Here is a 72,089-nt window from a genome sequence, read left to right on the forward strand (position 1 = left end):
GAGTTTAAGAAATAAAAAGAGACTTTTGAATCTTGTGGTCCTAAATTAAAGATGTGTATAATATACTAAAATGTCTTTTGAATCTTGTGGTTATAACCTTGCCATGTAGCATGTTTGAATTGTCAACTTACTAAATGCAGAAAGAGGCACTCTTTGTTGGGACAAACTAAAAGAAAAGGTAAGACATTTAAATTGAGACGAAGAAAGTATTTTTGTATCATGAGTTTAGGCTCGGGCTTAGCACGGGCCTCGTGCAACTAGTATATATGTATATGTATATACTTGTTTCTAGGCACGTGCATGCATGTGTATGACAAATCATGTAATATATCATTTTGTAAAATAAAATCAATATTATCTAAATAAATTTAATCAATAATTATACATGATAGGATATAATACAAATATTATACTTAGAGGCCTAGGACAAAATGTAAGATGGCACCAAGTAGACATTTGGCAATGCAATTTGGAGCTCAAATTTGAAGTTTTGATTTGAAATTCGGTTATGATATTTGAACAAAACTATCACGGCCCAAAAAATCACTAGTTTTGTTGGCACGTACTCCAACCCGGTAGGCGAATCAAAATCATTTAAAAGCCTATTATTCAATTAATTAAGTGGAAAAGTAAAGTGATAACGCGATATGAGAGTAAAAAGCCAAGTCTTTACTCAAATATGTGGAAAAGAAAAAATACCACCCAAGACCTAATGTCATAAGTAAGAGCTTCTAACATCTGTATACTAGTCTGATTTTCGTGTAAAAATACATCCGTCTAGGAATAGACAACAGAAATAAGTAAAAATAAAGGAGATTGGTGTTGAAGATAAGTCAAGCAACTTCTCCCAAGATTTCCAAATCAACAATCTCAGCCTCAAACGGCTCCACGTGCTCACTAATGCTCGAACCTAAATCTGCATCAAAAATAGTGCAGCACATGTACTATGAGTACAAGCACGTGTACTCAGTAAATCTCATTGACCGATAACCTTTGAAGTAGTGACGAGGTTGATTAAGGAAAATCTTGTTTTAGCATTAACAGGGTCACCTTAACGCATTTACAGTTCGACTAACAGATAAAAGATAAGCCAAAGTAACCAAGTAGGATCGGGTAATCAGATAATCAATGCAATCTAATAAGGAAAAATGCAATGCAATGCAATGACCATATTATACGCACTAACTTTCACGGTCGTGTTCCAGAATAATTTCTCATCAAGCCCGCATTAATCCGCGGGAACCATTTTCCATCGGCAACCATCAATCCATCCGGAACCATTTCCGGTCGGGCAATTAACCTCTTTAGCTGAAATATTATCACTTCAACCTGAATCAGATCTATGAAGATCACACAGAGCCATAACCGCGTGAACCATCACCATTTTACATTCAAGTAAATGTGGGGCGTGATCAGATCCAAACCTGATCAAATGAGAAACTTCTAATCTTGGAAAGAGCACCTGGAGCTCAAAATGACCCCAAGCACATGTCTAACCTTTTAAATATGCATGCTTCATATGATCTTCCATTTCACTATGCAAAGATGCTACCTTTGAAACCCAAACCTGACAGGTTATAGTTCTGAATGCAGTTTCTGAAATCTTCAATTTTATTTGAGGATACAGGAAGGCACCAAACGTTTCCTCCTTCTCAATCACTACACTGAAATCTCCAGTTACTAGCCAAGGATATCTCACTAGAATTTAGGAAAAATAGAGAATCCCATCGTTCAATTCTCTCAATAACATCACACTTTATACACCTATATCACAACCATGTCCTGTCCAATGCAAGATTGGTAAGTCACAGTGTAAGCTGCTGTTCTATGTCCACCAAAATAGTTACTTCAAAATTGTCAGCTATAAAAGTCTAAAATCTTTCCATTTATATTAGACAAGGCAGTGGGTATTCCTACCCTCCTTATGTACTCTCAATCTTATAAGCATGCTGATAAAGTCACAACAAGCCTATGAGGTAGAATTTGTACTTATTATTCATTATGAGAAGCCTCTTAAGGGCTTTCGTATTATGAACGGATCTTATATTCCAAATGATAGAATTATTCATAACTACACATCTGATTAGAACAGGTTCTCTTTGTTTGCACATCTAAAGTGCACTGACATCTCTTTGTTTCTTCTTTGCGTTAAATGTTGATATTCCCTTCTCTATTTGTCTTGGTGACAGGTCTCCCTGCCTGGCTACATTTTGAAAATTTAGTATTGTGAGTTCTTCATCTTGGTCAAATCCAATCTTGAATCTATTAGTAGCCATTGGTTTAACACCTTGTGTCAGCACATGATTCACTGAATTTTGTATTAGGGGCTGGTAATAGGGATCAATATCACATATAATATGTATTTTTTTGTTTGAGTTTGAGGCATGTTGTTACATCTCGGAAATTTCGGATTGTTGCCTTGTGAGTAGGCTAACGTGAGCTTAAGGTGATTATGAAATCCTTACGAGATTAACGGAAGTATTAGATAGCTTAAAGTGCACACCATAAGATTTCAAAGTTATATGAATATGTGAAATTTAGTTTGTTGAAGGAAGTGAAATGTAAGTCGTGTTTGGAAAGGTTTTCACTATAATTGAGCTAATATTTATTTGGTAATGTCTTGAAGGGCTGCTGTAGGGCCTATTGTATGATTAATGAAGTGCTATATAAGTGCCAAGAAGGTTCCACAAGGATTGGAAGTCAAACGAATGAACGAGAGAAAGTTTCGGATAACTGTGGGTTATACGACCACTTATACGATCCGTATAAGGGGGTCTGTATAACATGACCCTTACAGAGAGGGGTGATTTCTCGGTGGTATTATACGGTCCACTTATACGGACCGTATAAGTCCATCGAGCAGCTTTTTTTTTTTTTTTTTTTTAAATAGATGACCCTTGTTCTTTTATTTCATTTCCCACATTTCCGAAAGTCTTGAGAGCTCCAAAACCCTTCTCCAAGCATACTCCACTCCAACTCAAGAGAAAACAAAGATCAAGAGGCAAGAATCAAGATACCCATGTGTTAGAAGTCTTGCTAGGGTTAGTAGACTACAAGAAATCCTTGGGTGTTGAAGCTAGGGTCTTCATATAAGTTGATAGCTGCTCCAAAGCTCATTCCTATGAGATAAAAGGTTAGTGGTTCATGTTTATTTCATGTTATCATGAATGTTTGGTTGTTGACCAACTTGGGTAGAAGGAGAAAGTAGAAGATGAGGTCTAAATATAGTTTCATGATGTTTTTGAGTAGTAAGCCAACTTGAATCATGATTCTTAGTATGATATGGATATATCCTTGTTATGGAAGGTAATAATAGTGATGAGGAAGCATTGTATGAAAATGTGCTAAGGATGGGTGTGAAGTTGGTAGTATAAGTTGAACATGAGAATGAATTTTGAAGACTTAATGGAATGTGATTACTTGATTATGATATTGCGGATGTTATTATGGATGTTTGGGAGTTGTTTTGTGATATGATGGAAGTCGATGAAATAGGGGAAATGCTGCCCAATTTTCGTTAACTCATGAATTGTTCTAGTTTGAATTTAAGAGTATCTTTAAGGCTTAACCAAGGTATGAATCTTTTTAAATGTAGATTTTCCAAGCTTCGACGGTGAACGTTAAGTAGTTAAGAAGACAAAGAGGTATGTAAGGCTAACCCTTCTTTCTTACACTACAAGAAAGTATAGAAATCACAACAAAAAAATTTATATTTGGCAACAACTTAATTTTATTGTTGGCAAATGATTTTTTTTTGCCAAAGAATTTAATTTTGTTGCCATAGTATTAATTATTATTGCAAAAAGTACTTTCGGCAACAAAAAAAAAAAAAGTTGTTGCACGTTGTTGCAATAACAGCCGTGGGGAAAAGTTCATGCAACAAATTTTATTTTATTTTTGTTGCCAAAAGTACTTTTTGCAACAATAATCAATCTATGGCAACCAAAAAAAAAAAAAAATTGTTGCCAAATATAATTTTTCTTGTAGTGTTAAGGCATGATCCCATCGTTGTAAACCTTCATGTGAATTTCAAACTGTCTTCCAAGATGACTTCATTCTTAGAGTCACTAAAGCTCATGATTCTTGATATTATCATGATACCATTAGTCCCATTCTATGATAGTTGATCCTCGAGGAAGGATATAATGAAAATGATTATGATGATAAAGACGTTGAGGACACTTATGTACTCCTATACTATATATATATATATATATATATATATATATATATATATATATATATATATATATATAAGTATAACTAGTAAGAACACCGAGCTTATATGGCCGGGTATGATACCTATCGCGCGCGCACCACTGCAGTTGGGTACGGATGACACTGAGCCTTGGTAGGGCCAGGTATGTGTAACACCGAACCTTATCATGGTCGGGTATGTAAGACACCGAACCTCTATGGTCGGGTATGATACTACTATATGTATAAATGTATGAAATGGAAGCTTCCCATAGAAAGAGGGTAAGTAAATATGATGAACGTCGCTAGAGGTATAAATGGCTCTTTCATTCCATGACTTTTCTATCCTATGTATTTCTCATGCTTCCATTACGTTGTTGATTATGCTTTACATACTCAGTACATTATTCATACTGACATCCTGTTGTTTGTGGACGCTGCGTCATGCCCGCAGGTGGACAAGGAGATAAACTTGATCCTTAGGCTGCTTATTCAGAGATTGCTTAGAGGAGCTCCATTTGATCCGGAGCTGCAGCTGTGGGTACTATTCTTTTGTGTATATATGGGCATGGCGGGGTCCTGTCCCGTCCTTATGATGATGTTTCATACTCTTCTTAGAGGCTCGTAGACAGTCATGTATAGTAGATGTCTTTTGCCTTGTCGGCTCATGTCTTGGTATATTATTTTGTTAGCCTTGTCAGCTTGTGTATATGTGTAAGGGCATAGTTGTTGACGTTGATATATATATATATATATATATATATATATATATATATATATATATATATATATATATATATATATATATATATATAAAGGTGTTTTAGCCGTTGAGGATGGCATTATTGAGGCATATAATTGTTAATAGGCCATGTGGCTCAACTAGAGATAAATGTGAATGTACGATGAGAGGTGCCCGGTGGGTTAGTCCGGGTGCCCGCCACGGCCCTCCAGTTGGGTCGTGACACATGTGGACGTCCTTAGTATTAACACGAATTGCCTAGCGAGGACGATGTGGGACACAACAACAGCTTATGGCTCACCCCGCACATGGAATGCGAGGGGCGAAAGGCAACTGATTGTACATAATAATGCCAGGGCGTTAGGTATGCCCAGGATTCGGGATTGGGATCCCCATGCCCAGCCCTCAGAGCCAATCCTTTTCCAGAGGTTATGAATTCATTTTGCCGACTTCCCTTATCTACATTGTTCCATCGATGGAGACCCGATGCAGCTATGAGTACGACCGGGCATGGAAACAGACACTTCGCAGTTGCATCATTTTGACATTTTGGCCCCCTACACGAATTTCCATTCAAATTTCTAAACTAGTTAAAAAAATAGTACTCTATTATAAACGCCTTCGGAATCAGGTGATGCTCATTTGTCGGACGTGGATGAAACATCAGTATATACACGTTAGATTTTCCATGACAAAATAATAATTTACTTTTTAACTTTACCATCTCATCAAATTCTTCTCTAGAAAAATGCCACTGTAGTTTACCCCTTTTCCTTCTTCTATGGCTAAGTTGAAGTGTTAAAAACTCGTGAAACTACCTGTTAAGATATCAAAACGGTGCAAATACCTATCAAGCTATTCAACCTTAGTTATGTTATAAATGAATATAAAAGCGAGATATTTTAAAGAAATATAAAAATTTGATAACAACAACAACAACCATATAAAGCACAGTGGGTAGTTATATAAAAGCAAAATTTTCATTACTTTAATATTTTAACTTCCATTTTGATGAAATTATTTAATTCAAATCAAATTTGGAATCAATTTGACATTATAACTTATGTATCCTAATTTTAAGTTATTTAATTCTAAATAAATAATCTATACATAGTTAATGAACTTTTAAGATAAATACATAATTTAACTTGTGCCTACATCTCTTAATTAGGGATTAGGGGTTATGGATATGGAAAAAAATCACCTCCCCCAGAATTCAAATCATATTGAGGATTGAGCACCAATCGAAAATTAAAAACGTGAAAAATGAGGTATCCTTTTGAAAAGTAGACTTTAAAAACAAAAACAAAAAAATTGACATAAATAAATAAGATTGGACCTAAAAGTAATTAATTAAAAAGTTTTAAAAAAATTTGAAAATTATTTATTTTCACTTTTTAAAAAACAAAAAACAAAAAAAATGACTTAAATAAATAAAATTAGGACATAAAAAGTAATTAATGAAAAAGTTTTTAAAAATTTGAGAAATTATTGTGAGGACTACAAAAGTCCTCACATTCCCTCTTATAATAGTAATGAGCAATTTTAAAAAAATTTGAAAGCACATGGAATACTACTTAGCTCCATTTCTCAAGCTTCTCCGTCTACTAATGCTATTTCCCTACATCAAGGAATATATTACACCTTTCAAATCATATTCTTGAGAAACTATCCTTACCCGTTTGGCAATAAGAATTATTTTCACTTTTTTCCGGAAATTTTGTTCACTTTTTTCAAAAATTAGTGTTCGGCCATGAAAATTCCAAATACAACTTGAAGTTGTATTTGGAATTTGAAAAACAAGAAAAACTTATAAAACAAGTTTTTCACCTTTTTCACAACCAAAACAAGTACATTTCAACAAAAAAAAAATACTATTTGCAAAAACTATGGCCAACTCCAACTCCAAAATTCCAAAAAAAGTGAAAAAGTTATTGGTTTCTATGGCCAAACGCCTACAATCTTCCGATACACACCTAAATTCCTCTTAGGCCAAAGTTTCAATAGAGCAATCACACATTGTAAGTTTATTACAAGCAATATACAGATACTTGAGACGTATGTCACTATAGCAATTTAGTCTCTCTCACATCTTATGCCAGCCTTTAATCAAACATAACATTCTTTAATTGAATGATCCATATCTCATCCCAAAATAAGAAAACCTGAAAATATACTCATGACACAAAATTCTACTAACAATTAAACAGTTTTTCAGTTCTTCATCCATTCTCTTACTCAAACAGGCAGTCAGAAAACTATTTAAACTAGTACAAAATTTGACAGCACAGAGAAAAGGTTTCTTATCAATAATAAGAGTCGGATTGCAACTGTCTGAGAATGTGCCTATATTTTGCGGGGCCGTCATACCAAGTAGTGGTTCTAAGAATCTCACTTTCCAACCAATATGGATTTTCTTCTTTCTTCTCAGTCAGGCTTCTGAAGTAGTTTTCCCACTTTGCAATTGTGCGTCCAAGACGAATACTCTTTTGCCTTAGAAAGATAAACTTGAGAATATCCTTTGTGAACACAGTGATCTCCTCACCTTCAATTATGTAGATATACTGAAATGAAGGAAATACAGCAATTTTATCAATATGTTAAGCAGTCAAGAGTAAGCAACTAAATGGTTAACAACTTCTTTCACGTGCTATTACCACAACAAGCAGACATTTTCTTTATTTGAAACCCTGCCAAGACATTTTCTTTATTTGAAACCCTGCCAAGACATTTTCTTTATTTGAAGACTACCGCTCCCATCAGAGAGAGCACGGCCGAAGGATCTATCAGAGGCTAAACATGGAATACATGATTATCATATGCTGCTTCTCTTTATTTAGCCGATCACTCCATAACTCTAATTGGTCCATGACTTACCAGAAATGGTCTTGAAAAAAGGTATTCAGTTAAGTTAGAAATAAATTTTGGATACACCGACAGCATAACATATCACCAAGCTAAGTAAACCTGCAACCTGAATTTCAGCCAGCTGCAGGGATTGCCTTTTAGGGTAACCACATCTTAAGCGATATAAACAGTGAGCTCCAGAAGTACACACATATATGAGGACAAATTTGAGAGAGAGCAAGGGGAAATTACCAGAAATATGAAGCCCGTAGTTGCCAAGATTACTTGTCCTAGCTCATCTAAGATCCCTGGAATGCCTTCATCCTCTGGTTGACCAGAACCGTCACTGCCACCTCCACCGCCACTACCTGGACGATCTCCACCACCATCTCCTCCATCATAGTATTCTTGTTTTTGAATCTGTTGCTTCAATAAATCCTCAACTGACTGTTCCTTCTTCAGATTCCCCACGGCCTTCTCAAGAGCTTTCCACGGAGAAGCCTATCAGATAGTAGTGCCAAGTAGGGTGTCATCTTCTCACGTGAAAAACATTCCATAAGCGTAATTTGCTCAACTCATGATTTTCAACAGAATGTTGGAGCTACTTTATACTCAATTCCAATACAGTTTTACGGGAAAGGAACCCACGATGCACATGCTGTGCGGTCATGGAGAAAAGATTCGTCTGTTGTTAGCTTTAAAATACAGCAGGATATATTTATTTTGCATGGATAAGAGTTAAGCTGAAGCAAATACACCCAACACCCAACACCGCAACAATAAACAGATTTGTTTTGCCCAAAATTAATCAAAATAAGAGGAAAATAAACTAAGCCTTACAAGATAACATTATAAAAAAATGTTAAGGTTTTCTTAAAGCAATTAAAATTAAACGGGCACATGACATACGCTGCATATCGGATAGATAACCTAAACATGGTTGGGGTGCCAACTAGCATTCTGTACGTGAAAGGTCATATAATCAGCAAACTGTTGGCCATTCCTCAACCTAGCTGATTTAGTGAAAGTTGAGACACTTGTCAAGATGATATCAAAGTAATTGTGGCTTAATGAAACAGTGTTATTACGTCATATGGTCAACCCAACTAGTTTGGTATTGAGGCATTGTCTTCGCTGTTGTTGTATTAACTATTAAGCCACATTGTAAGATATTAGATACTACACTATGACAATACTGAGGAACAGGAAGAAAAAGAGTTAGGCGATTAGAAGGGCTGAAAGAGGCACTCTCTTCTTTCACCATTCTCCTAGATTATTTGCAACTGTCTTAAATTGTTTTTAGATTCCATTTCAGGGAAAACACAAGCAATAAAGATAAGAAATTAAGTGAAATGAGAAAGAAAATGACTACAACCATATATTAGAGGATTATGTTTAACCAATGACGAGCTAAAGCACTTGCAACAAACAAATGGTGCTTTAGCAAGATCTGGAGTCACAACTACCTGTTGATGTTTCTTGATACACACCGGGAAGCAACCAAAAGGCCTGACAATGGAACACGATATATAGTGGAATATAAAGGCTTCCTATGCCTTCCTGAAGAGTTTAGGCTACCCTCCTTATTTCACAGCCAAAACGCAAGATCACCAAGAGAACAACTGAGGCCTATACTAAGATGCATGTAATAATGGCCTTGCACTTACATAATTAACTAGATAATTTTAGACCCATAAATTTTAGAGTTCCCCCCTCATTTCAGGGCCATGATGGCATGATAAGAAAGAGCATATCTGGGGTTCACACTAAATATGCATGTAAGAATATGCAAGAACGTCTTGCACTTATCTTAGTTAACTAGACAGTTTTTACACCCAAATGATCCAAAAAAAGTGCAAAGAAAATAAAGGGAAGTGAACATGCAGGCAGAACTTACTTCCCATCTCTTTCATCTCAGGTGGTATCTAGAGGTGCATGTGGCTTTGGGAGGAAGATTTGACTTTAGTTCACAGTGTTTTGGACGGAATTCCCACCTACTTGATGTCATTACTTCCAATTCCTTATGCTGTGGAGAAAAAGCTGAGTTCTATGATAAATCAATTTCTATGGGAAGGGAACTCACAGAATAAAAAGATGCATTTGGTGGCTCGGTTGAGCATGAGGCTTTCATAATGGAGGTCTCAGGTTCGAAACCCCCTGCCTACGACAATAGGGGATCTGCCTTCTGGGTCGAGCTCATCGCACCGGGCTTGCCTAGTGCGGGTTATCTCTCTGTGTGGTTTGCGAGCTATTTTTTGAACGCCTTTATGCTGACCCAAAGAAAGGGAAAGGCGGGTTCCCATGTCATCAAAAAAAAAAAAAAGGCGCATTTGGTTAGATGGCAAAAGGTAAAAAGAGATAAGGAGGGAGGTGGAATGGGAGTTAGAAACTTGAAATTGCACGACAACAGCTTACTATTCAAATGCTTATGGAGATACAATGCAGAAACCAATGCCATGTGGAAAAAATTTAATCGATGCCAAATATGATATCTGGAGCCCTGGTCCAGTCCCAGTTTCGGATAGAGGTGGAGTTTGGAGGAATATAAGCAAATTATGGACAGAATTCCAGAAGTGTATAAGAATAGAGGTGGGCAATAGTTGCAAGATTAAATTCTGGACAGATGTTTTATATCAAAATTTCCAGCGATGTATAACTGTTCAACAAACAAGGAAGGATTTCTGGCTGAATTCTACTCAAATTCAGGATGGCAGATCAATTCTAGGAGAGGATTAAGAGCCCGTTTGGATTGGCTTATAAGTTGGTCAAACCAACTTATAAGGTGTTTGGTAAAACAGAAAACAACGTAAATTAAGTTAAAAAGTGCTTAAAATAAGCCAAAACCAAGAAGTTGCTCAACCCCAACTTATTTTTTTTGGGCTTAAAAGCCATTTTGGTTTGACCAACAACTTTACCCTTTTATCCCTTATATTTTCTGTTAATTCCAATACTACCCTTACTTCTAAAAACCCTTTAAGCACTTTTATCCAAACACGAAGCATCGCTAATTTATAAAATAACTTTCAGCGCTTAAAAAGTACTTTAAGAGCCACTTTTTTTCAGCTAATCCAAACGGGCTCTAAATGACTGGGAGATAGAGGAGTTTCGTCAATTGTTACAGCAGTTGAAAAAAAAAAAAAATTGTTATGTTATCATTGTCAAAAAAAATTGTTACAGCAGTTAAATTCTACTGTTTTGGTGGACAATAGAGTAGATATTCTCATTTGGACTGCTAGCAAGGACAAGAAATTTTCTGTCAAAAGTAGTTATAAAAACTTGCAGAAGCTAGAGGGGCAATGGGATGTAATGTGGCCATGGAAAATGCTCTGGAAGACAAAGGCTCCAACCAAGGTTGCATGCTTTGGAGGCCTGGTTAACCCAAGACAACCTACAAAAGAGAGGTTTTGCATTGGGTAATAGATGCTTTTTATGTGAGGAAGTTCAGGAGACTGTGAATCATCTTGTTCTCCATTGTAAGTTTTCAAGGCAGAGCTGGAATCTCTTTTTGAGTATATGTGGTGTAGCCTGGGTGATGCCGCACAATGTTAAGAACCTGTTGGTATACTGGCAGAATCAGAAGACAACAAAAAGGCTGAAGCAGATTTGGAAAACAATCCCACTCTGTATTTTATGGATTTTATGGTTGGAGAGAAATAAGAGATGCTTTCAAGGGAAGGTGGAAGCAAAGAAAGTGGCGTATGCGAAGTTGATAGAAAGCAAGGATGAGGTGGAGAAGTGGACGAATAGGGAACTTTATAAGATGGCGAGGAAGGAGGCGAAGTTGGCGGTTTCGACGGCAAAAACGGCAGCTTTTGAACGCCTTTATGCTGAACTAGAGGAGAAAGGCGGGGATCAGAAATTGTTCAGGCTAGCCAAGGCGAGGGAGAGAAGGGCACGTGATGTGGATCAAGTGAAGTGCATCAAGGACGAGCATGGCAAAGTATTGGTAGAGAAGACTCTCATTAGACGGAGATGGCAGTCGGGGCAAACTCTTGAATGAGAGACATTGTGTTGGGAGATTTAGAACATACAGGGGGAGCGTCACGATTTTGGGTATTGCGGGAGTATTAAGGTTGAAGAGGTTAAGGGCAGTTCGTAGGATGCGCAAGGGAGAGAGCGACAGGACTGACGAGATTCTTGAGGAATTTTTTGGAAGAGCGCGGGCTCGACGAGGGTTTAGTGGGCGAGTAGGTTGTTTAATGTCATCTTTAATCGACTGATGCCTTAAGAATGGAGGTCGGAGTGTAACGATTATCAAGAACAAGGGAGATATCCGAGTTGCAACAACTATAGAGGTATCGAGCTCGCTAAGCCGTACCATGAAATTCGATTATCCTGGTGGAGATGAGGGTAGGAGAGGCGTTATTTGCATTTTAGAGAACGTTCGGATTCGTGTTAGCCTTACTACGAGCCATCATTTTATGCGGTTTTATAGGGAGAGGAAGAGGGACTTACACGTGGTATTCATCGACCTAGAAAAGACTTATAACAAAGTTCCCGGGGAGATCTCTGGAATCTTTGGAGGCTAAGGTGTACTGTGGTATTTAGGGTGATCGAGGACATGTATGAGGCAAAACTAGAGTCACATACAGTGGTAAAGAAACAAGCGTATCCAGTGATGGGGTTGCGTACGAGGATACTCTTGGTCCGTTTATTTGCCTTGGTGATGGATGGATTGGATCAATATTCGAGGTGAGGTGTCATGGTGTATGCTTTTAGGGAGAAGCATGACATAGTCGATCGACGAGACTCGTTGTAGTTAACTGTACCAGCTTGGAGGGTACTTCATTAATAAAATTTACCCTACCTTTAGGACCAAAAAAAAAAAATTGGAGTGCGAGTTAAGGTGGCTTTCGAGGGGGAAAACTCAAAGACTCAAAGCTTGGTACCCACACCACATAAAGTAGTTTCAAAGAAAAGATTATGCAAAACCACGGGGGAGATTGACGGTGATGTCACACATCGTATTGGGGGCGGGGGTGGATGAAATGGATGCTGAAAGAAATGTTCCCAGGTGTCTCACTGTCAGCATGTGGCAAGTCCATGCCAAGTGGTGGGAGGCAATTTTTGCTGGGATTTTTCTTAATATCTCTGTGTTCAAGAAAGTTGGAAACTTTTTTGAGATGGATGTGTGGGCACGCCGGGAAAACAAGGAATGAGGCTTTCGGGACAAGGTGGGAGTGGCCTCGGTGGAAGACAAGATGCGGGAAAAGAGATGGTTTATGAGCGGAGAGTTTGACGGATTTAAAGTGCGGAGGTGTGAGAGGTTTGGATGGTTTCGGAAGAGATAGGGGTAGGCCGAAGAAGTATTGGGGAGAGGTGATTAGACATGACATGGCGCAGTTACAACTTACCGAGGACATGACCTTAGATAGGAGGGTTTGGAGGACCCAGGTTAGGGTAGAGGGCTAGTTGATAGTCTCGTTATCCTTCCTTAAAGTAGTTAAATTATTATAATTTCTTATGCTTTGATTTGATAAAATCGTTATAGCAATAACTTTGATTATCCTATTTTATCAAAATTAAAAGCTTTCGTTATTTGCATTTCCATATCGCTTTGAATTTCCCTAGCCTTAGTCAATGACCTCCTTTTATGCTTTTTATTGAGCCGAGTGTCTTTCAATACTAAAATGTCCTACCTTGGTAAGAGTAGTAAAGTCTATACAAATTCAAGATCTTGGGATTTCCGGGTGGTTGTTGTTGTTGTTGTTGTTGTTGAAGGCAAAAAGAGTCACATATCAGTGGTAAAAAACAAGTGTATCCAGTATTTGTACTATTGGTGTAAGGAGGGCTTGTTAGAGGATATGGATCAATATCTTGATTTCCTAGAGTTGTTAGGGAGAAGCATGTAATGGTTGATTGGTTTGAGTTCTTCTTTCTGTTGTAATTTCTGTACCAGCTTGGTACTTCATTAATAAAATTTACGCTACCTTTACCCCAAAAAAAAAAAAAAAAGTAAATAAGGTGGCTTTGGAAAAACTCAAAGACACAAAGTAATACAAAAACCACACCACATATAGCCATTTCTCAAAGAAAGATATCAAAACCACCTGAATATGGTGGGAACACTTTTCTGGTTGGGGGTCCGTGAAAGAAATGTTCCCAGTTTGTCTCACTGTCGGCATGTGGCAACCGTCCATGCCAATCGCCATGGGAGCAATTTTTGCTTCATTTTTCTTTATACCTATGTGTTCAAGAAATTGGAAACTTTTTTTGGATTTTACAAATAAAACAAACTTAACTTTGATCAAGTGAGCAAGCTCACATTACCGACGCTAAGTACTGATAAAAGAGGAGGTTTATGATAGTTTGACATTTAAAGTAAAACTAGTTAATTTATGACAAACCCGCACAATCAATGCAAGAAACAAATTCATATAGGCGATACCAGGCTACCAGCTACTTAATATTTTTAAAAAGGATACCAACTGCTTGGTATTAATGCTTAGTCATGTCCATAAGCTTATATTAGGTCAAATTTTGTTTAGGAGTCTTTTACTATTGTCAGGGATTTGCCTATTAAAAAGAAGGGAAAAGGGTCAAATATACCCCTCTACTTTAGTTTAGTTTATTGGCTAACTTTGCCTTCCGTTAGCCAAAGTAATCAAATATACCCTTCCGTTAGCCAAAGTGTTCACTTATACCCTTAAGTGGATGGAAATCCTCAATTCAGCCAAAATTACCCATTTAATTAAAAATACCCATGCCCCATATTATAACCCGCCCCGACCCACAAAAAATAATTTCACCCCACCCAAATATATCCCTTTTATGTTCTAAAACATTTCAGTCCACCCAAATATATCCCTTTTACGCGTTCTAGAAACATCAGTCCGATATTTTCGAGTGTGAGAGAGAGAGCTGTGTATCAATGAAGAAAGGTAGGAACTTTGGTATGTGGGTAAAAAATCCACAAGTATTTGCATTTTCTGGTGATGGGTTTGTTACTGGGAACACTAAATTTAAAGGGACAGCCATGAAATCAAGAAAATGATTGACGCTAAAAAGTCTAAATGAACCGAAAAAGAATCATAAAATCCAAAAATTTGATCTGGAGTGTCAAGGAAACAATGAAAAGGAACATACAAGAAGGTCTTTTAGAGAAGCTATGCAATTATTGATGATTCCACTTGAAAAAAGAGAGCTTTTCTCCTTGCTTGTAATTGTACAATATTCAGTTCTAGAGAAAAATAGTTACAATTTCTCATCTTAGTCAAGAGTTGCTTAGTAGCTACATTGCTTTACTGACTATATAACTTGCTATGGCAGTTATGTTTTCTTACATTGGAAGTACGTTTTCTGTGAATTGTTTTGATCACTGTTTAACCAGCACTGCAATATTTGCCATATGCATTAACAGATAGGTTATATAAGTTCTTGCACCTTTAACTTATATAAGTTAAATATAGAGTTGCTACAGAACTCAACAAAGTACAGTGTCGTAAGCTAAACAAACTATCTGCATTAACATTGAAAGAGTTTCACATTATGAGCAAGTAGAAAGAAAGAGCTCTAGATCACCATTGATACACAGTTCTCTCTCTCACACTCGAAAATATCAGACTGATGTTTCTAGAACGCGTAAAAGGGATATATTTGGGCGGACTGAAATATTTTAGAACGTAAAAGGGATATATTTGGGTGGGGTGAAATTATTTTTTGTGGGTCAGGGCAGGTTATACTAGGGGGCATGGATATTTTTAATTAAATGGGTAAATTTGGCTGAATTGGGGATTTCCATCCACTTAAGGGTATAAGTGAACACTTTGGCTGACGGAGGGGTATATTTGATCACTTTGGCTAACGGAGGGAAAAGTTAGCCAATAAACTAAAGTAGAGGGGTATATTTGACCCTTTCCCCTAAAAAGAATGTAGACAACTCCGAATTCTAAGAATCTAAATTATTGAATATTAATGAGCTCAAATGGAGCAAGATGCATAGTGCAGATTCATATAGCTTACCCCAACTACCTTGAAACTGAGGCCTGGTTGTTTTTGTCTACAAATAAAACAAATTAGATTCAAAATAATAAACTCTACCTATAAAAGAAACCATCAATATGTGGGCAACTTGATTAGGCTTGTTTTGGACAATCTCAGCCATTTCATGGTTTCTTATTCCCTTCGACTAAAGATATTAAAATTATTTGACACACATACAAAATGAATGATCTTGCAAAAGATTGTTACCTCATTGTCATTGCTTGCCTTCCCCTTGCCACCAAATAAGCATACAGTTTTGCAAAGCTGCGGTTTGGATACACCTACTTTCACATTCAGAGAGATTTTCGGGAGGTTGGTACCGAGATAAGTCGAAGATAATGCGGTCAAATTGGAAGTCCTCCTTGGAGCAGTAAGTGATGGAAAGGAAGCATTGAGATTGCAGGCAGGATAGGAACTGTTTATGCGAACGCAGTTCATCTCCTTAAATAACCAGCTGCTTGCAAGACCTAAGCACGTAATTCAAAGACAGTAGTCTCAGCAAGAATACATTGTTTCCCTGCATTTAATAGAAGCAATTTTATACACCAAAGAAAAAGCACTATCAAATTACAGAACTTAGGGGTCGTTTGGTAGCCAGTTAGAGTTATGCAGGTATTAGTAATACAGGGATTAGTTATGAGGGAAACTATGTACTACTTTATGCAGGGATTAGTTGTGCAGGATTTAGTTATTCATGTAGTAGTTTTTCTACCTTCTGCTTCTATCCTGCATAGAATAATACATAGCCCTCATAACTTATACAACTACTCCTATAAGTTATGCGGGTTTCTAACTTGCAAACCAAACACCAAATTAATTTTATTTTTATTTTTTTGAAATTTAAAAAAAAAACGTGGTATATTACTTATGCAGGATTTAATGCCTGTATAACTCGCCTCCAAACCAGATACCAAATGACCCCTTAGCTCAATTAAAAAAACGTTGGATTCTATCCCTAGCCCTCTTTAATTTTTCTTCAGTTTATCACGGTATAAGAAGTTTCAAATACAAAAACCAAAGGTACAAGTGTACAAGTAAGGATTTCCAAGATTTTATAAGAAGCCATTTTCTGAAACAACCCTAATAAATCAATCTCATATTTGGAAACCCCCAAACCCCACTTTCAGTCTTGGGGTATACAAACCTTATTATTGAGGATTGAATGTCAAGGAGGAGATAACAGATTTACCGGAGAAATTGGACGCCGGCCGGCAGAGATAGAACCACCTGGAATTTAACTTAGGCAGTAGATAAAATAAGATAACTGGCGTTACTGTCACTGTAGCCTAGATAATCCTGCAAAGAATTCACACAGTTTTTTCCTCCTCCTTTTTTTGTTTTTTGGAAAATAACGCTCTATGTCTGTTTGGACAGTTTGGTGGAGAAAATATTTACCTAAAATGGCTCATATTTTTAATAAAACTAGTAAAGTTATTAATAAAAGACACAAATGATATTTAAAATACTTTTTATAAATTAGTTGAGATAGAAGAGATAATATTTTCTATTTATATGCATTAAAAATCAATTCTGATATTGTTGAAATCAAATGAAAATGACTGATTTTATTACTTAAGAATTTTTTAATTAAAAAAAAGCAACTTCTCAAAAAAAAAAAAAAAGGGTGGAAGAGAGATACATGTACCAAAGCCTAGAAGCAAAGAATTCAAAAAAGAAGAAAGACAAATTCAGTCATGTATGCCCGTAATAAGGGAAGATTGTTTCTTCTTGCTGCTTATTATTTTCCGCAAGAACATTACCAAATAACTTCTTCCCTTCACATAAATATTTACTATGGAGTAAAAAAGTGTCTAACCAAACACTTTCAAATTCTTTTTCTTTTTCTAACTAAAATAACATTTCAAGAAATTTTCTTCTTTCACATGATTAGGATGGAACAAAGAAGTTCTATCCAAGAAGTTTGAACTTATGATATTACTATTAGACCGTAAATCGAGACAACTCCTACTTCTTCATCATGTTTATTTACTCGATTATAAAGAAGTAAATAAAACTAAAATACTACTTCATAGATCCTTACATCAAAGCATAAGAAGGACATAAAGATGTGATAAAGATGATCAAGAGGAAAGAGTGAAGGAAAAATTCTCTAATTTTAACATTTTTATTTACAAACAGCGACACATCAAAAATAAGAAAGATATGATTGAATTATAATAACATACAAAGAGAATGTATCTATGAGGAGAAAACATAAGCACATTACACATACACAGGCCTAAACTCGTAGCAACTCATTTTGCTTCTTCTTATAATTAAAAAGAATTTGCCAAGTTGCAATTCTAGAGTTGCGTTTTAAGAAAAGAAATTCAAATTGTGCACTTACTTTGTTATTATAAGAGAAAACAATTGTTCCTTGGGCCTCCAACGAATACTATTTGTTTAAAAGGTTGGATCTATTATATTCCTTAAAGTTCTTAATTGACACATAACTACATGATGAAACTTCTTTACTAAAAAAAATAGAGCAGTCCTTCTAATTGATTAAGTGAAGACCTAATTATCAATCTCATGCATATTTAAACATAGGTCCAAACCGAGATAGAATGAATGCTACGAAAAGAAAAGTCGCCATAGGCGACCAAGCGAGTTCTTTTTTTTTTGGGTCGAATGTAGCCCAAGACGCTGTCATGAATACATGCTCAGGTATGGGCGAGGCTTGCATGAGAGTCAAGCATTTTCATCATGTGCAACAGATAAAAATAAAATACGGATTAGAGAAGAGCATCTAACTTTTAATAAAAAAGGAAATGTATAAATCTAAAAAACCCTTGTCTTCTAATTTAGCGCAGCAAACAAAGAGAACAAACTATGTCAACAATACATGCTTATATCGATGCCTAAGCATATTGTTCACACAGCAATGGAAGAGAAAGAACTAAAATATTCCCTGGTTTTGCTTTGAATCTTTAGGGCATGCATTCTTATATTTTGACAAAACCTTACATGGACATCATATAAACTTCAAATTCGAAAAGCGACTTAGGTCATGTGTTGGGCTGCTGGCCATGCATTTTGATGAAGGATGTTAATCCACGAAGCACTGACGGGAGATGATTTTCTCAGAGGATAGGGAATAATTTTTTTAAAGTGTTGTTAAGTGGAAATATTTGATCGAAGGGATTGATTTGAGGGTGATGAAGGAAGTTTGGAGAAGGAATCTAGCCTGGTAAAATTTTCTTTCAAAACGAAAGCAAAGAAGAAGGATAGAAGAGGCAAAATCTGTATAGAGTAATAGAAAGAATGGTATCTAGTAATTAAGACGTGAGTTGTGACTTTTTAACTGAAGGGGTGAATTAAGGGACGTAACTCTTGAGTTTATAACCGAATTAAGGGGTGTAACTTTTGAGTTTAAAAATAAGATGGAAGAGAATAAGAGGTAAAAAAAAAGGCAAAAAAATTGAGGAAAAAGATAAATGTGAATCTTGACTTAGGAGAGTGTCACGTCACCGGGCCTATGTCCTGCAATTTATATATATATATATATATATATATATAGAGAGAGAGAGAGAGAGAGAGAGAGAGAGAGAGAGACTAGAAATGACCTTTTTATACATTATTATAGTATACACTTTTATACAAAGTTTATATAGTATTTGCAATAAATGTATAATGTTGTATATCGTGTGTATAACACTGTTGCAAAAAAAATTTAGCTATGCAAAGGTAAACTAAAAATATGGCTACATGAATGTAATATTTCATGCTAAATAATATACTATTGAAATTATCCCCTTTTTTTTTCCTTTTTGAGAGAGGAGATATGGGGGTGAAGATCTTTAAACTTTTTTACCCCCATACGGTCATGATTTAAGCTATACGGAAAAAAGAAAAAAGAAAAAGGTTAAGTGTGTTTAGGTCCTACTAAACAATGCTATAGCATTTGGGACTCAAAATTGAAATTTTGATTTTAAATCAGCATTTTGTTTATGAAATGTGAATAAACTTGAGCTTCAATTTCAAATTATCATTTGAAATCCCAAATTCTCAAACAAGTTGGATTTTAAATTTCAAGTTGTGATTTCAATTTATTTTTTAAAATGTAAAACTTGACTCATAAGTTTATATTTATAAACAAAGACCGAACATTTTAAATTTGGCTAAAAAACTTCATGCTCGACGTGAAGAGATTATTTATACCATGTGGGAGGTTTATATTAAAGAATAGCTAGTTAATACTAATGTTGATTTATTGGTTCCGGTGAATCTTTGCAAAATTATGTGTATTTGAAAGTTTGTAATGGCATGTATCACAACCATTAATTTATAAAGAGAATATGAAGGTATGTGATTTATTAATGTGGCGTACTTAGGATATTTCGACACCTTATTTATGAACTATAGTTGCTCGTTTGGTAAGATTATTTAAGAGTTGGGAAATTTGGCTAGTTTTTCTAAATTGTGGGATTTTCACGTTTATGAAAGAAAAACAAAACTACAAATATTGCATGTCCCACAACATTTCAACTTTAGATTTACCTAATTTCAAATCATAATTTGAAATCATGTCCAAAAGGGCCCCAAATTATGCTGAGGCTATTTGATATGCTTTTCAACTATTTTTACTCCCCCCAAAAAATCAAATATAAAGTAATATATATATATATATATATATATATGAGTAACGAGAATATCAAAATTCTTAAATAAGGAAACTATTTTTACCTCCATTGAACAATCTTGATATCTTGGTAGATACATATATTTATTGAGATATGTATTTATTCGTATCTACTTATACTGTAAATGTAGTGCTGAGTTAGCACAGTTAGTTAGGATATTAGTTGGTTTGTTAAAGTGTTAGCAGTTAGTTAGTGGAAGGAGCTCATTAGCTGTCACTTAGCTATCGATTAGCTGTACTAGTCAAGTTAGTTAGGACTAGATATTTTGGATTTCATCTTGTATAAATAACTCAGCAATCAGTGAATGGAAGTTAGAAGTTTTCATTCCCAATTTGAGCTTCTCACATTTATATATTTCTCCTTTCTCCTCAAGTAGATAAGAAGCGAGTTTCACCATTGAAGGTGAACTCAAGCTCTTGATAATTCAAAGTTTGATATGATATCAGAGCGGAGGTTTGTTCCCTTCGACTCAATTTTGTTTTCCGCAAAATCATTTTGATCGATATTCATAATTTTTTCAGATCGAAGTTTTTTTTGGGTTTTTAATCATCGTACACAAATGAGTTCTGATAGATAATTAGGTTACGAACATTACAATTGAATTGCAATTGGAGTATATTGAACGAATTGAATTGCCATGGCGATTGAGAATCAAACCACGAAAATAGCAAATCGAACCACAGAAACAACAAATCAAAATGCTGAAACTAATGAAGTCACAATCGATATAAGTAACTCCTTGTGTATTCATCCATCTGATAATGCTAGTGCAGTTTTGGTTCCTGTATCATTCGATGGTATAGGATTTCGTTCCTGGAAGAGAAGTGTCATACGATCTTTATCTGTTAAGAACAAGTTAGGTTTTGTTACTGGGGAATGTAAGAAACCAAATGCAGATTCTGCAAAGCTTCATCAGGGACAGGTTTGATGATATGGTTACATCTTGTATTTTGAACTCGCTTTCTAAGGAAATTGCAGATAGTCTAGAGTATGTCACAGATTCAGTAGAGCTTTGTATAGAATTAGAGGATGGGTATAATCAAACTAATGGAGTCAAATTATACCAAATCAGAAGGAGATAAGTGATTTAAACCAAATATCCCTAGATATTACTAGGTACTATACTAGGATGAAGAAACTGTGGGAAGAAATGAATAGTTTGTCTACAAAGCACGTGTTAATTGTCAATGTGTGTGTGGAGCCAATGAGTTTATATATAAGACTGAATAGGACTGGAGATTAATCCAGATTCTATTGGGGTTGAATGAGGTGTATACCATTATCAGAGAAAGTATATTGATGATGAATCCATTTCCTTCAATGGGGGCAAGCTCTTGCACTGCTTGTGCAGGAGGAAAAACAAAGAGAACTTAGGCCTCATAGTCAACTGTTTGCTGAGTCCACATCTTTGGTTGCAAGCAGTAGAATAAAGAGTTTTAGGACAGATCATACACCAACAAACTACTCTGAGTCAAAATCCTTGGTTGCAAGTACTTCAAGAACCAAGAATTTTAGAACAAACTACAATACTGGTAACAACAGGCCTAGACTGGTTTGTGAGCCTTTGTAAGAGACCATGCCATACAAAAGATAGGTTTTACAAATTGCATAGGTATCCCCCTTAGAACAATCAGAGTTATACTTCTCAAAATTAGTCTTCTCAAAACAACAACAGTTACAGGACTCAAGGATATAATACATATCAAGGTAGATCCAATTCAAGACCTCAAAACAACAACAACTACAACTATAGGTTTAACAAAGGGACAGAAGTTGTGGCAAATGCACATGGGGTGGATTCTGATGTAATTTTCAGTGAGCAACAAAGAGCACAGTTCCTCATATGATACTTAAAACAACAATCTCTCCAAGGAACAATATGACCTGCTAGTTAACTTGTTGCAGCAGTATAATAGTAGTGGATCAGGCAAGCATTCAAACAACAACTTTTCAACTTGTGAAGCAGCTAACTTTGGAGGTACTATAGCTTGTATTTCCTCTATAGATTTTGACAAATTATTATGTGGATGTTTCAAAGAAAGGGTTGACTTATGGATACTGGACTCAGGAGTTTCTCACCACATGACCTTTAACAAAAATCATGTAACGACCCGTTCAGTTGTTATGACGTTTTCAACAACTCTTGTCCTTGCTAGTTTTCTCCCGACTTTTATTATGCATAGTTAACTTGTGAAAAATGATTAAGGAGTCATTTGACGCATTTGTTGAGATTCTAGTTATGAGTTTCGGTCCAAAATTCTTATGTGCATGGGTTACTTGGTTTATTTGGTACATTCTTTGGGTATTCCACCAGATTTGGGTAAGCTCGTAATGTGTCATCGGGACATGTCTTTATCGATTCTAGTCGGAAAACCTCATTTATGTCGTGGAGTGTCAGAAATTGGGAGATTTAGACCACCCTGGCCTTGTAGCAACAGTCTCGCAAAGGCGAGATTGGCCTCGCAGCAGCACGCTCGCTGTAGCGAGCTTAGGTCCCGCCCCTGCGGAACCTGGACTTAAAGAATAAACTCGCAGGTACTAGTAGACTGTCCACCGCTGCATGTCCGCACCTACGAGGATAGGCTCGCAGCGGCGAAGATCACTGAACAAACCTGGAAATAAATACCTCACTTCGTCTTAGCTCGACCCATTTGGACATTTGGAGTGGAGAGTTTAATACAAAGCTTCTTAGGAGGGTGGGGACCTAGACCCTAGCTATGGTAAGTCCTTGACTCTCTCTTGTGGTTTTATGCTCCTCACTAGAAAGCTTTAATGGTGGTCTCTTGTTGTAGAAGAAGGGTGTAACCACTCTCTCCATAAACCCTAAAGCCCCTTTTATTCCTACATTCTTCTTAAATTAATCCTAAGGTAGCAACAATTTGATTACCCCTTGATGTTTTAGGTTCCAAAAGGATTGCGTGAGTTAGTCTACAATTTCAAGATCCCCACTTTACCCTTCTTGCTTAAATTCTCCTATTTGTGAGATTGGGTAGTTAAAGATCGAACCTTTATCGACTAAACGTGAGTATTTGTGATTCTTAGGTGCGTATATAGTGTGTGTTGAACAAGATTGGAAACTATTCAAAGAGTTGGCGAAGGAATAAAGAGCTTTCGAGAAAATGAGCTTCAAATTCCAGGCATGTTGAAACTGTAACCCTATGTGTGCGTATGTTGGTCTAAAATGAATCTAATAAGAGAGTCACGGGGTAATAAAAGGGGGTTCCGATACCTGTGAGGTGACGAGCACTAGTATCGGATACTGGTCATAATGTTTGGGTATTTGCGCTATTTAAATTGTATAGTTGGTCTGAATGCCATGTCTGGGCACTAGCTAATAGAATAGTATGATGCTTCGGATCTGTGATTGGGGTCTGATACCCGCACTTATGTCTCTTAGCATTATTAATTGCTTGTCTTGTATGTTCGTGTGCATATCACTCATATATATATATCCTCGTCGAAATGGAAAGAAGCAAAAAAGTGAAGCCTTTATGGTATTATGAACATGAGAATGGATTTCGTGCTTTTATACTTGTTATGGACTTGACACATACCATAATCATGCTTTACATGTAATCATGCATATGGTTTGAGGATATGAGTATGAGTCCGATGGGATCTTATTCCGGACGAATGATGATGTTTTGGGGCACGTTCTATTGGCACTTACGCCCGGTTGGCTATGAGACAGGTTATTGAGATATGATGTGATTGAGGTCGTGATTCGAGAAAACTACCGAAGCGGTGATATATGGGCCTCATGATCCCTAATGGATCACGATTCGTTAATATTCGAATGTGTGTATATCGGGAAGTGGAAACAAAGGCCTTGCATTGCATTTGCATCTCGTGCATCTCATATTATATTGTGCCTGTGATTGTTGGTACTGACTTGTCTTACCTTGAATTCTGTGTGTTATTTGAGTGTAACATTTACGTACGGTTATCTAAGTGGATTTTCACCTATACGAGATATGGGTTAATCGGTTAAGAGGTGGCTGTCATGTATGTGAGCGACTCGAGAGGTTATGGGGTTATCTAATGAACTGACCCTTCAAACTATTGTAAATGAGTTAGGAAGTTGATGAAACCTTGGAATAGATGCTTATTAGAACTTGTATAAGGGTAAAACTTCATAATTGCTTATGTTGATTAGGGAAGATTATTTGTTAATGCTGAATATGTAGAAAGGGTGTACTAGTTCTCATGGAATATGAAATATTGAAATGGTTAGGTGAGATTGGTATAGAATTTGCTAATTGTGACATTCCTTACATTTTTAAATCTTATGTTTAGAATTTGCTAATTGTGACATTCCTTACATTTTTAACTCTTATGTTTAGTTTGGTTATGAAAGTGGTAAGTGGATGGCCAACGCTCGTCTCCATGTCGTGTAGGGACGGTCGACAAAGTTGTTGAGTACCGTTGTTTTGTACTCACACTACACTTGCTGCATCTTTTTATGGTGCATGTTTGATTGATATTTGGATCTGACTTTCAGCTGTTGTTCGGTCCATTGGAGAGCTTCAGGGCTAGCTATTAGTAGTGCATATGGCCCGCGAGATTCTCTTCTTACTGGTTTATATTCTGTCTATCTTCTATTCGGACAGACTTTTGTATAGAGTTGGTTGTATTTAGGAGAATTTTGTAGTGCTCAAGTACACTTATGACGTATTTTGGGGTATTGTCAAGTTTCCTTTGATTTTTTCGCAACATTTTAAAACTTGTATTGTATTATTGTTGTTCAATAAGAATGGTGTTTATTTTGCTAGGTTTTAAATGGTCTTAGTTATTTTGGGTTTGGCTTACCTATCGGGTGGGGAAAAGGTAGGCGCCATCATGACCTTGTAATTTGGGTCGTGACAAATCAACTCTCAAATATATTAATATCACCTTATCCACTACTAGTGAAACTGCCAAATAGTTATAAAGTAAAAATGACAGATGTAGGAAATGTGATGTTATCACCCAAGATCATTTTGGACAAAGTCCTATTTGTCCCATCTTTTAAGTACAATCTAGTTTTCATCAGTTCTCTAACAATGCATCTTAAGTGCATTGCTTCATTCAGTAACATTGCTTGTCTACTGCAAGCCCATTCACTGAAGAGGCCTCTGGTGATTGGTAATGTACAAGATGGACTCTATCTCCTGTGCTCAAATTTCTTGAAGAAAAATAACAATGTTGTTGATTCAAAGAATCGTGTTTCTAGTTTTCCTTCCAAACTTAGTCATGTAAATAAGGTGCACTTGTTATTCCCATTCCTGTCATTCCCTACTGTAAATAATCTCATTTCCAATGATAATAAAACCAATGCTGTTTTCTTTTCAAATGGTGATACATCTCATAGTGATAAAGCAAATTTATTATGGCATTATAGACTTGGACATGTGCCCTTTGTCAAAATGAAAGGAATGCCACTCCCGGCTAAATTTTTCCCAAAACAACCTTTTATCTGTTCAATGGCTAGACAAACAAGATTACCTTTCCCTGACAAAACAACCAGTACCTCATCTAATATTGAACTTGTTCATGTTGATTTATGGGGGCCATACCATGCGGCCACATATGATAATTACAAGTATTTCATTACTCTATTGGATGATTTTAGTAAAGCAACTTGGACTCACTTGCTCAGCTGCAAAAGTAATGCATTGCAAGTTTTGAAAGACTTTATACTCATGGCCCAAAACCAGTTTAACGCTTCAGTGAAACTAATTAGAACAGACAATGGTATGGAATTCACAAGCCAAGAAGCCTTCTTTTTCTTTCAATATGAAGGAATCATACACTAGAAAACTTGTTTATGCACACCACAAGAAATGGTGTGGTGGAAAGAAAACACAAATACCTACTTGAAACGGCCCGGTGAATTGCTTCTTAACCTCGAGAAAATTTCCGTTGACATACCATGCGGACTAACGAAGGGCACGACGTATACGATGTTTTGATAAGTAAGAAATATCATTTGATGATCCTAATCGAGATTTTCAAAGACATTTGAGGTAAGGGGAGAAAGTTGTTAAGGAAAGCAAGGTATATGTTATGTGTTGGACAAGATTTTCGAGTATCGAATTAATGAGAGTTTAATGATTTTTTGAAGAAGAGCTATAAAGTCCCTTAGATTGGTAATGAGGTGTTAAACAAGTGCCAAGAAGGTTCCATAAGAATTGGAGATCAAACGAGTCGACGAGAAAAATTTCATTACGTTATACGGCCAAACATCGTCGATAAAACATAATAGCCGTATGTTCAACCGTATATTCTGCTAGAATGACATCTCCACTGGACCAAACATACGGTCCGGACATACGGTCGATATAAAATATACGGATGTCCGTATTCGGGTCCAACTTTTAAGTTAATATAAAGACCCCCAACCTCATTTAATTCATTCCATTTTCACTCCACACCTCAAGAATCCTCTCTACTCTTCATCCACAAAAACTCAAGAGAAGTTTATGATCAACTTCATCAAACCAACAAAATCAAGTGTAAGAAATTCATTGAAGTTCATCCAAGCCAAGAAATTCTAAGAGAAGTGAACTAGGGTTTTAGTGCAAGAAGAGTATTACCACTCAAGGCTTGTTCCTACACTATCTAAGGTAAGTTTTATGATATTTTCATGATGTTTGAGGTATTGAAAAGTTGAAACACTTGGATTGTAGAAGGAAATAGGAAATGGGTCATGAATGTAAGAATAGTGTCATTTTTGGGTAAAGGCTTGGATTGAGTTATGATTATTGATATGTTGTGAATGTAAGTATGTTATGAATGACATTTAGAACATGGGATGAGTATTATATATGAGAAAGCGTAATAGTGAACTATGATCATGATTATAAAGGAATTGAAGTGAAATTGTGAAATGTGGATAATGTAGATGAATGATGATTGTTGCCTATAATATTGTGAATGTTATTATGGATGTTTGGGAGTTGATATGGAATATGGGGAAAGTTGTATAAACAAAGGAAATGCTGCCCAATTTTCTCTAGCTTTAGTAAGCACGTTCTTATAATCGTTTAGCTAATGTTAATACGAATTCTCTTGAAAGGTAGAAACGTGGGCATTGAAGGAGAACGAGCAAGCGATAGGATAGTTAAATGAAAAAGGTATGTGAGGCTAGTCCTTTCTTTCTAAGGCATGAATCTTATGGCATGATTTTCCTCCCTCTTCGAGAATTTCCCACATTCCAGAAAACTAAGAGTCTATGTTCATGAATAGTCATATGAGATAAGAGATACATTATGAGTACGATAATGATGATGATGAGCTTAAGATTCAAGAGTCTACGATATGATGTTCCCATAAAGCTAATGATGCTATCTATAATCCCTTGATGTTGTTTATTGTATACACTCACCTTATATGCTAATTCCTCCAAGGGCAGAATGTGTATGAATGTTCCATAATGGAATCGGGGGTTCACCTTATTATAAAGTATAGTTGTCTTTGAGTTTATATGCGTGCATTATGATGAGTATATGATGATGATGTTACACCGCGCCTATATGGCGGGCGGTGACACGTAAGGGGGCGGCGTATACAACGTGTCTAGATGGCGTGGGCGACACACTAGTGGGCGGCATGAGATGGTACCCGGACGCGGGAGGCCGGTCGCGTTAATAATTATCACACCATACCTATATGGTCGGGCGCTTATACATATATATGCATACATATATGATGATGATTATGAATGAAAATGTACTATTTCTTTTATGATTGACGACGATTCTGATTGCTCCTCATTTGATGCTTTCTCATTTCATTGATGTATTATTATTATTTATGCCTTACATACTCAGTACAATATTTGTACTGACGTCCGTTTTCTTTGGACACTATGTTCATACCCACAGGTAGACAGGGAGGTGACCCAGATTCGTAGGAGCTATTAGCTTATTTGAGAGCACTCCATTGTCCCGGAGTTGCCATTGATTATTCTTTTGTGTATATATATATATGTTCTGGGCACGATGGGGTCCTGTCCCGTCTATATGTCTAGTACTCTAGTAGAGGCTCGTAGATTTGTATGTGTGGGTAGTATGGTCTCACAATTTCTCATTGTATATATATATTATTATTTTGATAGCCGAAGGGCCTATGTATATAAAGTGAATGTGTTTCAAATGAAAATAGTTTATATATGATTATGAGCATAAGAAATATGAATGAGCACAGAATGAGTAATAGAATGAGTGGTGCTCGGTGGTCAGCCCCGGGTACCCGTCATGGCCCATGTCGGGTCCACTACCAATCAAACTTATAAATATTTGGAGAGAATGTGTTCTTACAATAACATATATCATTAACAGACTTCCTTCTACTCTCCTTGCTAATAAATATACCTTTGAACTACTTCATAACCAAAAACCCAACTATGCACAAATGAAAAGTTTTGGTTGTTTGTACTATCCAACCATATCTAAAACAACACAAAACCAAATTTGAACCTAGAATCACTCCACATGTTTTTGTTGGCTATCCTTTTGGGGCTAAGGGTTACAAAGTTCTGAGTTTGATCACAAAGAAACTGCATATTTCTAGAGATATAATTTTCTATGAAAATGTTTTTCCTTTTTCTCTTTCAACAACTCCTTCTCATTTTCCTTCAATTCCTGATACAATGCAATGCCTTTTATTGATGTTCCTACCGATTCAGCCTTTAAATTGTCAAATAATATGCAGAATGATCACAGGGATAGTAATGTCACAATTCCTCCTATGTCACCTGTATTCTAGAACTTGATCAATAGCCTCATACACTTCAATTTTCAGCCTCACCTATTGTTGATCCAACACTAATTACACTATCACCCATATTACATCAAGACAACATTCAGTTACTTATAGAAACCAGAAAGTCATTTAGACCTTCTAAAGTTCCTACTTACTCGAGAGATTATGTACATAGCTTACCTCAACTAAAGCTGACACCATTTCTCCCCCATCTTTATGTGCTTTTTTTTTTTCTCTTTACAACCATGTTGCTTATAATGTCTTAGGTTTGATCGCCAGCACCTTGTGAGGAATATTTGTCATGATAACGAGCCATCTTCTTATAAGAAGGTTGCTGTAAACCCTGCTTGGCAACTAGCAACGACACACGAGTTTGAGGCTCTCCATGCCAATGATACTTGGAGTTTAGTTCCTTTACCAAAAGGGAAGAAACCCATTGGTTGTAAGTGGGTGTACAAAATCAAACACAAAACTGATGGAACCATAGAAAGATTCAAAGCTAGGCTAGTTGTGAAGGGATACATTTAACAGGCTAGAATTGACTATATTGAGACCTTTTCACCTGTTGTCAAAATGGCAACTGTAAGGACTCTCATTGCCACAACAGTTGAGAATAATTGGGATATTTTTCAGCTTGATGTTAATAATGCATTCTTGCATGGAGATCTACATGAGGAGGTTTACATGGAGATTCCTCAAGGTTTAGATACTAGTGTTACAGGTCTTGTATGCAGACTAAACAAATTCATCTATGGTTTGAAACAAGCCAGTAGACAATGGTATGAAAAAACTCATTGAAGCACCGAGTTCAAGAGGATACTCACATTCTATATATGATTATTCATTGTTCTATAAAAAGCATGGAACCTCTTTTGTTTTTGTAGCCATTTATGTGGATGATGTCCTACTTACTGGCACAGATATAAATGAGATCATTGCTTTAAAGCACTTTTACGAATGAAAGCTAAAGATTGAGGACTTAGGTAAGTTGCACTACTTCTTGGGTCTGGAATTATTGTACAAGCTTGATGGAGTTATCATTTCACAGAGGAAATTTCTTTTAGATTTACTCAAGGAATTTAATTGTCACCAATGTAGCAATCTCAGTTCACCCCTTGATCCCAATGTGAAGTTGGAGGCCAAAGAAGGTGATATTTTATCTGACCCGACTCATTACAGAAAATTGGTTGGCAAACTTAATTTACCGATCAACACCAGACTTGACATTGCATTTGGAGTAGGCAACCCTACTTGGAAGCTGCAATGCACATGCTCAAATACTTGAAAAAGGTTCCCACTTTGGGAATCTTCTTCTCTAACAAACCAGAATACACCATGAAGGTATCTTTTGTGATTCAAATTGGGTTGTTTGCCTTAACTCGAGGAAATCTGTTTCAAGATACATTGTGTTACTTAGAGACAGCCCTGTCAGCTGGAAGTCTAAAAAGCAAGAAACCATATATTTATCTTCAGCCGAGGCAGAGTATAAAGCTCTAAGGAGAGTGGTTGGGGAAATCGTCTGGTTGAGTAGACTCTTTACTGAGTTTTGACATTTTTTTTTTGTCCAATTTCAGTTTATTGTGATAGCCAATCTGCTCAACATATTGCCAGAAATTCCGTTCTCCATGAAAGAACCAAGCACATTGAGGTTGACTGCCACTTTGTTAGGTCTATCTGCAGGAAGGGCTAATTTCTCTTCATCATATTGATACTGGTCAACAGCTTGCTGATATACTCACTAAAGCTCTTACTAGGATCAAATATTCTACTGCTCTTAGCAAATTTGGTTGTCTTCCCTCGGCTTTCGGCTTAGGGGGGGGGGGGTATTGAGATATGTATTTATTTGTATCTACTTCTATTGTAAATGTAGTCTTTGAGTTAGCACAATTAGTTAGGATAATAGTTAGTTAGTTACAGTGTTATCAGTTAGTTAGTGGAAAGAGCTCATTAGCTGTCACTTAGCTGTACGAGTCAAGTTCGTTAGGATTAGATATTTTGGATTTCATCTTGTATAAATAACTCAGCAATCAGTGACTGGAAGTTAGAAGTTTTCATTCCCAATTTGAGCTTCTCACATTTATCTGTTTCTCCTTTCTTCTCGAGTAAATGAGAACTGAGTTTCACCATTGAAGGTGACTCAAGCTCTTGATAATTCAAAGTTTGAATAATATTGAATCAGGTTGTCATTTGCTTTTAAATAATTCACACGCGGCCACTAACTTTTTCAAAATAAGAAAAAATTTGTTGTTTGCTGCCTATAGAACATCTGGCATACTAAAGTCAACATCCAACTTCGTTCACCTATTGTTCTTTTTATCTCCTATAGCGGATTCGTCACAGCGACCATAGATTCATTAACTTGCTTTCCGATTTCATACGAGGAATAACATCGTTAAGCCATTCCATAAAAAATGCTGGATATTAATTAAGGTTTCTCAGTGTTGATTAGCAAGTATTGAATCTTAATTCTTAATGCGTCAAACGCTTAACGTTAGTAATATCATAAATACTTAAAGTTGTAAATGAGAAATGGTGAGATGAAATATGATGGGCTACACTACATTAAAAAACTATTTGACATGATTAAAGAGATATGAACATGATAACTTGACTCAATTTATTAAAAAAAAAAAAAAAAACTTTTAACTAGAATCAACATCATAACTTTAAGAGTGGTGAAACTAAAGTTAGAAGTTGTTTCAACATTTTTTTTAATTCTTTTGGAACAATAAGTTCTACTATCTTAATAAGGCAAATGTGTAAAGTTATAAGTTAATGAATTGTGAATAATGTCTCAAGAAAATTCAAAAGCTCCAAAAGGCAATTCAAAATCAACTTGGTAGACTAACCCGTTTGGCCATGAATTTTCTCTTTTTTCACATTTTTTTTCACTTTATTTAATTATCAACGTTTGATCATGAAAATGCCAAATACAAGCTGAAGTTATGTTTAGAATTTGAAAAACAACTAAAATCTTGTTTTCACCTTTTTTTTTTTTAAAAAAAAATTCAGTACATTCAAACAACCAAATAGTTTTTGCAAAAACTATTACCAAATACAACTTCCAACTTCAAAATTCCAAATAAAGTGAAAAATATTTGGTTTTCATGGCCAAATGCCTACTAATTTTTTGTCGACACGTGTATTAATTTTAGAAATAATGAAAATGTTTGATTTGATTTGCCATTGCATAAAAAGCTAAGCTGAAATTATACCAATCGACAATATTTATATGCCATTAACACATTATGAATATATATACTGTTATCCTACGTGATTGAAAGGTGATTAATATATTGAGATTAATGTTTATTATGTTTAAGTTATCCGATTAATAATAGCTGTTATGCTACGTGATTGAAAGGTGATTAAGAAAGAACCCATGAATTAATATTCAAGTTGTTAATATTTGACGAAAAGCAAACATATTGATTTTTGATACTTAATAAAAAAAACCTTTTTATCATTTTCTCCCATTTTTATAATGTACCCGAAATATAAACGAAAATATTTGTCATAGTCTCAAAATAATAATGCAATAAAAAGTGAAAGGAAAAAAAAAAAAAAGTCAGAATACAAAAAGTAAAAAACATGGAGTAATTCAAGAGGAGAAATAAAGGAATTGTAATAAGTTTGGGATGCACAAGTAATAAAGAAAAAGGGGAGTGTAATAAGAGAAGCAAATGAAATCGCCGTGCTGAAGCACAGGCATTGGAATCAACTCAATATAACCATGTTGCGAAGGTACGTAACCCTAAACCAAATCTCAATTTGTACAGTTATCAATATATACACTCTCATATTCTTAGCTTTTGTTCATTTTTTTAACAACATAATTACGCTAACTCTTCTAGAGTGTTTTTTTTTCTTTTTCTTTCTGTAGTGATACATCGGATAGGTAGTTTGTGATTGTCGATGTTGTTATTGATTTTACTAGTTGAGAACTCTAGTATTAATTCTACACAAGTATTTGAATGAAATGAATTAGGGTTGAAATTAATTTGTTGTTTGTTGTTGAAAATTACTCTAATGTTCATAGTTTTTGTTTGTTGATTAGGTTTTAAAGAACATAAGTTACGCTTATTCTTCCTGAGTGTTTGTTACGTAGTGATACATCGGATAGGTAGTTTGTGATTGTCGATTTTGTTATTGATTTTATTAGTTGAAAACTCTAGTATGAATTCTATAGAAGTATTTGAATGAGAAGAATTAGGGTTGAAATGAATTTTGTACAGTATCACTATATACTCTGATGTTCATCACTTTTTGTTCATTCATTAGGTTTTTAGAACATAAATTACGATTATCTTCCGGAATATTTTTTCTCCCTGCAGCGATATATCGGATAGGTAGTTTCTGATTGTAGATTTTATTATTGGTTTTACTAGTTGAAAACTCTAGTATGAATTCTATAGAAGTATTTGAATGAGAAGAATTAGGGTTGAGTAATTTCATTGTTTGAAAATTGAGAAACAAAGCGGTTGGACTAATTTTTCTTGTTTGAAAATTGTTGTTTTTTTACATATTGATACATTTAGTTTGTGATTGTCGTTTTTGTCATCAATTTTCTAGTTGAAAACTCTAGTATTAATTTTACAGAAGTATTTGAATGAAAAGAATTGGGGCTGAAATGAAATCTGTTGTTTGACGATTGAGAAATAAAGCGGTTGAACTAATTTTTCTACTTTTTCTTTTACAGGTCCATCCTGCGACTTTCGGCTGGTCATTCAGTAAAAAGAATTCCAATAGAGGTTACAACACAGGTACTTTTAGAATGTTTGTCTTATTTTCATGTTAAAATTAGATAACGAATGTTCTTTTCTTTTGAAAAATTATCTGTTGTGGGTGCTGAGAGATACAAATTAGGGTAGAAGGCTAGTAAGTAGTTGAGCCTTGTCTCGCTTATCCTTCCATACTAGTAGTCGTAGTATTATTCTTGTAGCTTCTTGTTCTTTGATTTCTGTTACTATCTGTCGTATCTTGTACTTCGATTATACCATTATTTTGTTGTAGTTACTCTTCCTATTTGTTCATAATGCTTTGTCATGCTATCTTTAGTATTTTTCCCTTGGCTTCTTCATTTCCGCGATTTTTTTTTCGTACTGTTTTGATATGCTTTTCCTTGAGCCGAGGGTCTATCAGAAACAACCTAAGGTCTGCGTAAACACTACCCTCCCCAGATCCCACTTGTGGGATTACACTGGATGTGTTGTTGTTGTCATGTTCTTTTCTTTGAAAAAAATCTGTTGTGGGTGGTGGAGACCCAAGCAAAATTCCATGAATGATGATTAAGGCACTAGCAAAATTTCATGAATGATGATGTTGTATTATCATCTGCTTGTTTTTTCCCTTTCACTTTATCACAATAAAAATAAGAGAAAAAAAATTGATCCATGCAGTTTCTTTGAATACTAGTGTTATGTCTTGCATTAACTAGATCACATTGAATTCTCGTATACCCATTTGTTTTTTGGTATATGGGCTCAGGTACCTTCCTATCTTTTTTCCCGAAGAGAGTTCTCAGTCTCACCTAAACAAAATGGGCAACCACGGGGGCCAGGTTCAACTGGCAAGCCCACAGAAACAGGGAGTCTCTTGCCGAGATTCATTATCGGAACTTTTGCTTTAAGTGCTGGGTTCGTTGCAGCTTATCAAACTGGATATTTAGATAAGTATCTTATTAAAGAGCCCCATTCTACCCCTGAATTAGCCAGGGCAGGAACTGGCACTCAAGATGTGAAGGAGCTAAAGGAAAGTAGTGAAGTCTCACTAGATAGTGAAACTTTAGGAAGACCAGATGTTGAGTCTGATAGTCTGGAGCAAACAGACGAGAGCATTGGAACTCGACAAGATCTCTCTGGACCAGAAGAGCCAAGCAAAACGGGATCAGAAAGTCAATTACAGGTAAAAGATTCATCAGAGATTACTGGCGGAGAAGCCAACTATACTGAAGTAAAAGAATTATCACCCAGCTCCCATCAGGAAAGTGTGACACCTGATGAAGCAAGACTTAGTTCTACTCAGTCACCTGAAGACACTTTGGACGTGAAGAGCCCAGAGGTAACTACTGATGCAGTGCAGTCTGAGGCAATTGAAATCACGCCAACCCTTACGCAGGCTGATACACTTCAGAAGGAAAAGGAGGCTAGTACCATGTCTCCAGATCATGTAACCAGTCGAGACAAGGTGGAGGTATAAACCAATTTGTGCTGACAGTTTTATCTTCTGAGTTACAAATTTTGTCACGGTCTGAACAGCTGCTTTTTGAAGGATGCTCCTCATCATGATGAAAAACCTAGTTCCCTCCTTGATGAATACTATTTGAGAAATGGGGGTGGAGCTACCCCTACAACCTCCTCTGACAAGCACAAGGTATATTGTCCTTCCTCAATCCCCAACCCCCCCCCCCCCCCCCAAAAAAAAAACCCCAAAAAAAAGAAAAGAAAAAGATAGACAAAAGGATATGAGAGAGGGATGGAGGGAATCGCATATTGGTTTTCCTTAACCTTTACGTTATGAAACTGAAGGTTGTTGAAGATCAGGATGATGCCTACATAACAAAGGATGGAAAACTGGTGCTTGATTTCTTACAAGCTCTTCATGAAGCTGAGAGGAGACAAGCAGAGATAGATGCTCGCTTATTTGCTGAAGAAAAGAAATATATAAAGGTGTGAGCCCTTTAAGAGTTCTGCAGAATTTTGAAAAGAGGATGTTATAACATTATTGTGACACTTTACTCTAAAGATTTGTGTTATTTCTTCCGCATGATTTGCTTTTTAATCGTGTTGCTGCTTCTTGTTGTTGTTATTATCATTATTTAATCTTTTTCTGCTCACATGATTTAGGAGAGATATGAAAAGGAACTTAAGGATGCCAGGGCTAGGGAACTTATGTATGCTGAACGTGAGGCTTTACTGGATAAGGTTGTAGCACCTTTGTTATTGGTTTCCTATTTTACCTGATATAGGCTGCTGCGTTTCATCATAACTCCAGTTCTCTAACTATTCATTGCCACATTTGACTTCTTTCTTTATTAGGAACTGAAAAAAGAAAGAGCAAAAGCCATCGCAGCTTTGAAATCACTTAAAGAAAAATTAGAAGAAGAACACAAGACAGAGCTTGAGGAAAAGGTACTATACTCTCTTAAGACTATATAAAAAGTTTCCTTTGTTTTCTGTCCAACAGACTTATGCAGATTCGTAATTGCAGGAAGCTGAAGCAGAACTAAAGTTGAAAAAAGCCCAGGAGTTAGCTAAAGCAGAATTGGATGCAGCTATCGCAAGTGAGAAAGCATCTCAAATTGAAAAAATGGCTGAAGCCAATCTCCATGTAAAGCTTCTGCTGATATTAGTTTTCCACATATAGAAGTTTCTTTTTTTATTTGATTTTACACCAATCTTTGAATTATTATGCACATTCCAATTCAACCCTTGAAACATCTATAGAAGGAGATTTTGGAACCCAGATAATTTGCTATCCTAAAGTCTGTTTAGACCAACACCTGCATCCTATTCTTTGCTAAATGGCAAAAACCTACTCCAGCATGACTGCTCCATTAAAGTATTGTTGGCGAGCAAAGCCCTTGTTTTGATTCTCTTTTGTTTGGGGATACAAGTACAATTTTTGTCTGCCGTGCATTAGGAAATAACTGATGTGATTGACTGCAGTTATTTCTTCATTTTTTTCATTAGTCTATGTCACTGTATGTATGGCTTCATTTCTTGCTTTGGCTATGGCGTATGTTAAGGTTTCACATTACAAGTGTAATAATGGCTAAAGAAACAGGAGATGCCTTGTATGACGGATGGGAGAACAGATTACATTCTTTGTCATGTATTTAAGCATTCGGCGTTTCTGGATTGCTCAATTGTATGTTTCTTTTTCTTTTGTCCCAATAGGAATCTTACCACTTGCCAAGAAGGTATATATCAGAATTGTCCTATGTTGAATGTCTGCTGAAAGTTCTATATCTTAATCTTTTACAACAATAATAACAATTATGCCTCAATCTCGAACTCTTTGGCTCAGCTATATGAGTCTTCTTGACATACCACTCTGTTCATACCCTTTCCTATCAATAGTCAATTGTTTGGCGTTTTCTAAGGCTAGACTTTCTCTACATTGTCTACAGACATACAAATCTATAAACATACTAATATAGCTCCTACTGTACCTTTGGACCTGATGCAAGTGAAGTACTGAACCAACATTGCAAGCTCTAATCCTTACTTGTTGGTATCACCTATATTAGCTTTTGCTACCATCTAATTTTTGTTAAGTTTGTATTTCTCGCCAGAACTTTTATGTCTTTTGAAACAACTTCCTTGTATATAACTTTAGGTGTCCCTCTTCCTCCTTTTAACACCTTTAATCATCAGTGTCATTTAGAAAAAAATCATTATGGTGTCATATCTACGAGTCGGTACATTTCAAGATTTACGTCGGACATATACAAATTATCTCACGTGATCTTCTCTTTTTTTAATCCTCTGTATTACTTGCACTTTCTGGAAGATGTTTTGATTTTTCATTGTCTAACATGGTATGAGCGCATATTCATCTGGACATATGGGTCTATGTCATGCTCATCTTGTGAATTTGTGGGCATTCGAGACCCACCATTTCACCCTGAGAAAGCCCATCATGCACTCCCACATAACATTGCTAGTCTTAGAATCGTTCTATTGAACTTGTCTTTCACTTTGGTAGGTATCCTCCCATGGCACAACACTCCAGCAATGTTCCTCTTTGCCAAACAATTTTCTTATAATTCTGTTATATTTTTGTTTATACCCTTCTTTTGGAGAATTAACCTAGGTCTCTTTCTATGTTAGTTGTATTTGCAGTTCATATATTCTTACTTCCACTTATCTTCAAACACTACTCTCTAGTGTGTTTCTGCATAGCTCAGTTGTTCAAGTGCTTGGCATTTTCTATGGTTGATGATATGATTTGAGTTTTTATTGTGTTACAGATAAATGCTCTGTGCATGGCATTTTATGCACGGTCTGAAGAGGCTCGCCAGAGTCATTCTGTTCACAAGCTTGCTCTGGTAACTTATCTGTTTCTATTGTGCTTTTCTTTTTATTTCTCTATTCTCCCTCTTTTTTGATAAAAATCTTTTATCCCAAGGGTGGGCGTGAGAAAACATATACATAAATTCTTTCATTCTGAAGAATTCCGCCATCAGGGATGATACTGTTCTGTAGTCCAGAATATCGTTGAAATACTAACAGAATATTATCACATATGGTTGCTATATTGCCCTCTTCACATATGTTAGTGTATATGGTTGCTATATTTGCCTCTCCACTTATATGACGTAACTGCAAAACTATGTAGATATAGTCCTTTCTTTATGTAAATGACTATTCTGCTAGAATTTGGAAACATCTGGTATCATATCCCAAAAGGTCTAAACCAGTCTTTTAAATTCAATTGGAATTTCCAGACAATCAATTTCATCTCAACTAGAAACATCTTGAAGATTTGAAAACCATAAATCAACCAGTCTGATTCTTAATAACATCAATTCCATCCTTTCTCAGCCGCGTTCAGTTCACTTCTGTTTACTAACTATTACATGATGGACATTGGTGCTACTGGACTAGCTTTAGCCATGCCCTAGTAAAGAGATCTGTTAAACACGCTAATATCCGTCAAATGGCACCTTAAATTATAGCAACCACTGGTTTTTAACATTTCATCTTCATTAGCTGATTTCTTTAAATTGATGGTGTTCTCGTTGTTTTTTGTTTTCAGCCTTTTGTCTCTTAATGTTTAAAGAAGGCAAAATTGAGGACTGGTTGTGTGTGTGTGTGTGAGAGAGAGAGAGAGAGAGAGAGAGAGAGGGAGGGGGGGGGGGAATCTCCTTGTGATAAGTTTTAACTGTAACCTTTTTCTCCTTCCTAAACTACTGTTGCCAACAGATAAAAGAAACAAAGGTACAATTAGGTAACATGTCTAAACGTATCGCTTTTTCCAACCAAAAGTTGATATTGAATATCATCTGGAAAATCGAAGTTTCCGCTAACTCTGCCAAAAAATTCTCATCAGAAGCCATCTCCCCTTCCAGTGACCATCTAACGGCTACACTAGCTGGTATTGTCCATAACCAACTAATGTAGCCATTTTCTATTTTCCTGAAACATCATTAACACATGTAAAAGCACGGAATAATTTGGCTAACAGCTCCCATTTCTCTGTAAAATATAATCTTGAATTCTGTTTCGAACAATCGCAGCTTTCCTAAATCTATGCTAAAAAAATTCTAATGTAACAATCTCACTTGTTCCTGGTAATCACCATTCCAGTAACACCATCTTTCACATACGCTATTGCTAAATAACTTCTGAAACTCAAGGTTGGGACTCTTCATCTTCCTCCTATAGTTCTGGTCGATTACTTCTCTCATGTACTAATCGGAAAAAAAAATGGCCATTGGCTTTCATGCTTCATGAAGTCTATATCTTCCCCAAAGATAATGTATATTAAGGAAAAAAAATTGTGTATTAAGAGCAGGAAATTCATACTGCAATTTAACAAGGTGATGTCTTACTTGTTCTGAAGTTGAGATTTAAAACCATATTTGTCAATAAAAGCAAGGAAATTCATATTGCAATTTAACAAGGTGATGTCTTCTCATTCTGATGTTGAAATTTAAAACCATATTGTCAATAAAAGCAAATAATTTTTGGAACTTAAACAAATTATCCATTTAAAATATAAGTAATGTGATGCATCCAACCAAAAGAATAGCACAGTGGCTGTTGCTGAGGTAGAACGGGGTGATCTGATACTTATTTGTTCTTTGTTTGTTGAACTGTAAAGCCAGTTATTTTTCTACAATTGTATTGTCAGGCCAATTATTTAAGTATCCTTAAGTGTTGGCAAGGGTATTAGAATGGAAAATTTGGATACAAACAATGCTTTCCAACCACTCATATATTAAAACCTGTACAAGTCTTTAAGCTACGCATGGGATCCTTTGATTGGGGTGAAGTGATTAATGACCCTCTACAAAATATTAAATATCGCGTTTGTGTTATGTCAGAATCGTCCATGTATATAGAGGGTCATATACCTCTATTCATTTTTGTAAAGACCCCTTTTAACTAATTTCCTCCTTTGATTGTTCATTATTGCAGGGGGTGCTTGCTCTGGAAGATGCACTGTCCAGAGGGTTACCAATTCAAAAAGAAATAGAAGTTCTTCACACTTCTCTTGAAGGGATAGATAACAACTCACTGGTGGAGTTGGTTCTATCTTCTCTTCCAGAAGAAACACGGAAATATGGTTCAGATACTGTGTTACAACTGAATCATAAGGCAAGTATCTGACGCACTGTAATATTATGCATTGTGCTGTGATTTAGCGTTGAACATTCCCTGTGGTTGTAATCGGCTTCTTGCTTGCAACCTCTATTTACCACTATTATAAAGCCTTGATGGGATATCCACTTACTAACTTCTCTCTCTCCCCCCCTTACTAAAGGAAACGAAAAGGAATATTTTTCTCCTTTTTTTCTTTAGCGTATAGAGTTCTTTCCATGCGATGCATTGTTGTTTCCTTTTCGCTACATTCTTACTAATAAAGCAGGAGAAATCTTCTTTTCGCATTGCATTTGTTTGTCTCTGAGTTTCATGCTAAGTCCAAAAAATAAAGAACCTGATACATAATTTGTTTCTCCATGTTGGTGAAGAAGAAATCATTAGAAATGGAATGGTAGAGGAGGTGATGCACTGGTAAAGCAAGGATCCAGATTCTAAAGGAAAGTATATTTGTTGTTGTCCTACCATGGTATAACAGAGTTTGAATCAATTTATGCTTCAAGAATTCAAATCCGTACATGAAAATTCTCTGGACCATCCCATAAGATCCATTTTTCCGGAAGAAAGGCTATTGTCACAAAATGGGATTTCACATGGTTTATTATTATCAAATTTGAAGCTAAAATTTTTCCCTAACGTTTGAGAAAGCAGATGTACTGCTATAAAAAAAATTCTAGTAATTTGAACCTCTAATATCAAATTTGCTACTAACTACCTATACATTTAATATTTTCGGCAATCTCAAATGGATCTTTTTTTGGTTCCTTATTTCCTGTCCTGTTGAATCATCACTCTAAAAACAATATGTCAGACTGTGATGGAGGAATTTGGTCACTGTTTAAGATATCCTAGTTTTTAAATTTGCTTTTCTTTCGATCATTTAATATGTTAACAGTCGACTTGTTCCTCATGAATTATGTGATTTCTGCTGCTATGCTGAATTTGTTTTTCTTTTGCTCCTTGTGCCTAAAGTCTTTTGTGTGTTTTTTGGGGGGGGTTAACTATAGCAGGGTTTTCTTTATTGGAATTTGTTGCTCGTACATTGAAGTCTGCAGATATTTTCTTTGTTACAATTTGTTGCTGATGCTTGTACCTGAGAAAAATCTGGATGGTTCTGTTTCTAAATACTTCTCTTTTTAACAGTTTGATACATTAAAGGGGACACTTCGGCACTTTAGCCTGATTCCTCCAGGTGGTGGTGGGATATTGACGCATTCTTTGGCTAGTGTTGCATCCTGGTTAAAGGTTTCTTTGCATTACTCTCCTTTGAGTTAAACTAGTCTGATTATTGAAGTAAAGTTTACTGAATTCGTATTTTTATCCTCATAAGATAATTGTGTGTACTGATTTCAGGTTAGGGAGGCTGACCAGTCTGGTGATGGAATTGAATCCCTCATAAACAGAGTTGAGAGTTTCTTGGCTCAGGGAAAGTTGTCAGAAGCTGCTGATGTGCTTGAGAAGGGTTTAAAGGACACTCACGCAGCAGCAGTCGTCGATGATTGGGTTAAGCGTGCTAGGAACAGAGCTATAACCGAGCAAGCACTAACCTTGCTGCAATCTTATGCCACCACTATTAGCATAACTTGAAAGGGTGATCCATTATAGCATCAAGGTCCAGTTTATCTGCAGCCTACAAAAAATGCTCAAGAATGGCTTTTTGGTGATTAAATGTTGAGATTTTCAATGATTGCGACACAATCCCTTTTTTCGTCTTGTTGCAATCCAAGTAGCTATGCCTTTCTTGATCCGGGAATAATTTCATTGATAGATACATCACTATTGAGCAGTATTGTTGCACAACGGGCTACTTCTGTTATTATTTCTTTTAGATCAACCATGAAAAGGATGTCCAGCTGGAGTAACCATTGAATTTTCTACTTTGCATGAACTATCCTGTTAGCTGCTGTTACCTTGTTTGGCATGTATAATAAAGGCAGCTCAGACAACTGGATAACTTATTTTGGTAGTTTCCTAAGCGTATTGAATTTGAAAGAGCTCAGCATTGATGGGTTTTCTTCTGTTCGAGGATAAGTGGACATAATTCACCACGGAACAAACAATGTTGAAATTTCTCAAGAAACTTTTATTATGTATGTATATCTTAAGCTGAATTCATTATGAGATACGTAAAGACATTGAAGTTTCGTTTGGATATAGAGGTTCTAAGACGATCGACTTAGAAAGCAAAATGTTTCTTGTGTAACTAGTTACTGGGTTTTTCTTTAATTGTTTTAGGGCGAAGTGCACCAATAGCCCCTAATAGTCACATTCATGGCTGTTGTTTAAAATCCAGCGTTCGTAAAATATTTAGTGTTTGGCCACCACTTAAGAAAGAGATCACTTAGTTCTTCTCCACTTCTTCTGCCGTCTTTTACTTCTCTGCACAAACAAGAAAGAGTATATTTACAAAAATGCTTCAATCTCAAGCTTAACTCCAGGTATTTTTAAGTTTAGGAAAGTATAATCAAGAACGGCTGAAACTTCCGAACAAACCCCATCGTTGTCCTGATGTTTAGTAAATTATTTCTAGATTTGCAAATTAACATTTGCATACTAGTTACCAGAAAACAAGTACCATTTGATACTCTACAAAACTAGGCGGCAATTTGACATTGCAGCAGTTAATAAATAATATAGATTTCAGCGAACTTGAATTTTAATGTGAATTTTAGACCTAGAATTTCAGCAACTATATGATTTGAAGGGGAAGTCAAAAGATACCTCACTTGCGTAAAGAAAATAGAAGTTACATAAAAGTATATAACAATATTAAAATTGTATAACGTGTATATCTTAGGGATAACTTTCCTTTTTTATTTCTCAAATGATATTCGATATTTTCTTTGAGATTCCGATTCACGCCGGGAAGCGTGCTCTGCAACATAAGTGATAACTTCCTCAAGAATGCGATACCCCATAAAGTCATTGAAAAATTGAACTTCCCATTAAGCATGTTAATACCAAACGTGTACTTTCAAGTGATAACTACACTATGAATGCATAGTTAGTAAAAAGAAGTAAGTTTGTACTTCGTACCTTCAACTGATAGCTATGTTTTAGGGGCTGATTAAATGTCCTGATCGATCTAAAAATTAGTTTTCGGTGTAAACACTCGGTGCACCGATAAAAATTATCCAAATGGACAGATGAATAAAAAAGCTACCACACCGTATAACCATATCCTATAGGATTAATGCCGTTCCTATTTCAAATTTCGTGCACTCATAATCAAAATAACCACAACGGATAGATTTCATTTGTCATCCCTCTAGGATTATTATACTAACTAGTAAATTGATTATTGTCCGTCTTTTTCCAACTTGCTTCCTAGCTAACATTAAATAATAAAATTCGGCTAAAACCTTTACAAACCAACGACTTTTAACTTTTTTGCATATCTTGTTCCTCTGGCTATATCGTTCTATTAATTTTTGCATATTCTAATACATGCTAGTTAAACCCTGTGGTTGTTAGCTTTGATTTTTTTGACAATCGTTGTTAGCTTTGATTGTCGATTAGGTTTAGTTGGATAGTCGTTTTAAGCCACAAAGACAAGCTAACTAATTCTTATAAGTGAGGTTGGTTTGATGTCTTTATTGTTTTTCTAATTACTTGAAATATTAAAAAGTATGAAAATAGATTAATTAAGTATGAATTATCAGTTTGATTAGTTAACGAATACGATGGCTACTCACATATTAACTTTCTCTAACTAACAAATTCATTTTTAATAATAAGGTGTTATCATTTCCTTTTTCGTATAGTCTTCATGGGTTTTACTTTCTGAAAGTAATTTCTTTTATGGATGTATTCTTTAATAAACAAAAAGATTATTGTGGTACCAATAATTTATTTTATTTTATTTGAGATTTTTTTCTTTTATGGACTTTAAGTTATACTTATGATTAGAATATTCTATTTTATCCTAGAATAGAAAGAAATAAAGAAATAGGGCCCCAATGTTTTTATTTTTATTTTTATTTGAGATGTTTTTTTTTATGGACTTTAAGTTATACTTATGATTAGAATATTCTATTTTATGAAAAAATGATTTTGTCCTAGAATAGAAAGAAATAAAGAAATAGGGTTATGAAGTAGATTCTCTTCTTGTAACTCTCAAATGTCGCATATTACCTATTGATATGTTATACGATTTCTTATCCAGTGTCTAGTGTTCGATACTTGCATCAAAACATGAATTAATCTGAATTCACGTTAGAAAATTATAAATTGGGATAAAGCGCTTCCTTAAATATTTAAACTCTTTCAGATCTTTGAAATATTTAGGTGGCAGTTGGATATTTTCTTCGAAGAAAATATCTAGCATTTTATAGTAATACTTAAATCTAAAATTATAAAGAATAGTTTTCAGTTAAAAACGGTGTCTTTTTTCTTTTCTTTTCTGGTAATGCTTTGATCTAATTTCTAAAAATATCGTTCTATTTACCAGCAAAAAGTTTCAATTTCCACTAGAGAATTTCTTTTAAGAAAATGCTGAAATTTTATTTTATTTGACAAATGATTGTACTGAATCATTTTATATGAATTGGAAATTGAATAAACGTATGCCATAACTTAATGAATAAAATTGATATTAAATAACTTTTAATGCGTAAGAATTTAGTTTTCTCTTCTCTATCAAAATTGTTTTGGTTAAAAGAATTCAGATACTTGTGGATTTTTAAATCGAAGAAATTCACGAAACATTGCAAATCAAGCAAGAAACATGTTATTAAGAAACCAAATCACTAGTACTACATTCCAATTGACCAGAAAGTGACGTGGTGATTGGAATCTCAAATTATATGTGATAGATGACAAATCAACTTTCATGTCTTTTAATTGGCAAAATATTAAATAAAAATAAAAACAGAAAAAAGACCCCACCCGAGAGAAACCAACAAATTGTGCTTTCACATTACTAAGCTAATGATTCAATAGCTTATAATTTGGTATAGACTTTCGATCACTCTTTAGACCATTGTTTTCTTGCATTATTTATGGGATGGGCCATTGAAAATAATCTGAAAATAAAAGGACAAAACAATACATGATATTAAAAAGAGCAGTCAGGTGCACAAAACATCTCACATTCCTAAGATTCGGAGAAAGGGCCACACCCGAAGGGGTGTGATATAGAACCTTAATGCAAGAATTAGTGGTTGCTTCTACAGCTCGAACACGTTATCTATAGGTTACACGGAGACAACTTTATCGTTCTTTCCAAGGCTCCCCTTAAAAAAATACACGATATTGATACAAAACTTATAGTATAAAATACAAGAATATAATCAGGGTTAAAACAACTAAGATTTTTAGGTTTTTAAAACCCCTTTCTGAATTTGACAATTAATTTATGTCCAGATTTTTAGTCAGAGTTTAACACATTTTCAAGAGATCTTTTATGAATATTAACATTTTGGTCCCTCAATTATTGAAAATTCCTATTTTGGTCTTTATGATATATATATGACTCGGCATATTTAACCTTCAATTAATTGAGATGTAAATTTTGGTCCCTTATTGCAAGAAATGTGTCATATTTTCACTATTTTTAGAAGTATATTACCTCAAATATGGAGCAATAATACAAGCTTAACATAATATACATGGGTACTCAAATGATGGAGCGATTAATAATTTTGAAAATTTATGATTATTGACAAGCAAAAGGATCAAAAGTGTGTAGTTTAAGGAATTGAAGATTAAATGAATTTCTTTAGATATCAGAAGGACTAAAATAAGAAGTTATCAATAACTAGGATACCAAAAGTGCTATTAGCCTTTTTTTTTTAATTTTTTTTAATTTATGTTAGTTCACTTGTGAATTTTTACTAAATAGATTTCATAGAATATCATTTTCCTATCATATTAACAAAAATCATTCATGAACTAACATTAAAAAATTATTTAGATGAATTATTAATCTAGGTTAAATTACCCAATTTTCTTTAAATAATCTATTTTTTTTTTTTTTTACAGTAATGGTTCAGTTATAACTTATAAGACCATAAATATTGAATAAACCTGATGTATCGAATTTTTGGTTTTTTTTTATATAGGTGGTAATTTTAAAATCAATTATCACTGAAAAAACATTTATCCTGGTGACTTATGTACAAAAATTATTCCCCAAATTGCATGTGGGGTGTTTTATAGATTAAGTTGCTATTCTAATTATTAATCATGTGGGTATTCCAGTGTATGTTGTTACCATCTTAGTTACATGCACGAGAGAACATGCAATTCAATTAAAGATATCCAACATAGAAGCATCCTTATTAGGTGTATCTTTCTGTCTCTTTTTTTATGCCAATTAAAAAACTTCAAAAATATGTAGTGGATTATATTAGTTTGTGCCAACCCACAGAAATCAGAAAAAGATGAAATAAAATAGAGAGGCTCGAGCCAGCTTGTAATTCAGCTGCCTTTGGCTGAAGGCTTGAAGCTGTATTGTTACCCCTCTTGCTTTTTTCTAGTCTTTTGCTAAAATTATTGGACGAAAGTAAATAAATTGTTCATGTCTCACTAAAAAAAGGAAGTATGATACGTTAAGCTTGTGTTTTCCGTGTAATTGGAAGAAGAGTCGGTCCATATTAAAATTTATATGCGTAATTTTATCTTGCATTTTTCTAGGATTATATTTTTGAAGCTTAAACCCCTGATTTCATAATCACAAAATAATAATAGTTTCGTCAAGATTCCCCTTCATGCTATTTTTGTTTCAACGTTATTATAAATTTTATATATTTGATTTGAATCATGTAAAAAGCTTAAATATATTGTAAACATATATGTTTATGTTTATAGATTTATTGATATTGGTTAGTAGTTAGTAGGCTTGGCGATAGTTTGGAGCATCGTATCTGCTTCATATAAGTAGTAGTTATATTATTCTTATAGTTTCTTGTTCTTTAATGTTCTATTACTATCTATTATTTCTTGTACTTCGGTTATCGCATTATTTAGTTGTTTCTCTCTTTCAGAGATGCTCAGGGCGGCTTAATATTATTAGTGGCCTAAAACCAAACTTCAATGAGAACCTTAATTTTTTTTTTTTCAAGAAACAATATATTTTTTATTTGAAGTCTATTTTTCTAGAAAAAGATGCAAAATTATGAATAATTGTTCTATAAGCGATTTCTCCTACTATATAATAATGTTAAATTAATGGTCAAAAACAAATTTAAACTATTACTTTTTTCGGGAGTTTCATACCTCAATTATCTATTGTTCCTTTACCTAAACTATCACTCCTTTTGTATTAAAACACACCTCGATCTTTGAGTTGAACAAGTATTTAAAATCAATCGACAACAAGTGGGTGAAGAAATTAAAAATTATAAAAATAACTTAATGAAATTAAAAAGAAAACAAAAATTAAGTACCAAAAAGAACAAAAAAAAAAAAAACCTTAATTTCAGTTTCACATCAAAAAAGGAAATTCACTTGAAAGAAAAAGAAAAAAAAAAAAAAAAAGGGTAAGCAAATATGGAAACCTAAACGGCCAAAAAATCAAACGTAACTTGAGCCCAAAATTAAGAAAGTGAAAAAAAAAAAATGGAGTGGAAGACACAAGAAAAAAATAAAAAAAAAATCAAGAAAGGCAGCTTAGCTTAGCTAAGCTCCACAGCTCAAAATCATTTCCAAATTTCCATCACTCACACTCCCATTCTCAGCTGTCTGTCGGTGCTCTTTCTTCCTTCTTTCTTTGCTAGCTCACACACACACACACTACATTTTACACTATACATATACATAATTCTGTATCTATCTTTCTCTCTCTTAACTCACTTTTACTATCTTCTTTCTTTCTTTCTTTCTTCATACATATATTTCTTCTTCTTTGCTTCTTTACTACGATACCTCTTTAGTCTTTCTTCAAATGCAATAACAAAAGAGAGAGAAAAACACAACATCTTCTCTTCCAAGGTTTTATCTTTTTCTCTATGTCTTATCTGCATTCTTAGTGTCAAGATTTTGTATTAAAGGTTCATTTTCCCCCCCAATTCATTAGATCTTTTAACTGATTTGGTGAAATGTTTATGTGGGGTTGTGTTTAATTGGAAAAAAAAACCATCTGAGGTTTTGTTTTTTGAAGTAAAAATGTGTCTTTCTGCATTCTTTATAATCAAGATTTTGCTGGTTTCTTGTATTGTCTTAAAGGTTGGATTTTTCCTCATTCATTAGATCTTCTAGCTATTTTAGTGAAATGTGTATGTGGGTTTTGGTTTTATCTTTTTTTTTTTTTTTTCTTTCTATCTCTGTGTCTTTATGCATTCTTAATTTCAAGATTTTGCTGGTTTTTGTAGAGTCTTAAAGGTTCAATTTTATTTCTCATCTAGTAGATCTTTTAGCTATTTTAATGAAATGTGTATGTGGGGTTTGGTTTAATTGGAAAAACCCATATGGGGTTTTGTGTGATCTGGATCTTGTGTTTTCTTGGATTGGGATTGTGAGATTTATGGTGAATTTTTGATTTGGATTGTGGAAATCTAACTGGGAAATTGTGTTTAGTGCTCAATTGACTTTTTATTTATTGCTGAATCTGATCTTAGATTTATGTGATTTCCATATGTGAATTTGGTTAGTTTTGTTTTAGACTAGTCAAGTAATTCTAGTGATACTATCATTCTTCGAAACGACGCCATTACAATTTGATCTGTATCTTTGGTTAATGTATAACAAAGACACTTCATTTTCTTAATTTGGCTAGGTTTAGTGGTTTAGTTTTCTAGAATTTTGGAGTAACTGTTTTTTTACTGGTCTTTTCAGGAGGCTGTTAGCTTTCTTCTGTGTCTTGGAGGTAGATCTGCAGTGAAGATCTCGAGATCACAGCAAAGCTGGCGGCCACACTAGCTTGGAGGTTCACTGCTGCCAATGGCAGCAGTCTTGCCAATAATGATATGGTAAAGTTCCCTTTTTTAAAGAAAAAGAAACCGATTTGGTGAATTTCCTCGCTATTTATTCGATATGTGAGCTGTTGAACTATTTTACTCAAAGATCTGGAGATACCCTTGGTGCATTTCACTCTACCTGGGTGGTCTTAACTACTAGTTCTATGTGCAATCGTAGTATTGGTATACTTTGTTTCTATGTTGCTCGGACTCCCCATAATTTCTGTTGCACCCGTGTCGGATCCTCCATAAATGTACTACTTTTGGAGGATCTGATACGCACTTGACGGCATTTCTGAAGAGTCCAATTAAAATAGCTTTGTTTTCTTTGAAATTGTAATGCAGTTTGTTCTCGAGTCGACATATTCTAAGTATTACTCTTTAGCTAAATCCAGATAGTTATCATTGTTCCAATTCTTTTTTCCTTTGAAAATACAGAACCTTGTGTAATGGGAGGAGAATAGTTCCTTTCAATTAAACATTTTAAATTAAAAGGGGTTGTATCACTGACTCAATGCTGCATCTCGAATCTATATTTCTGTGATTCCATGATTCAGAAAAAATTAAAGGTTTATACAATTTTACATACTCCGTGGAGTTGTAAAGTCAAAACAGGGTGTTTTCTAGATATAATCGTGCTGTTGATGGTTGACTTCAACGTCGTATTCATGCTGTTTTCTTCTTGAATGACATCAATGGATGCTGTGATTTTCTAGACTCTTGACACATTACTCACTAATCTATCAATTCTTTTCTTGTTACAGGAAAGAAACGGGGATTCTAAACCTCATGATATGGAGCCTCCAACTCCACATTCACTCATGAAAGCATCTTCGAGGTTAGTCTAAACATTAACGTTTTCATTTTAGGGGCTCATAATGATCTGGTCTATGGTTTGTGTTTTACTCGATAAGAAGCATTTAGCTGTATAGTCAGGAGATGCTGTTTGTTTTTGTTGTGCTATAAGCATGACTGCATGAGAAAAAAGAAAATACACGCTTTTGCTTGCAAAATTCTATCTGTTGCTCTCTTGTCAGGGAATCTTGTATCTGCAAATGCTGTTACTGTTTCTTATTCTTCACGAGTCCTCAGTTGAACTCGTCTAAGAGATTCTTTCTTTTTGTTTATAAGATTCCAATATTTTATCTCAATACAGTATCCATTTCTTCCGTAACCCCCACATGCATCAGTTGCACAAAACATAAATTATACATAAGCTTCTATTGGTTCACCTTTCCTCCACTGATAGTGTAGATTCTCCAACTGCTAAATAGATTCACATAAGAAACAGTTTGTGGAATGTGGAGTATATTCTGCTTTGGACACTGCTGGTTTTTGCTGTTATGCTTTAAAACTAAAAATATTTAAACTGCAGTTGACCATATCATGTGCTTGTTTTCTGTTGTAAGATACTAATCTGATGAAAGTTGTTAACAGTAAGAAAAGCAGCAAGTGAACAAAATTTATAATATCATTTAAAATGATGCAGCTTTTCTGACCTCATATGGCCCAAATTACTGTTTTATGTCATGATAGTCATGACTGATTTAGACTACAAACATATGCTGAAAAGACGTTTTGCTATTAAATTTGCAGAGATCGTAGTAGCATGGAGGATCCAGATGGGACATTAGCAAGTGTTGCTCAATGCATTGAGCAGTTACGGCAGAATTCCTCTTCCATGCAAGAGAAAGAACATTCACTTAAGCAATTGTTGGAGCTTATTGATACACGAGAAAATGCATTTAGTGCTGTCGGCTCACATTCTCAAGCTGTTCCAGTACTTGTTTCTTTACTCCGTTCTGGCTCACTTGGGGTAAAGATGCAGGCTGCTACAGTTTTGGGTTCTCTGTGTAAGGAAAATGAATTGCGAGTGAAAGTGCTATTAGGAGGTTGCATACCGCCTCTCCTTGGTCTTCTCAAATCAAGCTCAGCAGAAAGTCAGATTGCAGCAGCAAAAACGATATATGCTGTCTCCCAAGGTGGTGCAAAGGATCATGTTGGGTCAAAAATATTTTCAACTGAAGGAGTTGTGCCAGTATTATGGGAGCAATTAAAAAAGGGATTAAAAGCTGGAAACATTGTGGACGACTTACTAACAGGAGCTTTAAAAAACCTTTCAACCAACACTGAGGGATTCTGGTCTGCAACAGTACAAGCTGGAGGAGTGGATATACTTGTTAAACTACTGAATAATGGACAGCCAAGTACTCAGGCAAATGTCTGCTTTCTCCTTGCTTGTATGATGATGGAGGATTCTTCTGTTTGCTCAAGAGTTTTAGCTGCAGAGGCCACCAAACAACTTCTTAAATTACTTGGATCTGGCAATGAAGCCCCAGTTAGAGCAGAAGCTGCAGGCGCTCTTAAATCTCTATCTGCCCAAAGCAAAGAATCCCGGAAGGAAATAGCAAATTCTAATGGTATTCCTGCTCTGATAAATGCTACCATAGCTCCTTCAAAAGAATTCATGCAGGGCGAGTACGCCCAAGCTTTGCAGGAGCATGCAATGTGTGCACTTGCAAATATTTCTGGTGGCTTGTCATATGTCATTTCAAGTCTTGGTCAAAGCCTTGAATCTTGCAGCTCACCTGCACAAGTAGCTGATACATTGGGGGCTTTAGCTTCGGCTCTCATGATATATGATAGCAAAGCAGAAAATTCAAGAGCATCAGATCCTTTGGAGGTGGAAGAAACACTGATTAAGCAATTTAAGGCTCGCTTACCCTTTCTAGTGCAGGAGCGTACCATTGAAGCACTTGCCAGTTTGTATGGGAATCCTGTACTGTCTAGCAAGCTTGCGAATTCTGATGCAAAACGCCTATTGGTTGGTCTGATCACAATGGCCACAAATGAAGTTCAGGATGAGTTGATAAGGTCCCTTCTCTTTCTATGCAAAAATGAAGGTAGCTTATGGCATGCGCTACAAGGTCGTGAGGGAATTCAGCTGTTAATCTCTCTTCTTGGGCTCTCATCAGAGCAGCAACAGGAGTGTGCTGTTGCTCTTCTTTGTCTTCTATCTAATGAAAATGATGAAAGTAAGTGGGCCATTACAGCAGCTGGTGGCATACCTCCACTTGTTCAAATTCTGGAAACTGGGTCTGCCAAAGCTAAGGAAGATGCGGCAACTATCCTTGGAAACCTCTGTAATCACAGTGAAGATATCCGTGCTTGTGTTGAAAGTGCTGATGCTGTTCCTGCTTTGTTGTGGCTTCTGAAGAATGGTAGCTCCAACGGGAAGGAAATTGCTGCAAAGACACTGAACCATTTGATTCACAAATCAGATACTGCTACTATTAGTCAACTCACTGCACTATTAACTAGTGATCTTCCAGAGTCTAAGATTTATGTCTTAGATGCATTAAAAAGTTTGCTCTCGGTGGCGCCTTTGAGCGATATGTCACGTGAAGGTAGTGCAGCAAATGATGCTGTTGAGACGATGATAAAGATATTAAGCTCCACCAAGGAAGAGACTCAGGCTAAGTCTGCTTCAGCTCTTGCTGGAATTTTCCATCTCAGGAAGGACCTGCGAGAAAGTACCCTTGCTGTGAAGACTTTGTGGTCACTCGTGAAGCTTCTGAATGTTGAACCTGAATCCATCTTAGTGGGTGCATCAAGCTGCCTTTCTGCAATATTTCTCTCTATTAGAGAAAGCCGTGACATTGCAGCAATTGCTAGAGATGCATTGCCTTCATTAATGGTGCTTGCAAAGTCCTCAGTTTTACAAGTTGCAGAACAAGCAGTATGTGCTTTGGCCAATCTTCTTTTGGATCCCGAGGTGTCTGAGAAAGCAATTCCCGAAGAAATTATCTTGCCTGCTACTAGAGTTCTTCGTGAGGGCACAACTGGTGGAAGGACCCATGCTGCCGCAGCAATTGCTCGTCTTCTTCAATTTAGTGAGGTTAATTCTGCCTTAACTGATTGCGTTAACCGTTGTGGAACGGTTCTTGCATTAATTTCTTTCCTAGAATCAACTGGCAGCGACTCTGTTGCTATTTCAGAAGCTTTAGATGCACTTTGTTTCCTCTCAAGGCTGGAAGGAGCTAGTGGTATCAAACCTGCATGGGCAGTTCTAGCTGAATATCCAAACAGCACAATCCCAGTGGTTTCATGCGTTGCTGATGCCTCACCGGCGTTGCAAGACAAAGCAATTGAAATATTGTCAAGACTCTGCCAAGCTCAGCCCACTGTTCTTGGTGATGCTATTGCTTGTGCCTATGGATGCATTTCTTCAGTTGCAAGGAGGGTAATTAGTTCCTCCAATGCTATGGTTAAAATAGGAGGGAGTGCACTTCTTGTTTGCGCTGCAAAAGTGAATCATCAGAGAGTGGTGGAAGATCTAAATGAATCTCAGTCTTGTATTCCACTCATTCAATCAATTGTTGGGATGCTTAATGCTTCAGAGTCTCTACATTCGGAAGACCAGGGGGATAAGATTGCAATAAGCATATCCAGGAATGCTGAAGAAGAATCAAGAAAGGATGAGACGGAGAAAAGTACTTTAGTTGTTTCCGGGGTCAATATAGCTATTTGGCTTCTTTCTGCTCTTGCCAGTCGTGATGACAAAAGTAAAGTTGAGATTATGGAGGCTGGTGCAATTGAAGTTCTTACAGAGAGAATCTCTCAATCTTTTACACAGTTTACCCAGGTAAAAACTTTTAAGTGTTTTCTTTCCCACATCTCCTCAAGACTTGATTTTGTTCTGTTATATCTCTTGTGCCGAAGCACTGTATGACCTTCGTTACTTTTACAGATTGATTTCAAGGAAGATAGCAACATATGGATTTGTGGATTGCTTCTGGCTATCTTATTTCAAGATAGAGATATCATACGAGCAAATGGAACGATGAAGGCCATACCCGTGCTAGCTAATCTGTTGAAGTCAGAAGAGTCAGCAAACAGGTATTTTGCTGCACAAGCCGTAGCCAGCCTTGTCTGTAATGGTAGCAGGGGAACTCTGCTGTCTGTTGCAAATTCAGGAGCACCATCCGGACTCATAACGTTGCTTGGTTGTGCTGATGAGGATATAAAGGACCTTGTTGCACTATCAGAGGAATTTGCTTTGGTCCGTAACCCAGATGAAGTTGCACTTGAGAGGTTATTTAGGGTCGATGATATCAGGGTGGGTGCAACTTCTAGGAAAGCTATGCCAGCCCTTGTTGACTTGCTAAAACCTATCCCTGATCGTCCTGGTGCACCTTTTCTAGCTCTTGGACTTCTGATTCAGCTTGCCAGAGATTGTCCTTCAAATAAAATTGTTATGGCGGAATCTGGGGTTTTGGAAGCACTGACTAAATACCTTTCACTTGGTCCCCAAGATGCAACTGAGGAAGCTGCCACTGATCTGTTAGGTATCCTATTTACTACTGCTGAAATATGCAGACACGAATCTGCTTTTGGTGCTGTTGGTCAGCTAATTGCAGTTTTACGTCTTGGTGGAAGAGGGGCAAGATATAGTGCTGCCAAAGCCTTGGAAAACCTGTTCTCAGCGGATCACATCAGGAATGCAGAATCAGCTAGACAGTCTGTTCAACCTTTGGTTGAGATTCTAAATACTGGTCTGGAGAGGGAGCAGCATGCAGCCATTGCTGCATTAGTTAGGCTTCTCAGTGAGAATCCTTCAAAAGCTCTTGCGGTTGCAGATGTCGAGATGAATGCAGTGGATGTTCTTTGCCGAATTCTTGCATCAAGCTGCTCAATGGAGCTGAAGGGTGATGCAGCCGAGTTGTGTTCTGTTTTGTTTGGAAATACAAGAATAAGGTCTACAATGGCTGCAGCTAGATGTGTGGAGCCTTTGGTTTCTCTTCTTGTTACTGAATATAGTCCTGCTCATCATTCTGTTGTTCGTGCATTAGATAAACTAGTGGACGATGAACAGCTGGCTGAACTAGTTGCAGCACATGGTGCAGTCATTCCCCTTGTTGGCCTTCTTTATGGCCGAAACTATTTACTTCATGAGGCTATTTCTAGAGCTCTTGTGAAGTTGGGGAAAGACAGGCCTTCCTGTAAGATGGAAATGGTCAAGGCTGGGGTTATTGAGAGTGTGCTTGACATTCTGCATGAAGCACCAGATTTCCTGTGTGCTGCATTTGCTGAATTGCTCAGAATACTGACAAATAATGCTACCATTGCGAAGGGACAATCTGCTGCAAAGGTGGTAGAGCCACTTTTTTTATTGCTGACGAGACCGGAGTTTGGACCTGATGGGCAACACAGCACGCTGCAGGTCCTTGTGAATATCCTAGAGCATCCACAGTGCCGAGCTGATTATACCTTGACATCTCACCAATCTATAGAACCTCTTATTCCCTTACTTGATTCTCCCGCTTCTGCCGTGCAACAACTGGCTGCTGAGCTTCTGTCTCACCTGCTTTTGGAAGAGCACCTGCAGAAGGACTCAGTTATCCAGCAAGTGATTGGTCCCTTGGTACGGGTCCTTGGTTCTGGTATACCCATTTTGCAGCAGAGAGCTGTGAAGGCCTTAGTCTGTCTTTCACTAACTTGGCCAAATGAAATTGCAAAAGAAGGTGGCGTTGGTGAGTTGTCTAAAGTTATACTGAACGCTGACCCTTCACTCCCTCATGCCTTGTGGGAGTCAGCTGCTGCAGTGTTATCCAGTATTCTACAGTTTAGCTCTGAGTTCTATCTGGAAGTACCTGTTGCAGTGTTGGTAAGATTGCTTCGCTCTGGCAACGAAGGCACAGTTCTTGGTGCATTGAATGCTCTTCTTGTGTTGGAGACTGATGACTCCACCAGTGCTGGAGCTATGGCTGAAAGTGGGGCGATTGAGGCTCTCCTAGAACTTCTCAGATGCCACCTTTGTGAGGAAACTGCTGCAAGACTCCTTGAGGTTTTGCTGAACAATGTGAAGATCAGAGAAACAAAAGCCACCAAGTCAGCAATTGTGCCCTTATCACAGTATCTTTTGGATCCGCAGACTCAAGGGCAACAAGCAAGGTTACTGGCAACTCTTGCTCTCGGTGACCTATTCCAGAATGAGGCTCTTGCTCGAAGCAGTGATGCTGTTTCAGCTTGCCGGGCGTTGGTGAATCTGCTTGAAGATCAGCCTACTGAAGAAATGAAAGTCGTCGCTATATGTGCCTTACAGAACCTTGTCATGTATAGCAGATCAAATAAGAGAGCAGTTGCAGAAGCTGGTGGTGTCCAGGTTGTGTTAGATCTGATTGGGTCAAGTGATCCAGAGACATCAGTACAGGCATCAATGTTCATCAAGCTTCTCTTTTCCAATAATACAATTCAAGAGTATGCTTCAAGTGAAACTGTCAGGGCTATCACTGGTAAACTTTCTTTTCCCCATACTCCGTTTTTATCTGCATTGCAACTACAGAAGAAAAATGAGATAAAAATGACTGGCAAAAGATGAATTGGCTAGTTCTCATTATTTAATTTAGAAATCCAGTTGTTGGTCATTAAAGAATACAAAAGAAATAATTTCTAATTTACAAGATATGATCTGTTTGGAACTTGTACGAGTGTTATATGCATGGCTAACTATATGTTGTTTTACATTGCATATATTGAAAATTAGTATCTCAAATAGAAATTTTGCTAAAAAGAATGGTGGATTCTCCTGAGTATTCTTGATCCAGGTTGGTTAATACTTAAGGAAACAGTATACTATGCATCCTAGCATGAAGAAATGAAGAGATGACGTGTTATTGCGTCCAAAAAGTTTTTGAACTTTAGTATTGAAGTATATGTACAAATGTAGTCATTTCTTGTTAGTGTTAATAGATTAGTAATTTAATTGTTTTTTCCTGGCTTTGTAGCTGCAATTGAGAAAGATTTGTGGGCATCGGGAACTGTAAATGAGGAGTACCTTAAGGCACTGAATGCGCTATTTGGAAACTTCCCCCGTCTAAGGGCTACTGAACCTGCAACCCTGAGTATTCCACATCTAGTGACATCCCTGAAGAATGGTTCAGAGGCAACTCAAGAAGCTGCTTTGGACGCTCTGTTTCTTCTCCGACAAGCTTGGTCAGCATGTCCTGCTGAAGTGTCTCGAGCACAATCAATTGCTGCTGCAGATGCTATTCCATGGTTGCAGTATCTGATACAATCAGGTCCCCCTCGGTTTCAGGAGAAGGCAGAATTTTTATTGCAATGTTTGCCTGGGACTCTGGTTGTAATAATAAAGCGAGGGAACAACATGAGACAATCAGTTGGAAATCCAAGCGTTTTTTGCAAGCTTACCCTTGGAAATACTCCACCTCGCCAAACAAAGGTACAATCAGTCTTCGAGTACTTTTGCATTTCAAGTACAGTACCATTTCTCATTGCTATGTGGGGTTGGAACCTTGTTTTTTTTTGCAGTGTCTACCGAACTCTAATTTTAAACCCTTACTTTGTGTGTTGTTGTTGTGTGTGTGTGTCGTGTGGTTTGGGGGGGGGGGGGGGGTTGAAGGACCCTAAATTGCAAACTTGTAAATTAAGTAGAACAAGATGGCTCTAGAAACAGAGTTGGGGATCTGTTGAATAAACGAACCTCCACCTCTAACCTTGAGATTGGGGTTCGAGTCACCAAGAGAGCAAAGTGAGAAAATTGGGGGATGTTTGATTCAACAATGATGAGTAATAAGGATTTGTGCGTCTCCAACAAGAAAATAATGAAGTTAACTTATTCGGTACACTCAACACGCATAGATCTTCTCTTGCTACTGCCTTCAACCCTCATATGGTTCACAATTCCTTGTTTTTCTCCTCTGTCAGGTTGTTTCAACTGGTCCTAATCCAGAGTTCGAGGAGAGGTTTTCATGGTCATTCGAAAGTCCTCCTAAAGGCCAGAAGCTTCATATTTCATGCAAGAATAAAAGCAAAATGGGCAAGGTAAGCTCATTTTAGAGTTCTGATAGAGGATACAAGCTATTCTCCTGTTAACTATTACTAATCATTTTACAAATAAAGGGACACAATGAACATTCTGTTCAAATATGGTTCTCAATTTCTATCACTTCTTTACTTCTGCTAAACTCGTTCCGCTTTAATGACAGAGTTCATTCGGGAAGGTCACCATCCAGATTGATCGTGTAGTTATGCTGGGTGCAGTTGCTGGGGAGTACACCTTGTTGCCCGAGAGCAAAAGTGGACCCTCGAGGAATTTGGAAATAGAATTCCAATGGTCCAATAAGCAGCAGCAGCAGTTGGAAGAAGGTTCTTCTTAATCAAATCGCATATTAGGGTAGAGGAACAATTGTTTGGAACTTTTTTCTGTTTTCTGTTTCCTTATTTCTTCCTGTTTAATTATAAGGTGAATGTATATAGTGTCTGGTATAGGTTTTACTACTCTTTGATCATATTTAGTTGTTGTAACGGCTTTTGTCAATGTATTCTTTTGTAACTTGAGTCACTTAGTATCTTTAAGGAAGGGACATGGATTCATGGTTTGCTTCCTTTGTATTTTTTGTATTCATATTTGTTTGTTGAAAGAAAACAATTTTTTCTGTTTGGACTGCCAAGTAGAGGATGTGTATTGTAATTCATAAATTCCATTTCTCTTCCTGTTTGGAAAGCCACCTGGTAATTGGAATTGGTGTAATTACTACCCTAGTAATTACACAAAGCCTAGTAATTACGCATTGTAATTACAACGATCTGTTTGTTTGTCATAATGTAATTACAGTGTAATTACAAGCGTGCTGTTTGGTTGCACAAGTGTAATTGCACAGTTAATTTAATTTAAAAATAAAATTTAATTATAAAAAATTTAAAATTAATATTTAAAAAATATGTGCCATTATAAATAATATTAAGTTAGTTATTTAATAATACAATTTTTCTTGAAAATATGTTAATTAATAATCATATATTTGTAACTAATATTGTAAAAAATAATTGATATATAATTTCAAATTAATAATATTTTAATTTAATTGATTATAAAAATTAAAAGCAAACCTTTTTTGTGAGAACATCATGGGATTGGATATTTGACAAAAATAAATATTTATAAATATAATGCCATAACACTATTCAAATGTTTGACAATAATTCTATCAATCAGAAGTAAAAATAAACAACGTACTGAATGTAAATAACAAATTCAATAAGATTCAAAAGTTAAATATTTTTAAAATCGAAAATATAACCTAAATTCAAAATCCGAAAGAATATTTTTAACATAATACCCTTATGTCAAATTCTAACGTTACATAAGTAAGCTTCAACATAACATAAGTAAATCTCCTATAATTCAAAAAAGTTAAAACAAAAAATAAGTCAATAACCTCATTCACAACGAAATTCTACTTTAATAATTTCACTTTTTATATGTCAAGTTTTAATGACTCATTCTTTCTAATATTAAGAGATGTAGTTTCAAAAATTAGAATATTAACACGGTTATGCTTAAATGAATAAAATAAAAAACTAAAAAATACTGTTAATTACACAATAACAACAAGTAAAGGTTGGAATGAGAAGAAAGGAAATGAAAAATAAATTCTATAAAAGAAAAAATATATTTTAAAAAATACAAATAATTAAAAAGTAAAAATAAAAAAGAAATTAAATAATAGAAATAAAAATAAATTAAAAAAGAAAAGAAATTAAAATAAAATTAAAAAGAAATAAACTAAAAAGTAACCCTGTAATTACAGGGTGTAATTACACCCAATTCTTCTCCCTTGAGAATTGGAGAGTGTAATTACACCCTCTCAATTACACTCAATTCCCACTTAAGCGTAATTACCTGGTCAAACAAAGAAGCTAAATCATTTGCAGTAATTACACTCAATTACACCCAATTCCAATTACCTGGGTGGCTTTCCAAACATGCCCTTATTGTTATGTGAGAATTCAGTCTGTCGTATGCATTCTTTATTTCAATATCAATCACCTCTTTTTCCATAAAAGATAACTCTATATTGCTGTTAATTATTTGACCAATTTTTAGAATGAAATTATGTATGTTTGAAATCTTACTCAGAAAGATGTAGGTACTGCATAAAGCATATTACAAGTTAAAAAATAAAATCAATTACGCTAATTTAGACTGTAAGGTATAAGATAAATAAGTGGCTCCATTGTTGTCCTAACCAATAAATTAAATAAAATAAAATTAGAGAGCAAGCCAGTTTGCATGTGAAAATGTTGTTTTGATGCTTCATATTAGGACAGTGGATCATGAACCGTGAAGGAGTATCGGAAATTCACTAAGTTTATAAAAGATTTTGAGAAAACCCAACATAAAGCTCTACTTTAATTTTTGCTTTTACTTTTCTTTTCTTTTATATTGGTTTACATTAGCAAATCATCCATGTCTTTCTTGTTCCGCTAGCTAGGAGGTAATTTGAGGGTTGTCATTGCGCGCACCTATGGTTGTAATCGCATCTAAGCCATTACTGACAAGAGGATCATGCGTTTAAGTGGCAAGAAGCCAAGCACGGAGTATTTGGTCGTATGGAAGGGGTTGTCACCGAGAGTAGCTACTTTGGAGAGAGAAAGAGAATTTTGGCAATTCTGAGACCATATCCAATCATACTTAGAGAGTGCTTGCGTTGAGGATGTCACAACAATAGGTGGGGAGAATGTCACAACCCGTTCAAAATACCCCAACTTTCCAACCAACACAATGTGCCAAAGATAGCAGACGGGAGTGCGACTTATGTTCATGGTTGTATGCCCGACCATGCCGAGGCGAGCACGGGTGGCATGGAACATGTTCACAAGGATCTTGGCATGATAGAAGACCTAGGAGCTCGAGGATGGATGTGGAAGAGTGGCCAAGACAATGGCAGGAACACGTAGAATATAGGGACAGAGAGAGGAGAAGAAGAAGAAGAAGAAATGACATTTGCTGAAATTGGAACCATCCACAAAAATGATGTGTAGTAGAGATGTAACTCCGATACTAATTAACGAGATGAAAAATGAAATTGTTCGAGGCTAAATGTTAATTTTATGATATTTACGAGCTAAATAAAGTTTAGCATTTGATTTGGGAGAGCTCAAAATTCAAAATTCACGTTCAAGTAGTAGCTGTCTTAGGATATGACTTTCTAATTAAAATTTAATACAAGAAATTCTTTCTTGAAAACCTTATAATGATCTTTTATAAGAGCATATCAAGAACTCAAAACTTAGTAAGCTTAGTATGGTTTCTAAACATGCGAAACTAGTCTTATGCACACATTTTTACATATCATTCTTGAAGTTACTTTAGGTAGAATACTACAATCTTGTTTTTGTATAGTGTTGTGAAATTGATATACTATTATTTTACACGCTTATGGGCTAAAATAAATAGAAATCCAACAAGCTAATGCCATGATAGATTTTGAGTATTTATGCCAGACCACTAAGCATGCTGTACATTATAGCATATTATTAGCATGATCTTTGTTAAATAACCTTTATTTAACCTTCGGGGTACCTTTTGTGTCTAACAACAATTACAAGGGGTTATGAATTGTTGCCAAGTCTTAATGAATAGATCCGATTGCAACTTTCAATATCAGAAGTTTCAAAACGAAATTAAACCCACGATTAATCAATATTTGTGAAGGTTTTTTTTTTCAGTAGAAAATCTTGTTTGAAATGCGGAACAATCTGAGTTATGTTAATAAAATGAAGGATGACTTAAAGCTTACAGTGTTTATCATTCAGATTGAGAAGAAAAAGACCCAAAAAAACATCTTAATTGACACTGACATGGCCTTGTGAAAAAAGGAGAAATAGAGAGGCAATCTAAGACAAAAGTCAGTTCCTCTCTTAACATGTCTATGTTCTGTTCCAGTGATATCATGATGTCCTTGGATTTCAAACATGACAACACTATTAACAAAATAACAAAGAAAGTGTCCTTTGATTTCAAACATGACAACACTATTAAAAAAAACAAAGAAAGTGAGAAAATGAACAAGCAAATCATCCCAACATGCCCAACAACACAAAAATTCCCAAATTGGCAATTCAGTACACTTGATCTTAGGCAAGTCGCTGCTATCAGAAACAATGTATGGTCCGAAAGACAAGTCCCCAAATCATGGAGAAATTGCACGAATTACCCTTCAAATGGGCTAATCTTTAATTTTTGTCCTTTAACAATTGATTTATGCCTAATGGTGCATATGTTCTTTAGTCATGCGGGGCATATCATATGAGATTATAATGCGAAAATATAACCTTATGCCCCACGAAAAAGTTATCTGCTATGAGGGGAAAAAAATTAAAGACTAACACAAAATAGGGGCATAAGTGCCAATGACCTACAAATTATTTCTAGCACTTTGGCCTATGTGAAATTTTCCATGCATACAATGGAACAAAAAAAATCTATATAAACAAGACGAATTGATTGAGTTTCAGTTTTAGTATTGTTAGTGAGTTTACTTTAGATTAAATATTTATTAGTAATCTTTCAGTCTCGTTAGAAATTTATACGTCAGTAGAAAACTTCTAGTGCTAGAAAATATAATATTGGAAATGGAGGGATATGGACAATGAAAATTTATATAATCGATCCCCAATTTGCTTGAAATTAACTAGTTATAAACCCTAACCACATGGTATGAACATAGATATTTTCTTAGTTTTTTCTTTCTTTTTTTTTTTTTTAGGGGGAGGGGTCCCAAAAAACAGCAATTTTCTCAGAGGTTTTAAGTACCCACATGGGAAATCTTTCATTATTATTGAAAAAAAGGTTGGTGTCACATCCTCCAGCTACAAAACCAACAGAACTGATTTAGGACACTTGAGCTACCAACTCTTGAAACTTTTGTCCTTTAAGAAATACAAAGAGCCCTCCATTATTATATTTGCTGATTCATCCTTTTTTGCTTTCACTTTCTTCTATCATTCATTCTACTTGTCACTTAAGCAAAGCTTGATGTGTTCCTTGCCATTATTAGTCCAAATGGCAAGTGAAAGAGCCATATAGAGCATATATTAAGCTCCCTGGTTTATGATACTTGCAACAAGTTTACGCAGACAAACTGTAATTCTCATACAAGTTACTATGAGTAGGTATATTTCATTATTTAATATTTAGAAGCTTTATCCTTTCTTATTGCCTTAATCAAGAGAACATAATAAATGTAATTTAAAGAGTACTATTTATATTCCAACTCAACCATTATTAGTTGACTTTTGCAGTCAAAATTATGGAATTTGGCTATCAAAATTAATGGATGCATTTAGTCTTTTAACTAGAACAAGGACTTAATTATTTGATCAGATTTGTACGCTAGTTCAATAAGTAGGTATTATCGTTTTTATACTTAACTAATCAAGATCGAATATTACTCTACATGAAGAGGAGCGTTAGAACAACGGGGTAAAGTTGTTTTCGTGATTTGTAGGTAGAGGCGGATTCAGGATTTAAATTATGTGGGTTCAATCTTAAGATTTTTAGTATTGAACCCATTATATTTTAAAAGTTATGGGTTCATATCTACTATATATTATAATTTTAATAATTTTTTACACATAAATTTATGCTCCCTGTCGAAAGTTAGGGGTTCAATTGAACCCCCACTTAATAGGCTAGATACGCGAACCCCCACTTAATAGGCTAGATACGCCCCTCTTTGTAGGCCACGCATTCGAACCATGAGATCATGCTTGTAGTAGGCTGCCTAATTATACCCCCTTGGAGTGCGACCCTTCTCCAAACCTTACGTGAACGTGAAATACTTTATGCACAAAACAATTTTTTTTTAAAAGCAAAAAAGAAGAAGGTGGTAAAGTTGGATCAATTTTTCTGTGGTATATGGGGAAAAGGGGAATATCAAGAAACCATGTAGTATTATTCTTGGTTGCTGTTAACATTAACAGCTAGTCAATGTTAAGGACTAAAATGGAGTCCATCAAAGAATTAATGTCAAATCTCTGTAGCTTTTTAAGACTAATAATCATGTTAAGGGGAGCACATGATTTTGCTTAAAGTAAAGTACCTAGTTAATTCTTCAAAGAACAATGAAAACAATTTCCGTTTTTCCTCTTTCTTGTTGATTGTAACTTAATTCTTTTTTGATTGGTATATTTAGGTGAGCTATCACCATGTAAATTTCTTTTGCAAGACAGTTATTGGAGAACTTGTTATGCTGATTATGTTTATTACCCTATTCCAACTCAAATTATAATGCTTATAAGATTCCATCTTTAAAAGGAAAAAAAATCAAACAAGCCATAATCGAAAAATGAGGTAATTACTACAATTCAACTTTCAACTTTTCATATAAAATAAGGCTTGGAAAAATAAAGATCGAAATGAAATCATAATTTTCTTCATTAGAATATTGAGCTACATATAATTATATTCAAAATTTAAGTACTACTAAGCTCCCAAACCTTGTTTACTACTAAGAATTAATTGGAAGATCTGATAACAAAACCAGCACTACGATATTCTTTTACACCAGAAAGGAAACATATAGAAAGAAATAAAAACAACAGGGAGATGGCAAAATATCTTTAAAGCTATATTTTATTTCCGACTTTATCTCTAATCTCAAAATGTTTGATATACTTTTTCCTTTCTCCATGCCTTATCTTATTTAAGGAAGTTTTTGTTTTGTCGTTAAGAGTTATTTTAGGTAACATGCCGGAGTTTAGATAGTTAATTGAAACCAAACTTTGAGCTTATTAATTATCACAAATTATAAATGTAATAATGCATAAAATATCAAATTTTGGAATAATTGAATGGGATTATCTTTATGCCTATACATAAAAAAGTTACATCTTTTATATAGCTAATTTTAATTGAGTGAAAAATGCAGTGGCGAGGAAAGTAGTACTGCTAAGGAAGGATTGGTGAAATATCTTATACTCCATAAAACAATTCAAAGCTCAAAACAAGTAATATAGCCGTAAAGTGACGAAAAGGAGGACGAGTATAGTGGCGAGGAGGATATACGTAGACTCCAATGTGAATACAAGACAGGGGCAAGGATGACTACTAGACTCATAAAACGACAAACTAAGTTAAAGGGTGGAGGTAAAAAGGAAAAATAGTGTAAAGAATAAAATGAAATTATTAAATACTGCTAAAGAATAAAGTTTTATTAATATATATAAATTAATTTCTAATTAAAGTTGGGCTTATTTTAGTAAACTTACAAGTGATTATATAGTATCATACCGTCAAATCAAACAATATGTTATTAAATCACAATAAACGATACTTATTTTTCCAAATATTGTGTTTCATTAATACAATACAATACAATACAATACAACACCATATGTATCCTAAACGTACATTAATTATTTAAAACAACCATCCAAACAGAGGGTTAAACTTCAATGTGGATACAAGACATCGGGCAAGGAGAACTACTAAACTCATAAAACGACAAACTAAGTTAAAGGGTGGAGGTTAAAAAAAAAAGGGTAAAGAATAAAATGAGATTATTAAATATGCTAAAAGAATAAAATGAGATTATTAAATACGGCTAAGGATGAAAATTAAAATAAAAAAGGTACCACTAGGTTAATTTAGCCTAATGGCCTTTAAAGTAAAAAAAGAAAAGAAAAAAAGGAGGTCATGTAAAGTCCGATATCACCATTAATAGTAACGTAAAATGGGCTTTTATTATTATTACATAATATCAATAGATTAATGTGCTTCAATCCAAATAATCACGTCAATGAATCAAACTCTACATTAATAATGTCAAACAACTTAAATACCAAGTTAATGACACTCAACAACTCAATTCGAGTTCAACTTTTGGCTAAAAGCCTACATCCTCCATTCTTATCCTTAAGCTCTAATCTCTTGATTAATAACTCAATGCTTAAACTTAGTCGCCAATTTAGAGTCGTTAGAACCATTAAACGTTTCACCAACACCCAACATACCATTATTCATCTTTCTCTCCTTCAAGAACCCTAACTTTATGAATTTTGATTTCTAGGTTCTTGTCCAAATTTATATATGTTTAAACGATGGTTTATTATCTTCAAACACGTCTACATAACATAATAGTTAATGCTCTTAAGGTTGGGATAACCATCTTACATCCTTTTGAAGAAAATCCTAGCTTGAGATAAATGGGGTTATGGATTCCGGAAGAAATCTCTAATTTTCATGTTAGAATCCGCAATTCCGCATATAATGAATATACTCAAAATATCACAAGGAACTTACCTTGATATTTTTGAAATTTTTAATCACAATAAGTTACAGATATTTCTATGAATATGAGTTATTTTATTAAAAATGAAGTGTGTCATTCTTTTTTTAATTAATACTCTTTCCATCCATTTTTATTTGTCCTGTATTAACTTGACACACCCCTTAAGAAGTCATAAATAAAATGATAATTTTACTATATTACCCCTAATTATTACTAAGTCATCTAATAATTAAAATCAATTAAACATACATTAAAAATTATGGAGCCACTAATAATTTCTTGAAGTTTCCGACTCAATAATTAATACTGAGGGTAAAATAGGTATAAAATGATAAATATCTCTTGATATTTTAAACTGGACCAATAAAGATGGATATCTATTTTTAGTATACAAAGCTAAAAGAAAAAAAAAAAAGTACTCCCTCCATTCACTTTTACTTGTTCACTGTGAACTTTACATACCTCTTAAGAATTAATAAATGAAATGCATAATTTACTATAGTACTCATATTAATTGGTGTCTAATTTTAATGAATATAAAAAATAATTTAAAATGAGTAATTAATAATATAAATAAAATAAAAAAGTTATTTTCTCTTAACATGCTAAAAATAATAAGTAAAAATAAAAAAATTATTTTTGAAATACTAATATTCAAAATGACTAGTAAAAGTGAAAAATCTTACTTTTTAAATGGTGAACAAGTAAAAAGCAACGTAAATAGAAACAGCAGTATTTATTTGTTGATTGATTTGGTTTAGAATGAAAGACAAAAGTTACTTATTGCAGAAAAAGACTGTAGAGCTTGAAAAAGCGTGAAGTAATGTGCATTATATAAAGATTCCCACCACAATGCTGATAAGTGACACGCGTGATCTCCTTCTTTCTTACTCCTCATCTCTCCCCTACTTTCCTCTTTTACTTCACTTACCCCAAAATCCTCTCCTCTCATTCACACCTATACGTACACACACAATATATATACACATACCCCAAAGCCATTTCCTGTTAACTTACACCATTCACTCTGTAAATATACCTACACATAACACATAGAGACCATTTATACTACCAAGTTCCTTCCATTATCTTCTGAGTAAACAACAACAATAACATACCCACTACCCATTGTAATCTCACAGGTGGGAGGTCTGGGGAGAAATATAACTCGTTGAGAGTGGAATTTCAACCCACGCCCTTTCAGACCAGAACCTTAATCTGGCACCTTAGACCATCTCCTTTTTTTCCATTATGTTCTAAGTAACCTTTTCTCAAAACTAGATCCCGAGTTGAGTGTGTGTTTACTACTGGAGTTGTTGTGTATATTTTTATACTACAACTCTATAAGTTTCTTCCATTATCTTCTATGAAACAAAAACAAACTACACGACCAGAACTTTAATCTGACACCTTAGACCAACTCGGCCATCTCATAAATATATATTTATACTACAAGTTCCTTCCATTATCTTCTGAGGTGGGTCTGACGAGAAATATAAATTGTTGTTGAGAGTGGGATTTGAATCCAGGCCCTTTAGGACCAGAACCTTAATCTGACACCTTAGACCAACTCGGCCATCTCATAGATCTTGGTTTCAATGGCGATTTCCAGAGTGGGTTTTGTAGCAATAGTTGTGGGGTTATCTTTACTGGTTGAATGTGGGGTAGCTGGTATGTATTCATCAAAGTTAGTTCATAGATACTCTGATGAAGTGAGAAGAAAACTTAAGGTTTCAAGGAATGTGCCGCAACATAGGAGTTTGGAGTATTATGGAAGGTTGATGAATAGTGATTTGCAGAGGCAAAAAATGAAAGCTGGTTCTCAGTTTCAGCTTCTTTTTCCTTCTGAGGGTAGCAAGACCATGCCCTTGGGGAATGATTTTGGATGGTTGGTCTTTTATCCTTCTAAATAATTACTCCTTCCATCTCAAATTATCTGTCGTGATTTCTAAAAATAGTTGGTCTCAAATTATTTGTCTTTTTTCGAGACAAAATTAATTACTCATACCGTCCCAATTTAAGTGTTTTAGTTTGATTGGACGCGAAGTTTAAGAAACAAAAGGAGACTTTTGAATCTTGTGGTCTTAAAATAAAGATAAGTATAGTGTCCTTTAAATCTTGTGGTCTTAAAACTTGTCGGTTAAAATGTTGAAATTTGACAACTTACTAAATATAAAAATATCTATATAATGACCAAAAAAAAAATATCTTAAACTAAATATCTATATAATGTCCTTAAAAATGTCATCTTAATCTTGTATCCTTAAATGTTGAAAATGTTGTCAAAATAAAGAGTTGTCAAATTAGGAAAGAGACTAAAAAGGAATAGACAAATAAATTAAAACCAATGGAGTATATTTTAGGAGCATAGTATAATGTTCTTGTTAAAAATAGAGCAGTTCACTGAAATACTGTTTGAGGGCTTAATGATACAACTTTCTAGAAAAGGGTTGTGATTGATGTTAGGAGACTTTTATTAATGTGTGTATAGTTAAAGCTTTCTTGTAATTCTAGCCTGTATCTATCCAACATGTTTATTTATTATAATGTGTTGCTCCATTGGGAATTTTAAAATTTGGGTTTTGGAAGCATTAATGAAATAGTGAATGGGTCATTAGAGAGTATAAACTATTTTATCTTCTAATTATAAGGTCTAAATTTGATGTTTTTGTCAAAGCATCTCTTTTTGGAGTAATGATGTGACATTTTTTGGAAGCTTTGGTTTTTTTTTTTTTTTTTTTTTTTTTTTTTTTTAAGGAAGTTCAATTAGGACTTAGTTGTTTTTGGCTTGTACATGTCTGAGCAATTCATAGTTTGGAAACAAAAATTCGAGTTCCAAAAGCATTTATGAAAAGTCAATGGATTTTTAAAAAACATCAAACGTGGATGGTGGCTAAGTACTAAGACAATGGTATGTTATAAATTAGCCCATAATTATCGTAACTGAAAGCGACTCCATAATCAAGTTTGTCTGTAATCTATCTATTGAATACACTAGATTAACATATGCAAAAAATGGGACATAGTGGGATAGTCAGGGTGTACTTATATGGAGGACTGATGCATTTACAGTGAACATAAGGATTTTGGGATTTGGTTGATGTATTATTCTCCTTGGGGGGTGAAATATAGGATGTTAAACCTTTTTAAAATTAGCCGTTTCACCTTGAATTAAATAAATAAAAAAAAAAAAAACATGGTTAGGGGTTTATCAAATGAAAGTTAATGTACGTGAATTACATTTTTTTGGGTCTGTATGGTTTGATGCAAGTTCAAATTTGGAGCTTGATTTATTCTCTTTTTGTGTTTTATATTTTAAGAGTTAGCATTCCGGGTTATATGAAGATCCTAATCCAATATTATGCACTTTTACTCAGGTTACATTATATGTGGGTTGATATAGGAACACCGAATGTTTCCTTTCTCGTTGCACTGGATGCTGGAAGTGACTTGCTGTGGGTTCCATGTGAATGTGTGCAATGTGCTCCTCTTTCAGCCAGTTACTATAGCAGCCTGGTATGCAATATTAACCAAGAATGTTATACCACTGTTCTAAATGTTTGTTGCTAGTTTCTTGCTGGTAAGGACTGCAAATAGGTTAGGCTCGTTTTGCTGGTTTCAGTTGAGTGGTTTGACATCCAAACCATGCTATAAAATCATTTATTAAATCAATACATCACACTAACTTTTTATGTTTACCTCTATAGTTTTCTTTCTCAAAAAAATGTTTATATTCATAGTTCGACACTTAACTGCTATAGAAGGGTATATACGTAGTTAGTTGTGAGTTGTGACTGAGCTAAATGTTGCTTCCAACGCACACGCAAGTATACGTGGTCGCCAAGTAAAATAGTGACTCTTGAAAGTCGGATATCGCATCCACAGGGACTTATGATCAACGGTTCAACGAAAATATACTATTGCTACCAAGTATGCAAGTAAATAAGAGAATGGTTGTTTTATTTTATAATTATTACAAGAAGTAAATAACTAACTATTTATGCGAGCAAGTTGTGACGAATGTTGTTTAATTGCTAGAATTTATCACAGAGAGATGAGTATTCTAGGGTCGTGGTTGGTTCACCAATCCTATTGAGCCTTTCAAGTATCTTATCTTGGTAAATTCATTCACAATTGCTAATTAACCGGATTATTAATCTCGTAGTATTCTTCCGAATCGCTACTTGCCGATTCAAAACAGTTCGCCACCTATATTCCTATGGAATTGACCTGTTAAGAATGCAATACACAAACGGTACTTACTTGATTGCGGTAACTAAGTATATTCCTATCCTAGTCACAAATTCTAGTCCAATTATAGGGATAATAAGATCACAATCTCTTTACTTATTCTCTAAACTAATAACGTCTTTCCTAAGCACGTATATTAATTAGTAAATAGAACTCAATCACGTTACGCAGACAATCAAGAAATTAAGAACAGAAGTAAAGAAACAATTGTATACGAACAAAATACTAAGATTTAAATATGACCACAACCCCAGAATTAGAGTGTTTAGTTACACATGATTCGAGGAAAGATGGAAGAATTCATGGATAAGCTAAAGTTCAATGGAAAGAAAGTAATAAGAGACGAACAAAAACCTAGACAAGCCGTGTTCAAGTCTCAAAAATCATCCAAACTGAAATATTCTAATGTAGAAACGTCTATTTATAAGCTAGGGCAAATATGTGATAAGTTGGCCTAATCTCAATTCAACTAGGACAACTGGACGCGCTTGTGTGTTGCTCGTGCGTCGCATGATCAGCGCATGAGTGCTGCTGTGCCATAGTTGTGCGCTGTATGGTCATCACATGACAGGCTTGATCGACAGAGAGGTGGTTTTCTCGCGCTGGTTGTGCGATGCACAGCCAGTGCATGAGACCCTTCGGTGGTCCATTTTGATGCTAAGTGCTGCAACCTCCTTCCGTTAACTTGACCCAACTGCGACTGCCTCGGAATCAACCAGAATTTCTCGGATTATCATTCATTTGCCCTTGTTGTACCTAATCATACAAACATACCAAGATAAGCACAAGTACAACAATTGCCATTCAAAAGCTGCTATTAAAGTGCTAAGAAATAGAGGGAAAGTGACACGAAATCTAGATATTTGTGCCAAATATCACCAAACACCATACCTTTCTAAACTCTCATTCAAAATCTTTCTGGAGGTGAAAAGAATAAAAAATAAAAAATAAAAAAATCTTTCCGGAGGTGAATTGTTTGGGAGGTTAATATACTTCCATTGACACATAAGAAGGCGAGGAAGGAGGCGAAGCTAGCGGTTACGGCGGCTAAGACGGCTGCTTTTGGAGGCTTGTATGAAGATTTGGGGGAAAAAGCGGGGACGAAGTTGTACGGGCTAGCCAAAGTGAGAGAGAGGAAGGCTGGGACTGGATCGAAGTGAAGTGTATCGAAAGACGAGGGAGGGAAGTTTTGGTGGAGGATGCCTTTATTAGACGAAGATGGCGATCTACTTTCATAAACTCCGAACGAAGATGGGGACGGAAAATCGTTTTAGGCCAATGGAGCTCTGCGAGGGCCCGCGATTTTGGATACTGCAGGCGGGTCAAGGTTGAAGAGGTCGAGGGGGTTATGCGGA

At 35.4% G+C, this 72,089-nt stretch overlaps 4 protein-coding genes across 4 annotated transcripts in view; 3 read left to right on the plus strand and 1 right to left on the minus strand.

Annotated features, from left to right (window-relative positions):
• Nucleotides 1-7,043: 7,043 nt before the first annotated feature.
• LOC132059456 (uncharacterized) lies at nt 7,044-17,122 on the minus strand. Its single transcript, XM_059452078.1, has 4 exons — nt 16,959-17,122; nt 15,977-16,236; nt 8,039-8,287; nt 7,044-7,503 (listed from the first exon to the last, which is right to left on the minus strand). The coding sequence occupies exons 2-4, from the start codon at nt 16,205-16,207 to the stop codon at nt 7,246-7,248; spliced, it is 738 nt and encodes a 245-aa protein (XP_059308061.1). The 5' UTR covers nt 16,208-16,236; nt 16,959-17,122; the 3' UTR covers nt 7,044-7,245.
• A 15,599-nt stretch (nt 17,123-32,721) lies between these two features.
• Nucleotides 32,722-42,639, plus strand: LOC132059458 (MICOS complex subunit MIC60, mitochondrial). The gene is made up of 12 exons (XM_059452079.1): nt 32,722-32,901; nt 33,857-33,920; nt 34,645-35,349; nt 35,428-35,529; nt 35,685-35,825; nt 36,003-36,080; nt 36,195-36,287; nt 36,367-36,486; nt 38,132-38,209; nt 40,305-40,484; nt 41,631-41,732; nt 41,841-42,639. The coding sequence occupies exons 1-12, from the start codon at nt 32,891-32,893 to the stop codon at nt 42,072-42,074; spliced, it is 1,908 nt and encodes a 635-aa protein (XP_059308062.1). The 5' UTR covers nt 32,722-32,890; the 3' UTR covers nt 42,075-42,639.
• Nucleotides 42,640-48,176: 5,537 nt separating this feature from the next.
• LOC132059459 (protein CELLULOSE SYNTHASE INTERACTIVE 1) lies at nt 48,177-58,857 on the plus strand. The gene is made up of 8 exons (XM_059452080.1): nt 48,177-48,419; nt 49,263-49,396; nt 50,149-50,222; nt 50,981-54,029; nt 54,135-56,679; nt 57,172-57,626; nt 58,112-58,228; nt 58,393-58,857. Exons 2-8 carry the CDS (start codon nt 49,394-49,396, stop codon nt 58,561-58,563), a joined length of 6,414 nt encoding a protein of 2,137 aa, XP_059308063.1. The 5' UTR covers nt 48,177-48,419; nt 49,263-49,393; the 3' UTR covers nt 58,564-58,857.
• Nucleotides 58,858-67,967: 9,110 nt separating this feature from the next.
• Nucleotides 67,968-72,089, plus strand: part of LOC132059460 (aspartic proteinase-like protein 1) — a 10,332-nt gene continuing 6,210 nt past the window's right edge. Inside the window, exons 1-2 of the mRNA XM_059452081.1 lie at nt 67,968-68,371; nt 69,861-69,999. Of these exons, the coding sequence (XP_059308064.1) occupies nt 68,082-68,371; nt 69,861-69,999 (429 nt within the window). The 5' untranslated portion in view covers nt 67,968-68,081. The remainder of the gene's footprint in view (nt 68,372-69,860; nt 70,000-72,089) is intronic.

The sequence above is a fragment of the Lycium ferocissimum genome, chromosome 6, assembly GCF_029784015.1.
Source record: "Lycium ferocissimum isolate CSIRO_LF1 chromosome 6, AGI_CSIRO_Lferr_CH_V1, whole genome shotgun sequence".
NCBI classification, from domain to species: Eukaryota; Viridiplantae; Streptophyta; class Magnoliopsida; order Solanales; family Solanaceae; genus Lycium; species Lycium ferocissimum.

Bases quoted from the DNA above. Each gene is read 5' to 3' on its own strand.
- LOC132059456 (XM_059452078.1), bottom strand. From the start codon at position 16,207: ATGAACTGCGTTCGCATAAACAGTTCCTATCCTGCCTGCAATCTCAAT. The intron at 8,288-15,976 runs GTAACAATCTTT...ACTATCTGATAG, and splicing joins AGGCAAGCAATGACAATGAG to GCTTCTCCGTGGAAAGCTCT. The intron at 7,504-8,038 runs GTAATTTCCCCT...CCTTCATTTCAG, and splicing joins CTACGGGCTTCATATTTCTG to TATATCTACATAATTGAAGG.
- LOC132059458 (XM_059452079.1), top strand. The intron at 35,350-35,427 runs GTATAAACCAAT...TGCTTTTTGAAG, and splicing joins CCAGTCGAGACAAGGTGGAG to GATGCTCCTCATCATGATGA. The intron at 36,487-38,131 runs GTAAAGCTTCTG...ATTGTGTTACAG, and splicing joins TGGCTGAAGCCAATCTCCAT to ATAAATGCTCTGTGCATGGC.
- LOC132059459 (XM_059452080.1), top strand. The intron at 50,223-50,980 runs GTTAGTCTAAAC...TTAAATTTGCAG, and splicing joins CTCATGAAAGCATCTTCGAG to AGATCGTAGTAGCATGGAGG. The intron at 57,627-58,111 runs GTACAATCAGTC...CTCCTCTGTCAG, and splicing joins CTCCACCTCGCCAAACAAAG to GTTGTTTCAACTGGTCCTAA.